We start from the raw sequence: 55,009 nt of genomic DNA, 5'->3' as shown, positions 1-55,009 counted from the left end.
GATGAAAATACCATAAGGGTGAAAACAGCTCCTGGTACTAATTGTTTGGAATATGTTTAATTTCCTACTTCTTTTTTTCCCCAGACTAAAAGTTAAAATTGCTGTCCAGCCTCAGTCTTGCTCTGCAGAAAATGTGAGCCATGAGGCACTTCTCAATACACGTTATCAGCAGTTACAGTTGGTCTCAGTAAATTTTGTATTTCCATCCTATTAGTAACAGTCTTCTGCCTTCTGGGAAAATCGCCTTGATGGCCGCCAGCTGTTGTGGGTTTAGTTCCATTTTGGCTTCTTGTTCATTTTGGGCTTTTTTGGAGTTAATTGGCCTTTAAGCAGTTCTTGCAATAACTCCAGCATTTTCCATCACCTGTCTGTATTCTTTCAAGCAGCAGACCAGGCAAGATCAAAGGGAAAACAGAGTCAGCTTTAGGAGTCTATCTGGATATTGGATGTGAATCCCTGGGTGCAATTAGTAGAGCAGATATTTTATACTGTAACTTGGCAAAAATGTGGTAAGAAGGATCAAGAGGCCTACATCAATTTGCTGTGTAGAATTTTAAGTCAGAAACCCCTGGCAAGCAATTTTATTGTGCTGTAAAAAATAAAGAGCATGTTAGTGACTCCAACTGAAATTTAGAAATCTGTTAATGTATAAATCCACGTGCTGAGGAATAAAGAGCAGAAAGTCACTTGGAGACACCAATGGTCCCATGTACTCTGTACTTGTAAAAGGGAGAGGAATTTGCTGCTAACATTAAAAACATGAAAGAATCAGGGTCTTCCTTTGTGAAGGGCCCACAGGAGGCCCCAGTAATGCTGCTGTGATTTGTTATTACCTGAGACTCCAGGTGGTAACCTGAGCCCCGGAGCTCAGAGCTGCACTGGTGCTGAACTGTGCTCTGAGCTGCTCTGGGATTGCAGGAGGAGGCTGCAAATTGTCAGACTCGACACAGTAAAAGTGAAATGTGTATTTACTCAGCCTGCCCACAGTAGCTGTCACTGTTGGCTGTTGGGAGTCAGACTTGCTCACCTCGTGCCCTTTTTATTTCTCAGGAGGGCTGGTGTTCTAAACAGGGACTGGCTCAGCCCAGGAGGAGTGGGTTGAGGTAGAAATGGATCTTGTTTTCAGTCAACTCCCACCCTCTGCTCAGCTACATTTCTAACTAAGGAGATTCTAATCTGGTTTTGGGATGGGCATTTTGCTACCCTTGTTTCATGATCACAGCAAAAAATTAATGGTGGATGCCTTTTCTATCCATGTAACCCTGCCTTGGTGTCTTGTGATCTTTCTGCACCTCTAAAATGAAGCTGGAGGTCAAAAAACCTCACAACTCTTGTGGTGCATGTCTTTTCTATCCATGTAACCCTGCCTTGGTACCTTGTGATCTTTCTGCATCTCTAAAATGAAGCTGGAAGTCAAAAAACCTCACAACTCTTGTGGTGCATGTCTTAGGTTTGCCCTGCTCAGTGAACCAGTCTGCCCTGGGAAGGCAGATTATGCAAGGAAGGCACCAAGAATTTTTTCCCACTGTTGTGTTTTCCTGGATTTCAATGAAAAAGGCTTCATGTTTTTGTCCTTGGCTATTATCAGATGTTGCTGTGCTTGAGTCATATGCTAACATTTAAATTTCAAGCAGGATATGACACAATATGCTCAAATTCTGTAACATTCGTATCTTTGTCTTGCTGTGCTAGGCACTTGTCAGATAAGTCAGGGATCTTGTTTGGAAGAATGTATAATCCAGGATGCTAACATAATTCCTGGAAAACCTCAAATTAAGTCTCATCTTAGTTACTGTGAAAACCAGCTGTTCAGGCCCAGCACAGATTTCAGCAGTGGGGTTTTCAAAGTAAATTGCATTACTGGGAGGGTACAAGAAAATCTGAAATCTGGAAATTGGAATTGACTTTCCTCTGTTTGACTTTCCTTGTCAAAGGGGATGGCTTTTAAACTTTGTTGTTGTTTTTTTGTTTTTTTTTTTTTGGGGGGGGGTTGTTTGTTTGTTTTTTAAGTGCAGCAAACTGCTAACAAAACTGCTTTTCATCATTTTCTCACATTTAAAGTAACTGGGAAGCCATCAGGTTTTGGACAGCCATTGGAAACCCACTAGTCTAAGATCCAGTAGTGGTACTGCAAACACAGCCTGTGGTATTACAGCTTTAGGTATTACAAGTTCAAGAGATTTTTGCTCCTTCTGGGGCTTCCCATGTCCTCCAGTCACGATGAGAACTGAAATCTCTAAGGATCTCTTCAAGTATTCTTTCAAATTGGGAAATGAAGACTTTTCCCTGAGTGCACTGACAGATCTTCCACAGTACATCCCCATTGTTAACAACCAGAACACATCCACTGAGCCCTAAAAACCTGTCCCAGGTCTTTTCTCTCACCACAAGAGATGCCACTGCTTGTCTGTTCCAAACGGTTTGAATTCCTGGTGGGTCCAGTCAGTGGCTGATGTGCAGTGAGTGAGCAGAAAACACACTCCCAGTATCCTGTGTAGTGTCATAATATCAGAATTGTGCAAACTGAGCTTGGAAGTCCTGAGATGATCAGTGCTCTGCTCTGCAGCAGCTGCAATTAGATCAGTTTGTCCTAGACCTTGTCCAGGTCAGCTCTGAATACACTCAAGGATGGAGATCCTGCAGGCTCTCTGGTCACCTTCTCCAGCATTGGACACTCTTGGGATTTAAAAGACAAACAAAAAGCCTTTACCTGTTGTCTAATTGGGGTTTTTTGGGGGTTTTTTTTGTCTCTTGATGCTGATCCTTACTCCACATTTCTGACAAGCCTGGCTTTGTCTTTTCTGCGCCTTCCAAGGAGGTGATTAAAGGCAGGAATCAATCCCCCATATTGTCCCTTCAGACCAGGTTACTTCTGTAACACCTGAGTGATTGACTCCATAACCAGAGATCCTCTCAACTCTGAGTAACATCAATTAAACTCTTAGGATTTTAAACAAAATATCCCACCAAGTTTCCAGATCATCCTTCTCCTCTCATGTGGCTCTTTTTAATGGAATTGTAAATACTTTTTTCTTTGATTCTATCGTTTCAGTGCTTAGATACTATCCTCAGTGTTCAGTTCATATCAATGCATAGTTAGAGTCATAAGTTTGTGTATTTATAATGAAACATCCCAAAAACTTTGTCTCAGTGTGTGGAGTCAGTCTCAAAATTTGTTTTGGTCTCCCCTGGCCTCTTTACAAACTTTTAACTGCAAAATAGATTGACAGGAACATGTTCCTGTAAATCCATAGCATCACAGAATACAGCCTACATGCATTTTAACTTCTACTACTCACAGAGCCCAGGCCACATGTCTTTGTTAAAATCAACACCTAAAATTCTTAGTGGGCTTGGTTTTGTTACTCCAGTCTGAAATGTGGTTCAAATGGCAGTGCCCTTTCCCAAACAGACACTTCCTAAAGCAGTAATGTAAGAAATGAGCTAATGTAGATTATTTATGCTTGCTTTTTGGTTATTGTTGGTTGTTATTTTGCTTTGTTTTCTGTTTCTGTCTCATATCTGTCCATGATAATGAGGTGTTCTTGCTATTCCATTTGGCCATGGGGGTACAACTGGTTTCTAAAATGTGTGACAGCATCTCTCTGTCAGGGGAGAGGGAACATGCAAGCCATGACACACCTTGTGCTACACAAATGCTCATGTTGTGCCCCAAAGAGGGGAGCAAGAATTACTCTTTCCTGGAGACTTGGAAAAGGACTTGAGAGCAATAACCCTCCATGCTTCCACTACTCATTTCCAGGTGCTCCTTTCCAAAAGGCATCTTCTGTGCTTTTTTTATTTAGCTTAAAATCATGCCAGACAAGCCCATTCTGAACTGCATGGATGTTTCCCAAACTCTCCTAGGGTATTCCTAAAAGTGAGGTGTATCCTATAGTTTGAGGACTGGGAGAAATGTGAGGGGAGCTGGAAAGAAACTCAAAATACAGAAGGAAAATGCAGGAACCGAGAGCAAGGATGGTCCTTATGACTCAGGTGTTGGACTGGATCGTTTGTGAGACTTCTGGCTGCCTGGCAAGTTGCATAATTCCTTAGGTTCTCATCCTTACTTTATAGATGAGGAGTTAGTGGTCCCAATTTTCTCTTTGTACATCACATCTATTTAGTGAGCAACCCAGAATAAAAATGAGTAAAACATGGGAAACATTTTTTCCTTACAACTTCTGTCTTGGGGACGTACATTGTTTAAGAGCTCTGAGCTAGCTGACGTTCTCCCAGGAGATGCAGTGCTTATTAACAGCGTGACAAAAATACACTTCAGATAGGCTGGGCAGAAATGCCAGAGATTTTGAAACTGCATTCAGGCAATGGCAAGGCCGTTGAGATACAAAAAAAGCTTTACAACTGTTCCAAATACTTACTAGTAGAAGACTGTTAACAGACAGGAAAAAATGGGGAGGTGTCCAAAACCAGCAATCCACCCTGGTGAGAAATCCAGCTGCTGGGAAGTGGAATGGTGCTGGAATTCATACCAGGTTGTTGTCTCTGGACACCAGTCAATGGACTCCATCTTTTATATCACCCTCCCATTAGCCATAAGAAATCGGTGTTTTTCAACTCCTTCTCTCTTGGCAGCTGGATGTGGAGAAGGAACTTTTTCTCTCAAGTCCTTGCTGAAGAACCATTTCAAAGCTGTTGAATTTTGGAGTTCAGGGAAGGAGCTTAACTACTCTGCCCCACTCCTGCCTCTTGAAGGTCACCATTGGACTGAGAAAAATCTATCAGTCTACCCTTCCTGCAGCTGCTCAGCTCCTGCTGTTTGGGTTTTACTGCTGGGCCCAGAGCTGCTTATCTTCAGTTTTCCTCCCCTCGGAATAACTTCAGTATTTATCTCTAGAATCAATGGCTGCTTTCTTCTGCACAGTCTTGGAAAACCAGCATCTTTAAAGAGCTCCAAAAGGACACCCCATTCCTCCCCCCTCTGCTTCCATCGCTGCAAATTTGAGATGACTGTAAATAAAGAGAACCAAAGAAAGAAATAATTGGGGCTTCTTTTCCTTGGTGTTGGCTGCACTTTCCCTATTGTGTTTTTTGAGATTTTCCACGTAGCCTCAAGGAATGGGGAAGCTGTTCATTCGGACAATTCCAGGTAACAGCTACAAGATTCCAGCTGCTGCTCGGGCCTCAGGCTCCGTGATCCTCACCGATTTATGTGCGCTGATGTTTAGAGATTTGGCAGCACTTCAAGCGAGCGGGTGAAAACAACGTGTTTATTCTAAGCTTTGCTCTTGCCCTTTGACTTGACAGCGGCTGTGCAAGTGGCCTGGCTGCTCCAGCCCCGCTCCTCCGGAGCATGGGAAAAGCAGGAGCAGCAGCAGGGAGACAGCTGGCTGGCTGCTGACTTAGAAAGGCATCATTGCATCACATCACGCTGGGTAAGTTATCTTTGCCATCAGAAGGGCCAGGATTTTCCCTTTTTTTTTTTTTTTTTTTTTTTTTTTTTTTTTTTTTTTTTCTTCTTTAAAAATTTTGTGAGAGGTTGGTGCTCCGCAAATTGATGGCGGGGGTTTGGTCACGTTGAGTAAAGTGTCCCATCTGTCAGAGGCATAGTGGGTTTTCATCCTTGAAATGTAATGCTTTTCTGACCCTAAAATAAAAAAAAAAAACGAACTTTGCTGGACTCCCTTTGAATCCACTTTAAATGAATGGTTTGTAAACTTATTAGGATTTTAGGATATCAGAATCTTTCTCATATTTAATGTGTGGATTGTCTGAATGGAAACATTAAAGCCAACACAAGCAATAAAGATGGATTGCCAGTAAAATAAACAGTTTGGCCTCTGACTGCACAGAGGAAGCAGATCAAGTCAAGAAAACATTTCCTAAAAGTCACTTTTCTAACTGTAAGGCAATTCTAAAGGCTGATTCTTACTTAAACCTACGCTGTTCTCCAGTTTATTAATCCACACATTTAACTTGGTGTGAAAGTGGAAGTTAATTGACATTCTGCTTCCAAAGCAATCCCGGTGTTATGACAGGCACCAAACTGCCACGTGAAATACAGATTAAAAGTGACTGGAAGCAGTAGGGGTGCATTTCTCAGAATCCAAAGAGTTTGCAAATGATACAAATGAACAAAGATGAAATCACATTGACATGCATATGGAATGCTAGGCAAATTCTGGCTCTGGATGGACCTCATGGAGAGATTATGGTAACTTCTGTCATGCCAGACTTTCACCTTGTCTCTTTAAAACTCTCACAGTGAAATTCAGGGAGAGGTACGTTTTACCCAGTTTGCATTTAGTGTTATAAAGTGTACACATGTAGAGGACTCAGTGGCAGGGAATCACACATGGGGCTCCATTCCTGAAGTCACCCTGCCGGTGAGTGTATTTTACACCTCTTTGTGTGGAGCGGGCTCAGCAGGTTGCATGAGGAATGCAATGTCCTGGAGGGCTGACTTCATAATTTGTGGCCGTGGATATATTTCCTTTGTGAAACCACATTTATGTTTCTTTATTGTCGTTTTATTTTAAAGGATTTTAACTACTCGCAACTCCAGTTTCTTTTTCCATAAGCCTTGCTCCTCTATCTTTGGTATTCTGATTTTTTATATTTCAAATGGCTTGGCTGTGGTGTTGAGGATCAGGTTGCTGGCTGGAGACATCTGGATGGGTCTGAGATCTGTGCATATCATAATCAGATCTCTTCATTATACATTTTCTCATTCTTCCTCTGCATTTCTCATTGTTTTGTGTCCTCTCTGTATTTGGTCTCATGCAATTATATAAAAATGGTTTCTTTATGCATGGTATGAGTTTTTATAGCTTTGCATTCACTTTCTTTCTTTCTTTCCATCATTTCATGGTTAAATAGGTAGAAAAGTTAGGTAATATGTACACAGGGACTGCTCCACCAGACTGGAGCTCTGAGTATCTCTGTTACCAAACACTGCAGCCAAAGAAGTTTACAGCATGCAGAGGGAAAAGGTTATTGTTAGTGTAACTGAATAAGTATTAGGGTTAATATATAATGTATAGGTCTATGTAATGGATAGTTTTTATTCATCATAAAATGTTCAAATGACTTGCAGATGTCTGACTGCTGCAGCTGTTGCAAACCTTGTAATGGCATTAGGCTCTGACTCAGAGAGCAGCGCCTTTGCCAAGAGATTCTGGCAGTGGCTGCAGCTGTGATATTCCCATTGAAAAAAGGACTGTCAGCAGTGGAGGTGATGATACAAAACGGAGTGGGAGGATGAGAAAGGGGCAAGGCTGGCTCTAGGTATGAGAGGAAAATGGAGGTTCTGAAAGATTCCATTTTTCCATGTTTAACTGCCTTGGTAGCGTCCTACCACTGCGCTGACCAGGAAGCAGCTGCAATTTATAGTCACCACAGATTCTGGCTATATGCAGCTTGTGTTACACTAACTGTGGGAAAAAAACACAAAACACCAAACCTTTGATAATGTAAAACTTTGTTCCCATGTTTTCAAAAAGAAAGAATGTCCCTAAAAGCAGGGAGGATTGAATCTCACTGTGCAAAGGCAGCCTGTTGCACAAAGTGTGCAGCACAAGAGCTCAGCTGCTTGCTGCCTGTGGAGACTGTGGAGTCAGGGAATATCTTCCTTGGCAGCCAAAAGAATGCCAGCATGCTGAAAAAGCAGTGAGGAAAAAAAAAATCTGATAAGTGTCTCATGATTGTTTTCCTGTATCTGTAAAGAAAATAATGAAGACTGACATGCAAAGTAGGCACACGTTTTATATGTGGGATGTTGTACTGAGACAAATACGCTGGGTTTGAAACAGCTTTTTGGTTCCTGTGTGACTGGAAAAGCAAAAGCATGACCATTTTTAGAAGAGAATTGGAGAAGGCAGTGCAAAACAAAAGCACAATTTTGACTGGGTTTGGTGATAGTTGTCAGAAAGTTGAACTGAGGGAAGCAAACCCTGGAGGCAGCTGAATTATAAATCCCTGAAATAGGGAGGGGGCAGAGCAAGAGTCACCTCTCAACGAAGGGTGGATTTCATTGCTGCCTTTTCTGTTAATTTGAACTACTTATGTAGAGCAGGGTTTAGTCATGAAATGGCCTGCAGTGCTGGCCCTGCTCTATGAACCTGCAAAGCCAGAAGCAGTATTGTTCCTGGCACCTTTTGAAGGGTCTCTGCTGATTCCAGTGCAGTCTCTCTGCCCATGATCAATGCTGTATTTATGACAGTAAAGCTATCAAAATATGCTTTTTTTGTGGGTGACCTAATTGTGGCTTTCCAATACCTAGAGGGACCCTGCAAGAGAGCTGGAGAGGGACTTTTTACAAGGGTCTGGAGTGACAGGACAAGGGGGAATGGCTTCAAACTGACAGAGAGTAGGTTTAGACTAAATATTAGGAATAAATTCTCCCCTGTGAGGGTGGTGAGGCCCTGGCACAGGTTGTCCAGAGAAGATGGGGATGAACCATCTCTGGAAGTGTTCAAGACCAGATTCAATGGAGCTCTGAGCAGCCTGGTTTAGTGGAGGGTGTCACTGTCCATGGCAGGGGAGTCAAACAAGAGGACCTTTGAGGTCCCTTCCAACACACACCATTCTGGGATTCTTTGTTTCTTTGAAAATATACAGATTATTAGAAAAGAGATGCAGTCTACGCGAACTTCACTTACTAGATTTAAAAAAGAAAAATCTTACTGCCGTGACTTACTTCTTGCATGAGTAAAAGGGAATGATTTGCTAACAGCTCTCTTCTCCAGGGCTGCATTGGCTAGTGCCTGGAGCTGTGAGCTGGCACCCCAAGAATCCCACCATGTCCATGAGGGCATTGTCCAAAGGCTTCTTGAGCTCTGTCAGGCTTGGGGCTGTGACCACTGCCCAGAGGAGCTTGTTCCAGTGCCCAACCACTCTCTGGGTGAAAAGCTTTATTCCTGATATCCAACCTAAACATCCCCCTCCAGTGCATTGTTCCATTGTTTTCTGTGCTGCTCAATGAATAAATGTGTGTGTGATGAGGAAGAATCCCAGTGCTGGATGGGCACAGCCCCTGTCCCAGGAGGCCCTACAGCCATGGTATGGCTGTGGTCTGTGGGGTTTCGTGCATCCCTTCTATAAGAGGATGTTTAAGTCTCCCTCGGGATCTGCCCCTGCTCTGGGAAATAAACAGGATCCTGCAAACTGAAAAGAGCTGAAAAGTCACTGCCCCGTTTGGTGGTCCATGGGGGAGCTGGGGCTGTAGCTGCAGGCATTGCAGAGCTTTGGGAGAATGCCATGCACAAAGCATCTGTGTGCTGCCCATCCTCAGCCCAGGGCTGAATGGGCCAGCCTTCCTCAGAGGAAGAAACGGAGATTAGCAGGGATACAAGCCTGGATCCCAGAGGCAGCACTGCCTTGCTGGCAGAGCATTCATTCTCAAGCCAATTTGCCTCCCAGCCCACCAGCTAACCTGGGCACAGCGTGAGGTTGGTATTTTTTCTGCTGCTTCCAGATCCAAAGCTATTTCATGCAGAGCCAGTATGGGGATCTCCGTACCTTACTGCTCTGCAAGGTGTTGACACAGCCTTTCTTTCTTAGAATGTTTTCTTATCAGTAAATCTTAGAAAAACTGTCTAAAAAGTCTCTTGTATCTCCTCTTTCTTGTGAGGAAAGGCTGACTTGGGTAATCTGACTCCAGGAGAGACTTACTGGCAGGCAAAAGGACATTATAGAATTGCAGTCTGTTCAAAAATGGGGAAAAATGAATTAATGGAGGAGAAGTCTGCTAGTGGCCATTGAATATGATGGTCTGACTGCAAATTTTGATTCAGAAAGGTGCAAGCTGTGCTTGGGGAGGATCAGGTTGGACATCAGAAAGAATTTCTTCATGGAAAGGGCTGCCAAGCAGTGCAAGGGGCTGCCAGGGAGGTGCTGGAGTCCCCATCCCTGGAGGTGTTCAAGAAACATCTGGATGTGGCACTCAGTGCTTTGCTCTGGCTGACAAGAGAAAGATCCATAAAGGTGGAAGTTGATGATCTTGGAGGTCTTTTCCAACCTAAATGTATGTGCTGTCCCTGTACCCAGATGACAGCAGCCTCTTGTGTTGAGGAAGAGCCTGAAAACATTGTTGGGAATGCTGCCCCAAACATAACCCATCAGCTATTCCAGAGGCCTGGCTGCTCCAAAGACCTGGGCTTTAGCCAAATGTAGGAATGTGTGTCAGTTCTGGGATGTCAGTGTGGATGTGGGCCTGGAGATGGTGCAAGAGCTGCAGTGTGGACCACCAGAGCTGGGCTTGGCTACCTTCACCCCAGGGGTGGAGATGGTGAAAGAGCTGCAGTGTGGACCACCAGAGCTGGGCTTGGCTACCTTCACCCCAGGGATGGAGATGGTGCAAGTGCTGCAGTGTGGACCACCAGAGCTGGGCTTGGCTACCTTCACCCCAGAGGTGGAGATGGTGCAAGTGCTGCAGTGTGGACCACCAGAGCTGGGCTTGGCTACCTTCACCCCAGGGGTGGAGATGGTGAAAGAGCTGCAGTGTGGACCATCGGAGCTGGGCTTGGCTACCTTCACCCCAGGGGTGGGAGTGCGTGGTAGTTTCCACAAATCCCACCTTGGCAGAGACCAGAAGGGGAATGTTTGTGGAAGGCTTCTGCTCTTGGCATTTCCTATTTGCTTTTAGCTCCGTGCAGACGTCTGTGTGGGGCTCAGCTTCGCTTCTGCTTTGTGCTGGGAGCTCAGGTGCCTGGCTAGACAGCTGCATTAGGCAGCAAAGTACCTAATCCTCACTGAAGGCCACCTAATCCCCTCATCTTAATGGCCTTCTGCTCCTTCAGATAGTCCCTTCTTTATTCATTCCCTATTTGCTCAGCAATCGGATTCTTTCCTCTTCCATCTCCAAAAGGGCTGGCTCTGCTGGCCAGCCATTCTCATTCCTGGTTACCAACACCTCTCAGTCCTTCAGAGCTCCAAAATGCAAAAACCCATAAAAGCAGCTGGAAGTAAATGAGTAATGGAGAGGGAAGTCACGTCTCTATGGACTGAAGAAAGTGTTCTGTAAAGCAGTGTTTGAGAACCTTTCATTAGCGCTTCCCGGTAATTTTTTCTGCATTTCACTTTGCTGAATCCAAATCCTGCTCAAGCCGGTGGGAATTCTTCCACCAACTTCTGCAAGAGTTGGATCTAACCCCTGGTCTAAAAAGTAAAACTAGTCTCACTGGTTTTCTTTTATTTCAGTTGGTTTCACTTTCTGCTGCTCAACTCCTAGAATAACACGAATGCATTCATAGTCCTCCATGGTGACATTCATACAAAATATTCTCTTTTTATGTTTTTCGTAAAATAAAATGTGTATCAGCAATTCCACCTCTGTCATTTTGGCTCTGTTTTTCAACCCTGTTTTTTTGGCCCCTTCCACCTTCCTGACCTTCTACACAGAGCTAAATAATTTTTTTTTTTTTTACATATAGCACATTTTGGAAGAAACTTTGAACAGTAAAATACCCTCAGCTTTCAGCATTGCTAAAAACAAATAGTTTGCCCTCAGAAAATAACCTGTTTGTAGTATCTAGGGTGGAAAAAAGATATCCTGGGTTGTGAAAGTTGTTTGTTCCATCACCATGAAAGTCCTTGCACAGGTCCCAGGGCAAGACATGGCACGCAGGGAGGTGACAGTGGATTTCTGCATCACAGCTCAATCTTTAGCTTTAAAGTAGAAACCGTGCTTTTATTCCTAAAATAGCCATTTGTTCCAATTAACATCTTTCTGGTAGCAGAAAGGGAGCAATGAGTAGAGTATGGTGTTACAGAACACAGAGAAGGGAACATTATCTTACAGAGCTCTGGGGGGTTGTCCACCAAAATTCTTTCCAAGTAACGTGTTAAAATATTGGTAATGCAGTGACTCAACCATATAAACAGATGGAGTGAGTAGTGTGCAGCCAGTGATTCAGCCAATATACAGCTCTGGAAAATTCAAATTTGATTTAACATGAGGAGAAATATTGAATAAGACATTTCTAATTTTTCCTTTTGTTTGAAGAGGCTGTAAATAGGTTGGTTTTGCTACTGAACAGAGTAGAAAAACATAAGCTCATAACAGCTGATTCAAAGGATGGCATCCTTGGTCCTTGCACAGAAACTCCTTGCAGCAGTGCTGCACTGCAGTGCCAGCTCTTGGTCTGAGCCCAAGTCCCGCTGTGGGACACAAGCTCCTAATTTCTCCAGAGGGAGTGTTCCCAGCCGAGTTACGCAGATCTCCATGATCTAGTTCAAGCAACAGCATTTATTTAGACGGAGTTAACTCATTAACTTCGGCTTTAAGATCTTAAAAGCTGTATCCACTATAAAGTAAATCACACGTTTTTTTCCAGGCTCCTCCTATACCACGTAAAGTTGTGGCTGCAGATGTGAATGTGCTGTGCCTGCAAACAGGGCACACCAAGGCTGCTCTTGGGAATGCTCTCCAAACAGCCAGAGGACATCTAAGCTGTTGACATGTCTTACTACATCCTTTTTATTCCCTTGGAATGACGAAAGGAGAAACTGGTTTTCTATAGAGGCCTCCCATTGTCACGAGATCAACACTTAAAAACTCACCTGATTTTTATGGAAATCTTGGGGAAACCCTGTTCTCTTTAGATTATTCCAGTCCTATCACTGCAAATACAGGCTTTATTCCACAAGTTATGACTACAGATTACTGCCACCTGCATGGAAGCCTGTCCCTTCACCTCTACATAAATGTTGCCTTTGAAAGCTTAATTATTAAAGAGTTGCCACGTACAGAGTCGAGAGGCACGAGAAGTTTTCTGAACAGCTTAAATGCAGGTGAATGTTATGTTTTGCACACAGTTGTAATATTCATACCATGGTAGTTGCTGAAGGATGTCAGAGTAAGCTTAATTCCTCTAGCAGTTGTATGTAGGATACAGTTTTGCCCCTCCAATACACTTCCACAATCCTACTGTGCCTAAATAGATACCGAAAGTATATTTAAGACAAGAGATTTAGGAAAGTGCTTGTCTCATTTGATGAGGCAGGAGCTCAATGTGTCCAATTATCTGTGCCAGCTGTGAGGAGTGCTTATATATACTGGGAGCTGTTCTGAGTAGTCAGGTAAGGTCCTGACCCCACAAATCTATCTGGGCATGTTTTAAATAATGAGCTATACTTAATAATTTTATTTCATATGTACAATGTGAAAAAGGTAACAGAAGTTAGAGAATCTGTGTGTTCTGTTATTTCAATATTGTCAAACCCCATTTTTATGTATTTGCAATTTGCTATTATGAAGTATTAAAGTGAAATTTCATTCACCCTGGCATGTGGCTTTTGCTTTTTTTAGAAAGAAAATCGGCCCTCTTGCCACTGCATTGAAGTGAGTGCTCCCATACCAGTGGGAGCTCTGAGCACAAAACCTCATCAGCTGTGCAATAATCCTTATAAGATTTGCAGTATGGAGAGTTTCCTCAGGAGTGCTGTCTTCCATCCTTTGGATTGGATCCTTGTTCTTTTGCAGAACTAAGGGCCAACACTTTGTTTGGACATTCAGAAACAGAAAAGGCACCTGTCCTTTCTCTTTCTGTTTCTTTTTGTTGAGATTTTTTTGTTGTTTGCCTTTGGACCACTCATCTCAGTTACTTCTTCATTCTTTTTCCCCTACTGCTCATGTTTTCTAAGTTTCTGGCTTCTCTCAAGGGTCCTGTAATTTTTAGAGCTTTTCTTAAATCTTCATCTCCTGGAGCCATTTCAGCTGTGATATTTTAAAAATTAAGCTTAACCTTTAAAAATTAAGCCTGCAGAAGCTGTATCAGAGATGACTGAAGACAAATTGAAAAGCAAGGACCCCTTGACAGTGAGTGGGATCAGAACTTTCAGTGAGCTGGAAGTCACAAGTTTGATCAGGAATGATTTTTAGGTTACTTTCTTGTGGGAATGAGTTTTATATGGTCATGTCATGTAGGCAGAGGTATATCTGAGGGTGTATCCATGCTGTTTAATAATGTTTGAATCTACTGACTTACTCCAGACAGGATTAAAGCTGACAGAATAATATAGTTCCTGTGGCTTTCATGGAAATAAGTTGTGGAGCAGGGAGGATATATCATGTTCTCCCCAAATCATGGAAAATCTGCAGCAGGAACTTTTGGGCAACAGCATGCACTGACTAAAGAGAAATCTTAATAAATCACAACTTTGGAGGAGATTTCAACTAAAACTTGCACATTACACTCTAAGGTTAACAAACCACGAGGCGCAGATGTGGAGTGAACCAGGCTTTCTTCATTCTGATAATTCTGATAACAAGCTTTAAGATTGAGGGAGGTAAAACATCTACTGAAATCACAAAAAGAGTAAGAGACTGAGGAGAGTAATGGATGGATTAACTTTAACTACAAAGGCGACCAAAATATGGGATTACTGGGATGAGGGGGAAACAGCAGATGAAGAATTTCTACACCTGTTGTGCATGAGGGGGGAGCTCAGGAATAGAAAGTGGCAGCCAGGAAGGGAAGGAAAAGCAAAGGGAAGCAGGAGGAGAAAAGAAAATTCAAGTTGGGAAAGGCATCAAGAAAGGCTTTGAAGATCACTGGGAGGAGAGATTAAACAGAAACAAAATTAGTTTTAATTTAATCTGTTCGTTCTCAAAAGAAATCAGTGAACTCCCATCCAAAGAAGTGCAGGCGAGGCAGAAGAAGAACAAAGGGGTTGCAGGGAGAATCAAATTTGAAGAAGAGACAGGTCTGGACACGGGAAGCAGTTAATTTTAAGCACTGTTTAGTGGATGTGTCACTAATGAATGTGTCAGGGATAATGAGAGCTGAAACTTGTGGTAGCAGCAGTAGCAGTAGCTCTTGTGAACAAGAAAATAAGAGTTGTTTGTTTGTTTTGTTTTTTTTTCCTAATCTTGCTTAAATAAATCTAACACTGAGCCATGATTTACCCATCTGAGCATTCTGGATTAGCACAGCTCAGTTCTATCCTCTCTGCTTGGTGTATAAGTTTCCTCTGTGCTCACAATGTCCACATGGTTCTGACTGTGCAGGGGAAAATGGCTGGAAAAGGAACTCCTGAGAAGGCTCCAGGCGGTCTGGCAAGGGGATGGAGCAACTGTTTTGTCAGTGGACAAATGGTGGCAGTGTGGACAGGGTGACAAGATTCCTGAAGCAACTGTGTTGGCTGAGCAGGGTCTTGACACAGCAGTGACGTGCAGGGGACTGATGGCACATTTAAGTAACTGCTTCTATTGCCAAACTATTAGCCAGATCTTTAAAAAGTGCCCTGGCCCAGGAAAGTGTTACGTAAAACCAAAAACAGAAAAAAAAATAGCTGACTTGCTACTGTTAAACCAGGGAGAGACATGGAACATGAAAAAACGTAGTGTATTCCCAGTTTAGCGGGTACAGGACAATCAAGTAGATTCCCAGTGGTGGCTTTGCAGAGGGACCTCGAAGTAAAACTGCTTTGGGTTTAAATGGAGCTTCCTAAATTGAGATTTGCTTTTTATGTGTCGCTTTCTTCCTCCTCTTGCAAACCTCTGCTCTCAAAGCCAGCGAGGTGTTGTGGGGATGATCTTTCTGAAGTCTTGAGAATGAGAGCAAGGTGAAAGTTCCAGATCCATCACCTGTGACATGCATGACCCAAAGGCATCCCAGCCCTTTTGCACAGCAGAGTCTCTTTTTAAATATCCCGACAGCAAAACGGCCAAGCCATAGGGCACCCGCCTGAAAGCACATTCCTGTCCCTTACATAGGAATGGTTTGGGAAAAGGGGGAATATTTAACAGCGGTAACTCATGGGGGAAGAAGCTGTGACAGCACTGGTTCCTCCCAAGCGGAATTTCACTACAAAAAAAACCCAAAAAAATACATGTGTGGTCAGCATCTTTATTTCGGGCCGTGGCGGGGCCGCGGGCAGGATCCTGAGGGACAGCGCAGGTCCCGCGCTTTGGGGGTCTGGGGGAACAGGGGGCGCAGCTCTGGGGCCGGGAGGGTGCCAGGGCTCGGCCGGGCAGCCTCACCCCAGGCAGGCCGGAGGAGCTGCTGGGACGAGCCGTGAGGAGCCTCCTCCAGCGCGGCTGCCGCGCCCGGGGCTGCCCGGGGCGAGCCCCGCCCGCCCTGCGCGGCTCCCCGGGGCACCGCAGCGCCACCAGCCGAGGCGAGGCGCCCTCCCGAGCCCGGCGAGCAGCGCCCTGAGGCGAACCGAGGGCGAGCACCAAGCGCTGCCCGAGAGAACGGCGTTCGTGCGCCGGCACGAACCCGCCGCAGCCGCTCCCCTCATGGCGGAGCCACTTGGTGCCTCCCTCCTCCCCCCCACCCCCAGCAATGGTTTCATCCCCCCGCCTCACACACAGCGAGAGGCGTGGCCTCACCCCCCTGCTTTCCCCGCCCTCCTCATCCATATTCATGAGGGAGAGACGGGCGGCCCCCAATGCGGAGGGGCGGTGCGCCCAAGCCCCGCCCCGGGGCGATGAATATTGATGAGGCGCGCCGTGGCGTCGGGGGCGGCGCGGGCGGCGATTGGCCGGGCGCGGCGGCGCGCGGTGACGCGCGCGGCGGCGGTGCGGGTCCCGATTGCTGCAGCCGCTTGTCAGTGTGACGAAGATTGGCACCCGAGGTAAGCGCTGTCACTCAAACCCCGCTCCAGCCCCGCCGTCCATCACGGCGCGCCCGCCGCCCGGGCACGGCCGCACCGGGGAAGCGGCAGAGCGGCCGGGGAAGGGGCGAGCGGGGCGGCGGCGGCGGCGAGGGGGGAAAGGGGCACCCGCGCTCCGCCGCCGCTCGCACGGACCGGGGGGTTTAAGGGGCGGTGGCGGGCGCGGGGAGGGGAAGGAGGGGAAAAGCGGGGAGGGGTGTGGGGGGGGGGAGCGGAGCGAGGAAGGTTCTGGAACGGCCGCCGTGCGCCCGTTGTGTCCCGGCGGGGGCGCGCGCGGGGAGGGGACGCGGGAGCGCGCGCGGGTCCGCGCGGAGGAGGAGGAAGAGGAGGAGGAGGAGGAAGGAGATGGGGGCGATGGGATGGGGGGGGGTGGTGGAAAGGAAGGAGGGAGGGAGAGGAGGCGACGCGATGCTTAAAGGGGCAGCACCGTGCTGGCCGCTCCTCGGAGGCGGCGGGGGGAACCGGAGGGGGCTGCTCCGCCACCGCCGCCCCTCGCAGCTGCACGCCGCTCTCCTCCGCTCCCTCCCGGGATGCCCCGGCACACCTGCCCTGCCCCGGCGGGGATGCGCCCCGCTCTGCGGGATGCTCCCGCCTGCCGGCCGCTCCGGGTCGCTCCTCGGTGCTGGCTCCGTTCCGCCGTGACCCCCGCGCTCTGCCGGCTGCCCTGCGAGCAGACACCTTCCCGGCAGCCAGCCCCGGGGTTGCCGCGTGTTTACGCGGCCGCAATTAGGAGCTGAGACTTGACACTGCCCAGAGGCCCTGCTGGGGATGTGTAAACAATAATAAATCAAGCGCTGGTTTTATCCCCAGCTATTGCCTCAGTGAGCCACATGTCCCGGGTCTCATGGAGCGGTCCATGGCTTTCCTTCGCTCCCACCGCGCCGGAGTTCGTCAATTAGCAATATCACAATATAAGTAGTTAACACGTTCGTGTGATAATTCTCTGTATAGCTTATTGCTGTTTTTAAAAATTTAATTGATTACATATTTTCTTTAGTCTTAAATGGCGATACGTAGTGTAATTTTAGAGATAGGTCACAGTATTTGCTTATTTTTTTAGTCTGCTGCTGCTGAAGTTTTTAGTCCCTTTTTGGAGTTTTGTCTGAGTAAATGACTGGTGCGGTTTAGGGAGGGAGAATCCCAGAATGGTTTGAGTTGGAAGGGACCTAAAAGCTCGTCTTGTTCCAACCCCCTGCCGTGGGCAGGGACACCTTCCACTATCCCAGGTTTCTGCAAGCCCCAGTGTCCAGCCTGGCTTTGGACACTTCCAGGGATGGAGCAGTAAATAATTTATTCCTAATGCAAGACACTGCTATGAAACCCTTAAAACTGAATGAGTTGCTGGTTTGTTGGATTTTTTTTTTTTTTTTTTCATTTGAGTGCTGCCCAGGCAAGATTCATTTTGTGTCCTTGCTCCTCTCTGGAATAGGTTATGTGCATTCCATTAAACAGATCCCAGGAACAGGCAACATGGGCATTATGTTCTGGATGTTGGAAAACACTTGGGCCAACATCCTGTGGAGAAGAGCTAGAGGCTGTAGGTCACTCTCAAAGTATGCTAAATATCTCTTTTTTTAAAAAAAAAAACAAACCAAAAAAAAACCCTTTCTTAGTTTTTACAAAAAAATGTTCATTTAGTTAGTTCCTAATTTTATTCTCAAGCATTCTCTTCCACAAAATTTTAGTGCAGATTGTTTGGTGAGGAGAATTGTAACAACTGTGGCTTAGGATATCCACATATCCTGCTGTTCTCCATGCTGTGCACACGCTCACAGGTTGTTCCCTGTCCTCTGTGGGATATAATCTGTTTATGGGCTGCCTGTGCTGTGGGGTTACATCCCTGTGGCTGTATTTGTATGTGTGGTTGAAGTGAGATGGCTTCTGCAGCTGGATGGAGCCCTGGTCAGTCCCTGCTAGCTGCACATGTGAATTTTATGGATTACACTGAACCAGGAAACAAGATGTTGTGACTGTATCAGAAATCCATCCTTAGATGTGTTTCCAGACTGTGTCATTGCTACAGTGTCAAGCAACAGCAAGTGCATTTTCTGTCAAGTCAAATTGCAGATTTATCCTTTTCTGAGTCTGTGTAATCACATATAGAATCATTACATCCAAGTTTTCAAACGTGTCTGCAGGAAACAAATCCCCCAAAGATTTCACATAATCTATTCAAAATAATTCAAATTATTTTTCTTATGAATATTCGATCTTCAGTTTATTTTATGTACTATACAGCATTCTTTTGACTGTCACCACTTGATATATTTTCTTGTCGTCTCATAATTAAAGTATCCACAGGAAAACTTCAGTGTAGGTTTCACTGCGTTTTCTTTACATAATCTCCAGTTCAGTGGTGAAAGGCAGAGCTCAGTGTACTGCAGTCACAGGGTAAAAAGGGAAAGTCACAGGGTAAAGTAGAGGCTGGTGTGCTGAACTGAGATTTTGGAGGCTCAGATCATTGCTCATTGATCTCCCCAGTGGATTTTGGCCATGCATTTTTTTTAAATCTGTGCTTATGTGTTTTGCTGGGCTGAATTTTTTTTCTTGTTGAAAAATTTTTTTTCTTGTTGTTTCTTGTTCTTCACATTTTGAGTACATTGTTGTTGTTGTTAGGGTTAGTGAGGGTTTTGTATTTGGAAATTTCACTTTGGCATGTAAAAAGTCAAGCTGGTATTAAGTACTTACAGCTTTGATTTGTATTCTTAATACAATTTGTAATATTTGGGTCAAATAAAAATAACATTTTAAAGCTAAGTCTTTGCAATCTTCCATTATGGGACTGAAAGGAGTTTAGAATGAATGAAATATAAATTTATTTTAAATACTTTAGCCTTACAAAATGGTTAGTCTTCTGGAAGCTGTAATTTCTTCTTCAGAATTCTGCTTTCCAACTATATTTTTCTGTGCTGTAAATGCAGTGCTCTCATGAAGCCCTAGTAATTCTGATTGCTGCCACAGCAAATTTGGGACTGTTTAGGAGCAATTCAGTTTCCTGGAAAAGAGTAACTCTTTGGTGAAATTAAAGCCTGTAGTAGTGGCCGAGGGTGAATGATCACAGAGCCACCACTGTGGCACTGGAACTGCCTGTTCTAATGGCCGTGTTAATGTTCTGAGTGGAGCAGTCCAAATTGTATTTCAGAATATTATGTCGTGGTCTGGCAGCCAAATGTTGCCTCTGCAAAACTGGCACATATGTGAAAGCTTACAGTAAAGCAGATTAATATTTGTATTTTGGTCTAAGTAAGACCAAATGCAATTTTTTTGTGTGTGAAATTAAAAATGTTGCAAATGTTACTTCTCTTGCAGCAGCTGGTTACTTCACTTCTCACTTGTTCAAAGGGTCTGTAGGTTTAAAAATGAGAAGCCTCAGAGGGGTTTATTTTGCCACAGCTCAGTGCTGTACAAAATGTAAAACAACTTACTGCTCTTCTAAGCAGGAGGATTCCAAGAGCAAGGAGAAAAAGCTGCTGATGGAGTTCTTTCATTTGCTTACTTGATGCCAGATGTTGCCAAAATCTTTTACCCAGACTATTCTAGATCTCCCCAGGGTGACTGAACAGTGAAATATTCACACTTGTAGCAGGCTCTTCACTTTGTTCACTGAGGTGGTTTCACGCCAGAACTGTGGAACACAGGATTCATCAGGTAGATCAGAGATGAGGTGGAAAATAAAATAATGGAACCACGGATCTGGAAGTGCCAATTTTGTTATTATGGAGCTGTGGCACGTTTTTATGAAGTTGCTGAGGGGCAGTAACTTGGTTCCCCTGCCAGCAAAGAGGGGATCCCATGTCATGTATGGCGCTGGGAGGCAAACATTGGTGCTAGAAAGGGAAATAAAACTCAGACCTTGTTCTGACATGGTTGGTTCTCATCCTTCACAGGAACACATTGTTTGGGGTTTGATGTGGCAGCTCCTCCGGGCCGTGGTGTTCTCATTTTTTAGTACCTAGGTGTACAACAGAGGTATTTGCTGTTAAACCTGAGGGCTGTTTGAGTACACAGAGAGTCAAAAGGTGATTTTTGAAAATGGAAGCTGAGTGTGATGATCACAGACTGTCCTTCACCCTGCTGTGCTCTCTTCTGCAGCTGATGGGAAATTCAGGCAAAAAGTAGAATATGGCAGCCTACTTCTGGTGTACTGAAATAGGGATCCATTTCTTTTAAACCTCCAAATTCCAATTTTTATTTTATTGGTGAGGTTTTGGAATTGCCTGTGTTTTTTCTTGAAGGCAGAAGAAGCTAGGAAGTGTGGCTATACTTCACATCCTGCTTGGCTTTTTATGAGTTACACAGCAAACAAAGCAAAGGGAAAAAGGATATTATCATACTTGCTGAAAAATAAAGTCCAAGCCTTTTATATTCCAAGGAAGCAGAGGCAATTAGAAAACAGAAATTGGATCTTTACATGTTTTTGATCTGCCTAGAAAACAGGGGAATTAAAATGTGTGTGCTGTGTTGTATGTCTTTGTAACTAAAGAACTTCTGGGTCAGTCTGTGATCACTTAATTTAAATTTTCTAGCCCATTTTTATGTGGTCTAGACCATGGTAATAGCAACACTAGAAGGAAGATTACCTGTTTATCTTTTATTATTATTGTTATTTCGAGGTGTTGATTTCAGTAATTTAATTCTTAGTCCTACTGAAATTTGCCACAATGAATATGTTTGAGCAGGGTTATTCTGCCAACTTAAAAATGACTCAGCATCTTAAGAATGACTCTAAGAGAAAGCAAATATGTTAGTTTATAAGAAAGGCAGGATTCTGCTTATTTAAGAGCATATCAGCAGTTGTACATTTTATTGTTGCAGAGGGGACAGGATCGAAAGCATTCACATGGAGCATATGGCTGTTTATTGAGAACCTTCAACAGGCCAAAACCTCTTGGAAAACTTGGTTTATATGGTACTGGGCCAACATTTATTATCTAAATTACCTGAATATTCTGTGTAACACGAGTGTCTTCCTGTCTGTTGGTCCTTGCATGTCACCTGCCTGTGCAGTCATCACCTGGACCAAGTAGTTCAGCATGATGCAGCTCACAGCAGTAGGGATGGGTAAGTTTAATCCTAAATAGTCTTTCTTTACCCCAGAACACTTAGGCAGCAGTCATGACTCCTGGAAGGATGGAGATTTGTGTTTCTGAGAGATGGGAAACGAGCGGAGCAGGAAAGGAAGAGTTTTTATTTCATCCTCGTTTTAAAAAGAACAGTTCATTTTAAGACCTAAACTTAGTAGCAAAACCAAGTTAGTTTTTCAGGTTTGACCAAATGTTGGAATCAGAACAGGGAAGATTCTGGAAAAGTTAGTGATGGATTGGAATTGGATTTCACAGAGGGTTGCAGGGCCAGAGTTTTGTGCCACTTTCAGGTTTTTTGGCTAGTCCAAGTTAATGATTGATTCATGAATGGGGTTGTTATTCCAGAAATCATAAAAGATATAAAAATTAAATAATTGATAAGGTAACATCTTAATCTTGATTAATTGTTCAAATGCCAGAAATGTGTAGAGGTCATGTTCTTATCCATTCAACATCCAAAGTCCATTTTAAATTTAAAATTTTAGTTGCATTTATTATTTAAATAAAACTCCTAGGCACCCTTCAGTTGTACTTCAATAGCATCAGGAATTCACCCTTTCATAGAATAATTGGGTCCTTTTATGGTTTTATAATAAAAATGTTGGAAATAATAACATATGCTTACACAAACTGCTCACATTGTAAAGTATTCAATAGCAATAAAGGCAGAGAGAGTGGTGGTTATTCTGCATCTTCCTTATGAAACCACAAAATATAAACACAAAACAAAATTAATTTCAGTCATAGTTTATTGGGCGCTGATGCAAATCATGATTAAAATAGGATTTCCTGTTGCCTTGGTTTAATTTGCCTGGAAGGAGATGGTTCCATGAGTGTCTCCAAAAGTAAGAAATTTGGGACGTGCTTGTGTGGATATTCCAAAGGCTTCAGTGGCAGAGGGATGGATCTGTGTCCAGGGCACAAGCAACCCTGTGTGTCCACGTGGGCAATGCCAGAGAAATGGTGAGGGTGGTGGAGTTCTCATCCTTTTTTTTTTTTTCCTGTTTATTGAGTTACTTTTGTCTTTTTTTAAATTGAAATTTGGTTTGATAAGGTAATTAAATATCAGTAAGCAGGAGTTGTACAGGATCACTTGCAGTTGTGGAAGTGCTGATACACATCCTCTGGGATGTAAGGAGCATTTGGATTCTTCCCAATGCCACACTCTTGCCACGAGAGAGCAAGGCAGATGTGACAGCATCTTTCTGATTTTTGTGTCCAACAAGTTATGAAAGCACATTGGGTAAAAAATGAGGGCAAAAAAATCCTTCTCTGTCCTGTAACAATAAATGTGTGTGAGGATTCATGATGTGTGTGTGAGGATTCTTGTACTGGACCCTAAAGTCCTTCTGTTTATAGTGTTAAGAATACAGAAAAAAAAAAGGAATCTTCATTTATGATGTGAATATTGGTAGTGGATGAGGGAGTGATGGGAAATATTTTTGCTCCTTCATACCCTAATCCCTTAAGAGTCTTGGAACAATTAAAGAGGGTGTTTTCCTTTCCCCCAGGTTTCATTTTTCTCTTGCCAAAATTGCTGTTTAGTCCCCTAAATTCCTTACTATTACTTTATGGTGCTAATAAAGCCCAGTCAAATTACAGTATGAATTGGGTAGGAGAAATGAGATGCTGCAAGAAGTTCCTTGAATTTGAGGACCTTTCCATAGTCAGAAGAATGAGGATTCTATTTTGCACAAGGTAGGAGAGCAACCTGAGGATTTCCTTCCAGAATTCCAAGAGCTACCTGTGGGCAGCATACCTGGCATACATCATCTTATAACCTTCTGACTTCAGAAACATTCATTTCTGAATGAAGGATTGGATAGAATTTTTCATCTTTCTCGTCTTTGTCAAGAAGGACTGTGGTAAATTGGTGCTGACATGGAATCAGGAATGTGACCCATGATTTTGTACCTTTCCCTAAAAATAAGCTGGTGTACACACCAAGGATGTGTGCAGAATCAGGAGCTGGACTTCTTCACAAGACCAAGATCCCCTCAGTTTTTTATTTCTGTTTTATACCTGGAGGAATTGCTATGATCTATGCATCCTTAATATTAATTTTATCAGTTAACAGCATATGCAATTTTAGCTTATAAAGTGGCACATTTATATATAGATATATATTTATTAATTTGGTACTTGCTAATAGGAGAATTTCTACAACTAAATGTACTAAAAGCAGAGTTTAAACAAAGCATGAGTTGTTAAAGTAGCACAAATCTTGTAATGAGATGGTTTGTTGTTGGTCATGCTGTGTGACAGTGTGTGGTGGTGCTTGGGAGGTGGCCTTTGGTGTGAACATTTTGTATGGATTGTTAAGATCTGAGATGGAGGGATATGAAAAGAGGATGCTAGGAAAGATTAATGGCACAACAAAGCAGTAGATACACTGTTGGAGAGGCCTTGCTGAATAAAGTCACTATTACCTAGCATCCATGTTCAAAATCCTACATGTAAAGAAAGGTTGATGGTAGCTTGGACCACAGCCTGTATTTCTGCAGAAATTCAACTTTACTTGTGGATTTTAATTTTCCATTTCTTAAAGTATAATTGGCATTCATTTTTTAATGTCATCTCATATTCATCAAGATTAACATATAAATAACTATTGCACCACCAAACAATAAAGGGAACAAAGTGACACAAAATAAATCTCATTTTACTGCAGCCCAAAATTGGTTTTGTGGCTTTTTAGGGCTTGACTCCCAGGGCAATTGACAGCATAGCTGTTGTAAAGTAACAGAGTGGCTGTATCTGTGTGATGGAACTCCCTGAGGCTGGTATTAAGTTCCTGAACAGGAACATTGTCTTTCTTAAAAGTATAATATTCTAAATAATGGCTGTACTTTTTAAGCACATGAGACAGAGGAAATGGAAGCCACCTTCGTGCTGAACGAGGAGAACATTCTCATTGAGCACAGTTTTAATAAACTTGTCTGTATCAACTTCATATTGATTTGTTTGTCTAATTTCTGTGAATGACTCTGCGTGGGCAGGTCAGGACTGCAGCAGAGGTGAAGTGAATCCTGGATGTTGGCATCTGCTCTACTTGCTGCTTCATTATTTTAATCAATTATTGCTATCATTATTTGAATCTATAAAAATACATGGATCTTAACGTCTGCTTGTATTACTTCATGTGGATGTACTCACAGGTCTTTGCTTCCTGAAATGCAGAATGAGAGGATGACTCAAACGAGGGCTCTTCAGTGCTTGAATGAACAAGTTCCTGTTTTACTTTGTAGTTAAAACCTCAGTGCTGATTCACTTTCTGAGAGACAAAGCAAGTTGCCCTTTGTTTTGGTTTCGTAGTTGAGTATTTTTATTACGATGGCATTACTTTAAAGCTTGTCTGCCGGAGGAATTAAAGGAAAACAAAAATTGGCAATAGCAAGTCCAGGTTAAGACTCCAGAGTGCCTTGGTGTTGTCTCCACCCTGTAACAGGTGTATCTGAAATGTGCAAGAAGACATCATCATCTGCAAGCTCAGATCTCTCTTGTCTGATATTTTTCAGGGTTTAGCAGTATTAAATGTTGTCCAATGTCTCTTTGAAGAGGGCACTGTCACTGCAGCATCCTCTGGCTCCTTAGCCACATCCTTCCCTCTGCAGCATCTTTCACCCAGGCCTGCATTTCTTTAGCACCTCTTTGTTCCTGCCCTCAATATCTCATAAGCTGCCTAGAAATTTGCTGTTTCTAGAGTTACAGCTGAAGGCTTTGCAGGCAAGGGCTACTTCTTCATACACTGAATATTGGACCAACCAGATCTGGCAGCAGTGGTCCCACCAGTTCCTGGCTGCAGTTATTTTTCAGGTTTGCAAGGGCAGGATTTTCAGGTTTGCAGTAGTGCTCCTTATGTCTGAGCAGAGACAAGGAATGGATAATTCATCTATTTATCTATCCTGATTTATCTGTCAGTGACCTCTGTTCTGAAGATGCCATAAATAGTGAGAAGTCCTTTATTTGAAAGTAGCCCAGTAAATTGAAGTGAGAATGAGTACCAAAATGCATGGCATGTGAAGAAGGGAGTAAGAGGGTTACATTGTCCTTAGAATTGAATTAAAAAGCTGCAAAAATGAGAGAAGCCCATTTCTGAATATGCAGATCTTTGGCAGTTTAAGGAAAAGTGGTAAGAACTTTTAATGTGCCATCTGCTCCTTGAACCTTCAATTGAGACCAGGTGTATCACTTTGGGCTGAAACTCCTTCTTGCTCAGTGTTCAGTTTCTAACCAATGGCTGAAATTTAAACTGCCTTAAAACTCCTCAGATAGCTTCCCTGCTCTGTTAGAACCAGGTTTCATGAACCAGGGAAGGCATCTAGATTGAGTGGCCCTTCACATTTTGTTTTTCTGTGAACTTGTCTGAAAACCATCACTTCTTGGAAAACAGCACATGCATAAATTTTAATTAATTTAAAGACCAAAGACCAATTTCATCTTGCTTTCAGAAATGTTGGAGTTACTTTCTCTCTTATTCTAATTGTGAACTTAATCTCTGTGAGAAACAGAGATAATCAGATTCAAGATCTCAGCTGTGTTTTAGCCATCATTTAATTTCTGGTGGCCCCTGTGCAACCTTAGTGTCTGAAACGTCTCCTGAGATGGTTTTTTAATGCTTTTCAGCAGTTATGTTTTCTACGTTTGTTTTCACAATCTTTGCTACTTTGCTTTCACAATCCTTACTACTTTTTAAAAGTAGCTTCACTGTATCATATGGGTGCTATTAAACGTAATTAAAGTAATTTTAAGCTGTAATTTTTTGAAAGCTTTTTAAAATGGCCGAATAATCCTGTAGGAAAACCTGTCTTCACAGAACACAGGATCCTAACCATGGCCCATTTCTAGCATCTGCTTTGATTTTATAATGGATTGTATTCAAATGATTATGAAGGAGATTTAAATGGGAGGGGAAAAAAATCTCTCACCTTTCTTGATTTCATGCTTAATTTTCACAACAGTGGTGAGTTACTCCTATTTGCATTTCATGGTTTTATTTTTGGGATATGTCTTGCCTAGTCTTGGCAGACAGACACGGAGCCAAGGAGTAAAATATGAAGGTTGAACAGTGAGAGAGTTATTATCCAAATGGAGCCTTCTGTTAGAGGTGTCAGCAGAGACAAAGGTGAATGTAGAGAATGAATGGAATAAGATGACAGAAAGATCAAATAATGGGATAAGAAGTTCAAGCGTGGGATAATGGGTGTGATTAGAGATTATTAACAATGCAAAGATTTGCAAAACGTGCAAAAAATTCTTGTCTGTTCATTAACACTTGATGAAGGAAACACATAGTAAAACAATTTAAAAGAATGGAGCTGAGTCTTAGAATGTGTGTTCTAAGGTGTTATTTTCTTCTATTTCTCTGTTGATTTTTAGGTTTCTGTCTTCCACCTTGCACATAAGTGGGATCTCTGTGCTGGAACAAGATAATGTCTTCAACTCATTGAAGGAAAGGGGTGAGCTGCTTTCTCATGGACAATATTTTGTCTTCTTTAGAAAACAAATAAATATCATCCTATATTGTGTTGAAAAGGAAGCCAGTTCTAGTTGCTTTTCATGTGTCAAAAAGTTGATTTTTGTTTCACCTTGTGTGAATGTGAGGATATAATGTTACAGAGTAAGTACCAGGACTAAACTTAAATAAGAATGAACAAAGAGCCATGCCAAATCTGCCAGTCAAGCATTTCTCTCTGAAGGACTTCAAAGAAACATGTATGAGGGAAAATTAGGAGGAATGATTACTTGTTAACAAGTCTGTTGGGCAGTTCCTTCACAGCCCTAAGAGGGTTGGTGGTTAGGTCGTAGCCTGGAGCATAACTATTTATATCTCTTACGAACATCTGTTGTAGCTTGTATATGTTAAAAATGATACCACTGATCTCCAGCAGCTCACTTGTACCTCTGTGAACGTTACTGGGTGGTCCCTGTGCCCTTAATTATGAAGGAGTAAGTGGAACAAGCGAGCAGTGGAGTGATGAATGTTAAGTGATCACTTTGTGTGTATGTTTCAGCTCACGTTTAATCTCTTCTCTTACATACTCAACTTGCACAAACTCTCCACATTTCTAATTATGATTACCCCTCTTCATTTAGTTTCCTTTCTGCTTTACATTTTCACTTCACATCTCCTTTTATAAAAGGCTTCCCTTTTTTTTTTTCCCTTTGCTTTGTAGACTGTGGTCTTTTATGAATTCCCTTTCACCACAGGTGTCAGTGGAGTTTCTGATTGCAAGTCATGCATCAGCTTCCAGTTACATGACCTTCAGTTTTTCCTTGGGTTTTCTACACACTTTGCTTTCAAAATAAATAGAATAAGAGTTAGTTCTGTTCTGTGTGAAGCAGACCAGCAGGTTATTTTTGTTATTTGTAAGTCTTTGAATAGAACACAAACACGCAGTTTTCCCTCTAACTCTCGATTTCTTTCACAGAAAATAATTGGCATTTTGAAAGCTAAGATGTCCTGAAGTCTTATATTCTTGGGTTCACCTCAGATAGCCAAATACTCTGTGTCCTGAGGTAGAGTGTGCTGGTTGGAGATGGTCTGTGAGCTGAGAATGGACACACACGAGCCAGAAATGACCACACGAGTAGGTCAGCCAAGAGCAGGGCTTGTTCCAGCACACCACAACCGCTTCATTCCAAGTCAGCTGCTTTCCATCACAGCCACCTTCAGCAGGGAGAGGCCTGAAGCAGCCTGGCTGACTGGGTGTAAAAAGGATCAGAAAGCATCCAGGTGTTGTGTGAGCTGTGGAGGAGCTGGGGCAGTAATTAGCTGTGGCAGTGATAAACATCTGGGAGCGATAGCAGCCCCAGCGCTGTCTGCAGCCTGAGCATCTGCTGGGGCTGTGCCTGCTAACGAGCCCTGGGTGCTGCATCCCAAATGAGGCCATAAACCCCCAATCTGTAAATACCTTCTCAGTTACTTTTCCTAAAGTTTAACACAGTTTGTTTCTTGCCTCTACTGAGTAATGAGCAAATGTTTCTTTTTAGTGAAGAGAAGTAATTCCTCAGTTAATTGCCTCAATTTAAGTGTGTGATTAGCTCAATTTGTTCTTCTTGATTTGCAGTGGTTGTCTTCACTAAATCTCATCAGTTCCTATCTTGTCTAATAGCTTAATCTTTTTCTACTGTAATTATAAGTCAGAGGGGAAGCTCTTGTGGGAAATAAAGGATATTCTCATGTAGATTTCCTTCCAGTCATCCCTCTGGGAGAGAATATGGTCAAAGTCCTTCTAGATGCAATAATCTATGGATCTAGCTCAAAGCTGTGCACCTCCTTTTTTCTTTTGTGTGGCCTGCGGGCCTTCCAGATGTGGAAGTCTCTTCATTATGGAAATCTGGAAGGAAGAGTTAGTCCAGCTTGTCTTGTTCTCCAAAAATCTTGCCATGTCCTACTGTCTTTACCACTTTACATGTATTATCTTTGTAGCCTCCCTCTCCAGGTTTTTCTTCATGCCACAAATATGATCTTATGTCCTTGTGAACTCTTAAGACTTTCTTCCTCTTCTACAACTGTTTTATTTTCTCATTTTTGCCTAAGAATTTAATCTTTCTCCCACAGTTAAACAATTTCTTTAGCAGTATTTTCTGTGGGACTTAGCTTTAAAATAATCATTAAATAGTGTTTGCTCTGTTGGTCATTTCAACTGTTCTGCTTTTATTTTGAGGGTAGTCTGGTCCATGCTTTGGATGTCACAGTCATAAATTAAATATATGTCTTTTGAAAAGGAAGAAAAGCAGCATTTTCTATGTGCCTGTTCACTCTATCAATACAGACAGGCACTTGCATTGGCTGTCAGCTGCCATTTATGGAAGAAAATAAATATTTAAACATCAAACAAATGCTTGCAGAGCTGATGCTACAGAATGTGTTCCCTTAAAGTATTTTGAGAGGTGTCTCGCTTATTGTGGCAAATGCTGATTTAACTTTTAACACTAAATGATTTGTAACTGTAAAAAAGAAATGCAACATCTGAAGTACTTCTATCAGTGAGTGCACTTCAGTTGTTCACTTTGTATTTTTAATTTTGGTGAAGAAATCAGTCATGTTTTTGGAGTTTCAAAGAAAGAATACTGATGTTCAGTTAAAATAGATATTGCTTGGTTTGTGGAGGAAGCCATGCTTACATCATCTTGGTGAACTTCTCTGGTCTTTGAAACTATTTAAAAAAAAAATTTTAAAATTGCACTCATACTTAGGAATTACACTGAGTGAATTTGATGCAAAGTAAGGCTTGAGATTTCTCCTGAGGAGTTTGGTTTGTCTCTGTGCCTGAAACTGTTGTCAAAGTAGGGAACCTTGAAATTTGTCCTGTGTTTCCAAAATGAAACACTCACTGGAGACTGTTATAATCTGTAGGGGAAAATATCCAGAAATGTAAAAATTGCTCTTAAAATTGTCATATGCACTAGTAGTATGCAATAAGGGAAGGATTTAAAAATAGTTGAAAAATTCGTAGTGATTGAACACATTGCAAAAAAAAATTTAAAAATATTCTGTTTCAGATCTTAAAGTGGTGAAAATTTTAAAACTTAGTTCTTCAATACTGTAATAAGTGAAAAAGAGCAGAAAGCCTGGAATTATTGCCTGGATATAATGTTTTTCAAGACATGAGCTCTTTTTTAATATGGATTTTTTCAACAGTAGCTAAACATTAGAACTCCTATGTGTCAAGGAAAATTGACTTCTGTGTTAATAGTTACTGGTAATAGCTTAATGAGTTACATGATTTCAGTTGTAATGGCTGCAGATCTGACATGAAAATGAAATGTGAAGTAATAATGTGAACAAAAAAGTTGGGTACACTCTATCTGGTGGTGGTGTTTTGCTAATTTATTTTTTTTTAATTATGGTATGTCTTAATTTAAAAATGTTTAACTCATCTGGGCACCAAACTCCAGCTAATGCCTAGAGAGAATAACACGATACATTTACTTGTATTTAAATCCTATTATAATTAATATTTCCCAAAGTATCAAATGTCTCCGAAATCAAGACTTCTGAATTCCTAGATCCCTTTTGAAACATTATAATCACATGGGCCCAGTTGTTTAAAAAATGTTAGATATTGTTCCCTTCTTTGTTGAACCTTAAATGATTTGGATGGCAAATTCCTGATGTCGGAAGTGATTTGAGGCTTGGTCTCTTAAAGTAATTTCAGCCCTACTTTAGAATTTGGGATTCATGCCCAAAAGTGAACAGGGTATTCCTTAACTTTTGCATTTGGTTTATAAATTTAAACTATTATTATTTCAGTTACAGTGATGCTCAGTGAGTTGGGAGCCCTTTAAAAACACAGAAACACAAACCTGCCCATTTCTGGATTTCATTTATCACCTTAGAACTAGTGCAGAAATTGATGCTAAAGTTCACTTGAGCTTGTGAGTATAAAAAATCCTCAGCCTCTAAAATTTTTACTTTAAAATATAAAGAGACAATGAAGCTGTTATATTTCCAAACTGAATTTATTTGTTGTTTGAATTTGCATGTGGCCTTTGTTGTCAATAAACTCTCTGAGAGATGTGCATAAATCTGAATTTCTACCTTTATTTTTTCTTCCCCCTTTAGAACTGGATTCTAAGTGGCCACTTTTTTAACTAACTGTATGTTTTTCTTTAAAGAATATTTATTCATGCTTATGATGATTTGACACAATTAATGTCTTAATAACCATGATGGCAACACAGACATTAAGTATAGACAACTATCAAGATGGACAACAGGTAGGTGTGTTTTCATTTCTCTAGGAATTAAATACACTTAGGAAGAGGGAAAAAAAAAATAGTGACTTTGTCCTTAGTGCCTTGTCACTGTTTAAGCTGGAATAATGAAACATAGTCATGTATATCTGGTCATGTTTCTTTTTTGTACAACATGCTGTGTAGTTTTGCACTTTAAATTGCTGAATTAAAGTGCTGTTAACTGGAGGTAAGTGGTGAGCTGGCCTCTCTGTGTCAGCCCTAAGCAATAACTACAAGTACTTCTGTCAGCAGATGGCAACAATGGGGAGCAGTCAGAAAAAAAACAGCAACTTCCCACATCTCCTGTAAAATGTTCATCTGAATGCAGTCAGATTTTTGAGTTTTAGGTTTTTTGTTTGTTTCTTTTATTGCAGTTCTAATTTCTCTCTCTCCTCTCACCTACTTTACATATTTGACTTTATTCCCCCAGCAAATACATACCATCCTGTGGCAGTGAAAGTAAAATACGTTTTTCCTAAAGAACAGATTGGTAGAGAGCTTTTTCTTCCTATTTGTTGTGTATTTCAAGTTCTCAGTGTCCAAGGTAGACAGGTAATTTGGGTGCCTGCTGTTTTTCTAGTTTGGAAATGGCCCACAGAAAAAAAAAAGGGAGTTTTAAGTGAGCTGTTTCCTCCTCCTAGGGCGATAGAACCCTAACTGAACACACTCTCTCCCTTCAAACTCTGCAGATGTATGGCCAACATTTATAATCACTTGTCTGAGTCATCCCCTTCTAATTTGCTCCTCCTTTCTGTCATTAGCCAAGAAATTAGTCCATTAGTTTCTATTTTTTTTTTAAGCATTCTGGCTTGAAAATCATTTCTGCTTGCTGAAGGAGCTCTCTGCATGGCAGGCTGCTCTGTTGGGTGGGAGATCCTGAATTTTCTCCGTTTCTGATTTTTCTAGGAGATGGTTTGGCCCCAAATAGGTAATAAAGCATAAACCTTTTGGTTCTCCCAAACTGTTAAGAATAGTATAAATTCTTCTTCTGCTGTTACGTGCAAATAAATTCAATTCTGTTAAAATCAGGCTCTCTAATAGTTTCTGGAGGCCTTCATCTCTACAGCTGTCAATTCTGGCTGCCTGGAGATCCCTAGAACAGTGTCTGTCCTCTACCTGAGATAAAAAGAAAATTAAGAGAAAAGTTTGCAGTGGTTTCATGTCTTTGTGCAGGCACTCAAATGGGAGAAAACCAAAAAGTTTGGGCTGAGGGTTGGAAACTGTGACTTTCACAGTTCAGGTTCCAGAAAGACCTTTTACTCCAAAAGATATTTTGCTGGAGGTGATGGAAAAAACACTTGGAACACCTTCAAAGCACCCTGAAAGTGTACCCAGCCTCCTGATGCAATTTAGGAGGTGTTCAGGTGAAACTGTGGCTCTGTGCTGCTTTTCCATGGTATAATAAATGTGGTAAATGTGGGTTAAATGGATGTGTAGAAGGAGTTACTGCTGTTCTCCTGTAGTTTGAAGAAGTTACTGCTGTTCTCCTGTAGTTTGACAGCCCTAAAATAGTTGGTTCCTGCAATATCTAAAAAGGAGTGCTAAAAGTCATGGGAGGTTATGCTTCTATAATTTAAGGACTGGAGGGACACAGAATATTTCAGATATTTTTAAGCAAATGTGCATTTTAATGGACAAAAAAACCCTAGAAGATCCTGTTCTTCAGTATCCTTATACAATGCACAGTAAAAAATTAAAAAGAAATCTTAAGAGCATAAACTTTTCTTTTCATTGATTTCGTCCTAAAGGATTTTTATGCAGACATTCCCATGAACTTCTTGGAGCAATGTACTCTAGGCTATTCCAAAAACAGCCACTTCAGAGACAAAATGCTTCAACAATTTACTAATATCTCTCATTCCCATTTTAAAGCCAACTTGGAAATGACCTTTATCCATCAAAAAGTGTCAGGGATTAAAAGAAGGGTTTTGTTGCTGCTACAACTTCTTGTGCCACTGCCAAGTCACACCAACCTTCTGGCAATCTAGGAGCCCTTTGCACTGCTCTTTCCTTAGAACACAGCACCCTTATTTTACGTCAGGGCTACAGATTTACTCTTTTTTCTACAGATGCAAGTGGTAACAGAATTAAAAACTGAACAAGATCCCAGCTGCTCTGAAACTGATGCCGAAGGGGTGAGTCCTGCCCCTGTAGAATCTCAGACTCCAATGGATGCAGACAAGCAGGCCATTTACAGGTAGTGGTGGACTCCTGTTCTGTCTTTTGAAGGGTGAAGGATAGCGTAGAGGATTTGGGGTTTTTTAATAAATAAATAATAAGTAGCTTAAAATCAGGTGGTCTCTTGGCTGTCTCCGTAGTTTGTAGGGGAAGAATGAGACCAGATAGGCTTCACTGTCAGTCATCAGCCAAGGAAAAACCTCCTGAGCTTGTGGGATTTTTCAATTACAGCAGTTTTAAAAGGTATTCTAAGGGTGGTTGCCAAATCTAAAAGTTGCTTTAGCCTTTAAACTGTGGTCACTATTTGTCATATTGTAGTTTTTATCTTCAATACGAGTTTTTACTTTTATTGTTATTAGGTCAATCTTTACTCCTTTTCCTTTAGGGATAACAGTCTATTCCCCAGTAATTAGCTCAAAATTGATTAAATATTGATGTATGAGCACGGTTAATTTGAGATTTTTTCAATGGAAAATGCTATGCTAAGCAGTTTGCTCAGTTTTCATGGGGTTAAGTGTTCTTTCACCTTAACTACTTTATGAAGACAGAATTATTACTGGTTTTCAGGTTAAAAAAAAAAAAAAAAAGCAACCACAAAAACAGGAAAAACCCAAACAAAACACAAAAAAAACCTCAACCTGAGGCAGAAAGATGTATCCATTCATTTACAGACTTGTGCTAACAAAATCTTCTCTTTAGAGCATGATTTCACAGGAGGCCTCTGAACACAGCCTGAATATTCTTCTCAATTTTTTAAAGTTATTTCATGATGTGTAAGTGTGGCCCACATTGAAGAATAAATTAATTTTATCAGGCTTCATTTAAATCTGCATTCATCCTCCTGGTAAATCCAAAATCTCATTTCTAGTGCACTGTATTAATCTGTCTCAGTGCCACTCAATTACAGTGAATTAAACAGTCAGGGCTTTTTTGCTTGTGATGGTTCTCTTTAATTAAATATATACATATTTTACTGCTCTATTTGCCTCTGGAATGGGGTAAATCAAAATGAAAATAAACTTTTATCTTATTTTGCTCTAGCCAATGCTGTTATATGTAGTCTCTTCCAGAACTTGTCTGTGACTGTGAGCTTTTCTGACCTAGATGTCTTAATTTGCACATAAGTGAAAATACTTACTCATGTATTTAAACTGTTGTGTTTTTTTTAGGCACCCTCTATTTCCCTTGTTAGCACTATTATTTGAAAAATGTGAACAATCTACACAAGGCTCAGAAGGCACAACTTCTGCCAGTTTTGATGTAGATATTGAAAACTTCGTAAGGAAGCAGGAGAAAGAAGGAAAACCTTTTTTCTGTGAAGATCCAGAAACTGATAATTTGGTAAGTATTAGCTGTTTCTTTCATTTCTAAAATAACCACTACATTTGCAGCTTCTTCCTAATTTCTGATCTCAACTGGTCCTTGTAGTTTCACCTCACATTTTTCTGCCTGTGAGAGATTCTTCTTTATGTTAATGATAAAAAAATATTTCTTAAAATTTCTTCTGACCCCCTTTTCCCTTTTATCTGTAAATTTACAGATAAAAGGGCTCTTCACAGTTGTTTCCTATTCTCAGCTGACATGAGTATATTGGAGACAAACAGAAAAAAATCCTTTCCATAACCAAATTGACTCTGCAAATTAATTTAGAGTGTTTGGTGTTTAACATATTTATCAAAAACATGTAATTGATGTAAATTTTTCCAATTTGATTTAAATCACACTTCACCTAGTTAATGTGAGGGAAGAGCTATTATAAGATGCACCTAGTTAATGTGAGGGAAGAGCTATTATAAGATGATCTTAGAAAGTCTCTGCCATGTATAATATTTTCTTTCATGTCATTGACTCCTTTAGGCTTTCTTAAGGTCATTCCTTTGATGAAGCTGTGATTTCCCTATTTTGAATATACTTGCCTTCAATATTTTACTCAAAAATGCAGAACAGTTAGTTCTGTTCTGCATGAAGCTGGTCTGCTGACTTGTTAAGCCTCAGGTTATTTTCTTCATTTGTAACTCTCTGAATCCAACACAAAATCACTGTTTTTCCCTATCTCTCTAATCCAGATTTCTTTTCAGAAGCATATCTGAAGTCTAATAGTTGGAATGTAGTAGCTGTGGCTCAGTGGATGAGGAAAGAGCAGTGCTTGTGGTTTATCTTGACTTTTGTGGTCTCTTACAATGTTCTCATAGACAAACTGACAAGACAGGGATGAGATAAATGAGCAGTGAGGTGAACTGAAAAATGAGTGAACCCCTGGGCTCTGGGGATTCTGGTCAGCAGCATGAAGTCCAGTTGAGAGCTACCCATAAGTGCTGTTCTCCAGGGGCTGACTGTGAAACAGAACTGTTTGACATCCCCTTTGGTGACTGGGGTGGGGCAGGCTGAGCCTTCAGCAGGTTTGCAGGTGTTGCAGAGGAAGGGCTGATGCACACATGGCTCTGCCACCATTCAGAGGTATTTCATTGTTTCTGGAGAAGCAGAAAAATGGAAGCCTCGTGGAATTCAGCAAAGGGAAATGCCAAGTCCTACTAGGGGAAAAAGACTGACTCACCAGGGCAAGAGGAAATGGGCATGAACTTACCAAGGAATGGGTATGAAACACAGGAGGTTCTATTAAACATTTTACTGTGAGGGTGATTGAATACTGCAGGCTGCCCAGAGAGTTGTGGAGTCTCCATCCTTGGAGACACTCAAACTCAGCTGGACATGAGCCTGAGGAACTTGCCCTACCTGACTGACCTTGCTTTGGGCAGGAGGGTTGGATTAAATCATCTCCAGAGGTCCATTCTAACCTCAGCTATTCTGTGGCTTCTGTGAGCTTCCAAAGATTGGTTTCCCAAAGATCCTGCTTGCCTTGGCCTGTTCCCTGTGCTTTTGGTCACACATGAACACTCTCTCAGATCCAGCTTGCTTTGGTTGTAGCTGGGTCTGGTGTGTCATTGACTTGCTTATGGTTTCAGTTTGTGGTTCTAGTGACAAAGTCTCTTAGTTTATGTGGTGTTCCCTTTTGCTGATGGGCTGCACAAATCTGGCTGGTTTTGCTTGAGGTGGGTGAGGAATTATTTGTTTATGTCCTGGATTCCATGGCTGCTGAGGTCAGTAGTGGCTTAAACTGGAACCATGTTGCAAAATCAAAAATCCTTGGCATTGAACTCCCGTCCTGTGGTCGTATTGTTAGCTGTGACTTTCTGTTACTGGATACCAAATGAAACCTGAGTGCAGCTTGTCCTCTGCCTGTCCTGGAGGCTGGGAGCTCTGAACAGCTGACTTTCTGACAGGCTCTTCATTTGGTGTGGGGCTGTGAGCACAAGCTTCTCTTTTAAATTGTGAACAGGCTAGCATGGCTTTCAGTCTCTTTTCAGCTTGAAATATTGGTGCTTGACACAGGGAAGGCTCTAGATAGGCAGTTTTTTCTGCCTCCTGTCACATATATATATATTTTTATAGAGATTAAAAAGTCTGTTTAGTAGCAAGAAACACTATGGTGCACCTTTGTTCCATCTTCTACTCATGTTGTCCTTCCCTTTTTAACTCCAATGTTAATTCAACCATTCATCTGAAAGGAGAAGCTGTTAAGATTGATAGTTAGACTGGGCTGGAAGGGTGGAGCAGAGTCAAACAAATAAGATGTAAATGTTTGCTCAGTAGGATCAACACAAGGCCAGAACTGAACTGAGATGAACTGAGCATCACAACACTAAAGAGCCAAATTCAAATCCTATCTGAGAGTCACAGGCCTGTTACAGTAAGGAAATTGGTCAGCTGTTTAGTTTTTTTTTCCTTTTACCTCTTTGAGATGTGGCATGTAGAACTCAGCCAGACTGCAGTTTCTGTGACAGAGCTTCAACTGACAGCTCCAAAGCAACAGAATATAATTCCATGCTCTATGCTGCCTGTGGGCTAATTAAGTAGATAACAGAAATTATGAAGGGTCACAGATAGTGATTGTAGGGTCGCTTACAGTCCTGGCAACATTCCACATTGTGCACTCACTTGAAGTGCCTTGAATACTCCATGAGAGGAGTTTGGAGTTCATCCAGAGGACCACAGAATGTTAATCTGGGTGGCACAGGCATCAGCTCAGTCTGACCAGAAAGGAAGTTCATTAAAAGCAGTGGATGCTTGTTCCAGTTTGAGTAGCTCTTACTAAGCTATGGTCTAGATTATCTTGTTACTTTTGTATTATAGTTCCCATTCTCAATTAATTGGTGGCTTTGGGCTTTAGTATTAAAAAGGATTTCAGCCTTGGGAAATGTGGGTAGAATCCACCTGAAAGTTAATTTTAAGAATACTCATAAATTGTTAAATTACCTGTAAACCAACTTTCAAACCCTAGTTACTATCTAGATAGAGGGATTCTGGTCTAGGGTTGTGTTCTTCCCAGTTAAACTCTCCAACAACATCAGTTGGTGATCTTGAATCAGCAGGGCAAAGGATCATAGTCAATCCAGGAAAAATGTTACCAGGCCTTTTTTACTTCAGTGCCTTTCCCAGGTCTGGGTGCAATCCTTAGACCACGTGCTCTGGGGTGACCCTGTGGTTCATCCTGCAGATCTCCTGTTTTCCAATCCTTTGGAAAGGAAGTGGAAGCTGAAGGTTGTGCTCATGTTCTTACTAGACTGAAAATGTGCTTTCCTAGAGCTTCAACTTCCTCTATATCTTCTTGGAATATTACTTGCATCCCCTTGTTCCTCTTATCAAGCAACAGTGTCAGAAGATGTGTGTTGGCTGTCAATAACCAGATATTTGTAGTCTCTGTTGCTGCTTTCTGGAGGTGTGCTCAGTTTATCCACATAACTGGGAGTATCATCTGTTGGAGCTCCACTCACTGTTCCCCTTGCCCTTTGCTATCTCTGCCTCATTTTTACAGATAAATCAGATCCTGGAATGAACCAAGGCACCAACTGCTCTTTGCCATTAGTCTCATTTTGTGCATAGGGCATCCACAGACTCCCCATGTCTAAGAAGTTTATCAGCATTGGTGCTTGCAGAGAGTTTTTTTAGACCTTTCACAGATTATTTTATGTTTGAAGACATTCATTGCTTAACACTTTTTTGTTGCTCACTGCTAACCCAGACACTGCAGAAATACCAGGTTGCTTCAGGATGGTTCCTGCCTCTCGTGTTGCTTCTGTTCAGAAGAAACTCTTCCCACACATGGGTGGATTTTTTTAATTTCTCCACATTCATAGGGCCATAGGATGGTTTGGGTTGGACTACAACCTCAGGAGGTTTGTAGTCTAACCTCCTACACAGAGTAGAGTCAGCTGTGAAGTCAGAGCAGGTTACTTATGGCTTTGTCAAGTCTAGACAAAATACAAGGGGTGTTAAATATACTCTCCCTTTTGTATTTGAACAGGACACTGCCTTTTTTGAAGACCCCTGAGTTTTTTGTTTCATTTGGGGTAAGGATTTTTAGTTCAGTACCCTCTTCTCAATTCTCTTGAATTCTCTTAGTTATGTCTGGAACCTGAGTTGTAGTGGTGGAGCCAGCTGGTGTCATTTGAATATTGACTGACCAAGCCTTTCTGAAAAGTGTTTTTGCTGTTTTAATTTCCCATAAACCTCTAGTTGCATCTTTTCTAGCTATGTCTCATAGCTGAGGACTCAAAATAGAGGAGTGAGGTTATCAAATCAAAACAAATGAAAACAAAATAGCTTTTCTCCCTGAGTTTGTGTTCTAAATTGCTGCAGGAGGATTTAGGTCAGGGGGGTAGGTAAGCTGTAAATGTATACATTTTAATTTTTTTTTTCAAATGAAGACTCATTTGAGTGAGATTATGTGTCAGTACATGGAGATTCTTTCATGTATGTTGCCCACACATGCAGATGATGTGCTCTGAAATCCATAAAAAACTGTGACTGTGTTTTACATCAGCACAGCTGAGCTGGGGATCACGACTGAGGCACCACGGGCTTGAGGCACTGAAGGCAGGACACAGGCACAACCTAGAGCATATTTAAGCTAAAATAGCCTAAATTTCTTAAATTTGGAGACATTTATATATGAATAGGCTCCTGATAGCAGGAACTGGAAGTTTTTAAATATCTTTTCTTTCTCTAATAGTTTACCATTATCTTTATTTACAGCAATTTCAGCAGCAGTGGAAGGTGTCCCTGCTCATGGCAGAGGTTGGAACAGGATGATCTTTAGGGTCCCTTCCAACCCAAACCATTCTAGAATTGTGTGAATATACACAAATCTCATGGTTACTTTATCTTCATACATTTCTCTGAAGTGATACTCCAGTTTTATTGCTACAGCTGAAAAGACTGAATCAGTTATAAAATGTCATTTTTCTGTGGCATATTCTATGCAGTAGCACTGAATGAAATATTACTACTACTGTGACCTGTATTGTATTACCTTTGTCCAACTTGAGTTAACTCCTCCAACTTGAGTTATTTTATCAGGAGATCTTGATTTTTGTAGCTTTAAGGGAAAAGTGAACTTTTGCTGACATTAAGTTTGGTCCACCTGTGCTGCAAGAGAGCAGGAGCCACATGGCTACAATTAATGTGGCTGTAAATGAATTAGTAAGTCCTGGTGACAGGCATGGCATATTTACAAAGTTTTGTTTTCCTCCTAACCACAGCAGCACAGCTTCCTGCAGGAGTAGTGTGATGGAGAGGGGCCCTGCAGAAACCTGGACAGTGTTACTGAGTCTGGGTTTGTGGTTGATTTTGACTTTAATTCAATTTTCACCTCAAGCATCAACCATCAATTTTAAACTAAGTCTAAGCTGAAGAAAGGACTTTCATTCTTCCTCCAAGTACATGCTGATAAATAAACAATACAAATTTGGCTAATGTTTAAAAAAAACCAACTCTCTTGACTGAGCAAAAATAAACTAATCTCTATTATGGTCAAATATTATGTGTCCAAAAGCATATTTTGTTACCTCAGTTTTAGCTGAATGTTTAAAACACTAATATGATGTGCAATCTGTTAATTACTCACACATGAAGAATTTTCTATTTTAAGGTTTTTTGTCTCTGAAACAGAGACAGAATTTCTTGAAAAACAGACGACCTTTGTTTTGTGTTAAAATTTAGTTACATTTGCTTGCTTTAACTTTGTTGTGTTTAAAGGTGCATAAGCACAGTTTAAACAGCAACCTAGGCTGGGTTGGAAAATCACTGGTTTGTGTCTCAGTGTTGGGTCAATGCATTCAGTGTTTCAAAGGCTTTCAGTGTCAGAGGTCAAAAGAGTTACCAGATATTAATTTGGGTCAACTTCCTCAAATCAACAGCTCAGGTGTTTCTGCAGCTGTTTTTTGAAAGGTGTATTTTTTTTTTTCATTTTATCCCTGAGAAGAATATTTTTTCTGCATCAAGTGAGTGTCCTAGAACCTTAATTTATGTGTTTTCCAAGTATGTCTATGGGAGTGGCTGAAAAAACAGGGAAAATACTCTTCTCAATGAAAGCTAAAATGTCATGATGGGGAGCACACTAAAGGTGTCCTGTCTTGATCTCCTCTGGGTGAGTTGAGCAAAGGCATCCTCAGCTCCCAGTTGGCTTCCTGAGTTGGAAGTAATAGACAGATTCGTTTGGAGGGTCTAATTTCTGTTCACTGGATTCAGTGCTCTGCCCAGGTAAATAACCCCTCATACAGGACAGATTTTTCCAAATAATTGTAAAGTTAAGTTCTGCACTGCTTCAAAATTGCAACTGTTCAGTTTCATGAAGCTGAAGGATATTTGTCTCAGAGATCCAGCACAGCACAGAAACATTGGGGGTGGCATGTTGTATAAAAAATCATTACTTTTCTGGTGTGTTGTGTACATAGTTGAATGTCCTAGATTTCCTGCTGCTGTTAGACCATCTGGATTTGGTTTTAGCTTCTGATCTTCTGCCATGACCCTTACAATCACCTAAGCTATTTTTATGCAGCATGTAATACCATTGGTTATCCAGGCTTACAGTGTTTTTCTCACAGTGAACATGACAAGTATTCTCCTCACATACATATCTCCTCTACTTGGATTTTAGCTTAAACATGGATTTTTTAAAAAAAATTGGTGCTGTGCTTTGTATTTAATGTTTTGAATTTCAGAAATCAGTCTCTTAGAAGATTTTACCTGAGAGTTGTTCATCTTTGACATACAATCACAGAGTACCTTAAAAGCTGTAGCACTGAAGAACTGTTTGATTACTTTAAGCTTTGTGGAAGAGTGTGACTAAATTTGGGACCTCTTTATTCTAATTTTATTGAAAAATAAAAGCTTTCATCCTCCCTAGCAATCTCTGGAACAAATTTATGCTTAATCACAGGAGTGTCTTCTTTCTCAACTGTATCTCAAACCCTTCTGGTTTCCTGGTGTCAGGTGTAGTGAAGCTGAACGTGTTGTTTCTGATTTATGGAGCTCCAGAGAAGTGCTGCTGGCCAAGCCTGTCCCAGCCCTGCTTTCCAGATCATTTCTGTGGATGGGATTTCCATCACTTCCAGTCTTGTGTGGTCTGTGACCCAGAGTTGTACAAGGGGGTTAAAGACCACATGGACATCCAGGCTCATCCTGTGCCCTGTGACACCTGGGCTGCTCTGTCTTCCTGAAGTGTCACACGTGACAAAAATCACTTTGTTGTCCTGTTTCCCCCGTGTGGCAGCTTCATTTTGTTCCTTTCTCATTCCAGGATTTAGCAGTTTTAGTCTTTATTGGGTGATCTTTGTTACTGGAAAACTGTTTGCTTAAATCTCACATAAAATAGATATTTTTTAAAGAACGGTTATTTTGGTTTTGATTTTTTTCCCCAATTCTCTCCCTCAGATGGTAAAAGCAATCCAAGTTCTGCGTATCCATCTGCTGGAGCTAGAAAAGGTTAATGAACTCTGCAAGGATTTCTGTAGTCGTTACATTGCCTGCCTGAAGACAAAAATGAACAGTGAAACTCTATTAAGTGGAGAGCCTGGAAGTCCTTATTCACCTGTGCAATCTCAGGTGTGTTTCAAATACTGTTGTTCAGTGGAATTTTGCTTAGATTTCCTTAGGAAGTTACAGCTATGCTATCAGTTTGCAAACAGAGTTTCTGCAGTTTCCTGTATTCTCTCAATTGGCTTATTTAGAGTAGAAAAAGTTTTGTTTTGTTTTGTTTTTTTCTTTTTGGTGCCACTGCCTGATGGACAAATCTGTTGAAATGTGCCAGAGCACAGAGTCAATTTTTTTTATTGTCTTCCTTTTATGATTTTCTCAGTTCAGCAAGTGGAGATATTCAGAATAGCCTGGATTTGCTATTTGGTTGGAAGGAGGTTAGGAAACAGAATAAACAAAGAAGAAAAATTTTGCTTGTTAAGGCCCCTTTAGTTTGCCTCCTTCATTAAAACATTGAGATGACTGATACATTTCACACACAATCTGTATTCTGGAATAAATAGACAATATCTGATGGATTAAAGTTGCAATATTGCATTAATTTGTGTTAAATTGATCACAATAGGTTATGGTTGATGGTTTTGCTGTCAGATGCTGCAGAGCGAGCCCTGCCACCCCAGTACCCACTTGATCCTGTGTCTGAGGGCATTGCCCTTCTCTGAATTACTCATGTGTCTAATGCTCTGTATTAAAAAAAGCCCCATTGACTTTTAAACTTCACTTTCTGGACTTCTTATATAGGTTTTGATGTCTGGAAGTGTGGAAAGGAGATTCTAGAACCAGGAAAAACCATATTTTAAAAGATTTTTTTCTGTATATGTTTTATGGTTTTCTGTAAAGACACGAGGGACCCATTTTGCATTTGCTATCAAAAGAGATTATTGATACATACTAAGGAAATGTGTAAGAGTTTGCATGTTCAGGGTTGAGTAAGAGCTATCTTGAGCAGAAGAAAATATATTGAATATTTAATACATTATGTTCAAATTGAAGGAATTGAAGTAATAACTAAAATTCTGAAGCTTTGATGCTTGTAATAAGAGCATCAAGGGTCATTTCATTTGTTCTTTTTCCCTCTTGCCTTTTGAAACTTTCTTATTCTTTATATACCTAGAACTAAAATGTCTCAAAATTGTTTCACATCTTCTCTAGCAGTTGCTTTCATGAGGGTTTTCAAAGGTAATGGTTGGTGATAATAAGGAAGTTAATGTAGGTAATGATGAACCCCTAATGAAGTATCTTTCTCTTTGAAGGTAATCCTGTGATTAAACTCCAAACGTATTTTAGAGCAAAAAATACCTAAAACAAATTTCAAAAATGCACAAGCATGCTTGATCTCCTTACATGAAAAAACAAAAGGTTAAAAAATGTAAGCAACTAACTGTTTTATTTTTCTAGCAAATTCCAAGTGCCATTGCAGGCACACTCAGTCCTCAAGGGATCGTGGTGCCAGCATCAGCATTGCAGCAGGGAAATGTAACTATGGCAACAGTAGCAGGTATGACACACTAAAAACAACTGGCACCTTGCTCTTTATCTTGGTTTCCTTTATGCTTGTTACAAAAAATACACAAATATTTGAAAAAGTGTGTTTTAATAATAAAAAGTATGTTTTAACAACTGAAAAGTTACTGTAGTACAGTCAAGTGCTTTACTGGCTTATGAAGGTTTGTTTAATTTATGTGTTTTCCAAATATGTCTGTGGGAGTGGCAGTTACATATATAATATTAAGAAATCTTAATGTGCAACACTACACTTGCTAAATTTTCGTAGACTATGGTGTTTGACTTTTTTTTTTGCCTTTAAAAAGAAGAATTCTATTTGACAAAAAATGCATTACCTAAACCATTGTACTTGTTGTCTGCCTTGTGCTCCTTGGAGTTTGGAACCACACCTACAAATCTGTAAAATCCTTGATGTCCTTGTTATATGGAAATTACATTTGACATGAAGTGTTTAGTCTTGCCTCTCAGCAAGGTTTTAAATCAAACCCAGCTGCCCCAAGAACTGGCCACACTGAGGTGTGATTTTGGTGTTGTGACCTTCGTTGGTTGAAGACTTAGCTCAGTTAAAACAACATGAAGAACTGTTTTATAGCCTGATAATAATGGCATTTTCCTTTGAAAATAGGTTTAGAATGCCTAAAATACAGGGAAATAGAATCAAAATTTGTACAGTTTTTTGTGAATGGATGAAGATTTTAGTGTAGCAAAGAGCACATCTTGCATGCTGACTAGAAAAGAGTAATTGATAGATTATTAAAAGTCTGGTGTGGTGTGCAGTGCTGATGTGTTTAAAGAGAGTAATACTTGAAGGGCTTTTTCTTCCCCATAATCTGTGTTTCTGTTTTGCTTCAAGGGGGGACAGTGTATCAGCCAGTCACTGTGGTCACTCCACAAGGACAAGTGGTGACACAGGCACTGTCACCTGGGACTATTCGGATCCAGAACTCTCAGGTTTGTTCCATAAATTCCACAGAATGATGTTCTGGCTGGAAATACATCTCAGTGGGTTTAGGAGTTTTGATTTAAATTTCTCACACTGGCAAAACAAGCTCTGTGTACACACAGAGTAATTAATTGTAAATTGGTGCAGCCACAGCTGTGGGAGGTACAAGTTGTAGGATATGTCACGATGTCCCCCCTGCCACAAGAGCTCATCAGAGTTCCTGCCTTTTAATTGTCTTCCTTTACTGATGCCAGAAGAGTTATAGTTATGTGAAATTAAAAAATAAAAACAAACCACAAACTAAAATAAAAAAACCCCACCTCTAAACTCAATCAACAACAAAACAAAATAACAACAACAACAACAACAAAACCCACACCAATACAAACTAAAAACCCCTCTGAATCAAATGAATGCTTTTTCAATTATTAAAACTTTTCTAATAATTTAACTTTGTTTATGGCTGGATAGATTTAATGTATTACATTAAGGTACCATACTTCTATTGTGAGAAATTTGAATTTTTATTACAATAGCAACCAATGCAATTGTGAAAATATATATATTTCAGAGTTTATCTATTCGGAGAAGCATTTTTCTATAAAACCTTCAACTAAGACTCTGGGAGATTCCTCAGTTTTGTCTCCTTGTACCCTAAAATATGAAGGCCTGCACTCTTTTGTGGGAGGCTCTTAAGAGTTAGATCTGAAGAGTTCAATGAAACAACTGAAGAAAAACAAACATGAAAACGAGACCATCTTGTGGTGCAGAAAGCCTTGCTAGCTTTCTCTGGAAGTGGAAAACCAAATCTTTCTGGAATCTGGATTTAATTAGAAATGTGAATGAGGAGTTCCCATCTCCACAGCATAAAATCTGTTGGTAATCATTGACTCACTGGTTTCTTTTCCCCCTTATTCTGGCCTTCCAACCAAAAAAGTGTGCACAGAGTGTTCTTTGAATTGGCAGGAGCAAATCTGTACTCAGTCATGTTCCCCTTAGAACACAGACAGCTCTGTCCTCACACACCTCTCAGAAATAAATGTGTTAAATTACTCTCCTGGACTGAAGGGATTTTGAAAAATTGGGTGGTTTTTTTACCTTTTATGCAAAAAACCTAAAATACTGAGAGGAAAAGAATGCCTCTAGCCTATAAATAAAAAATAAAATGACCTTCTGTATACATCTATGACTACTTTTGATATTAGTGGGAATCTCCAAACCCACCTATGCAAAGGTCACAAATTGAAAATCTTTCTTCAGTGTCTTCTTTTTCAGGTTTTCAGAATGCTGTGGAGGTAGGGAAAAAACACTGTAGAAAAGATATTGCAAGTTCATTATAAAGCCTCCATATGCAAGCAGGTTATTTAAAATGCAAGACATTACTTGGGAAATTAAAATATTCTCCAAATACACATTTGTAGAAATTTGATAGCCTAAACCTTGTTTAAAACTAATTTCCTACATATTGATTAGCTTAAGAAATTGCTCCAATTTGTCTGGAAAACCTGATTTTGGTTACAATTGTCTGAAATATAATCTTACATGACAGCACATAAATTGTGCTGTTTCTGTCTATTTCTGCATAAGCATTTAAGAATGTATTCCCCAACGTTCAGATAACCAATGTACAAATGATTTGATGGATCCATAGGAAGTGAAAAACAAAGAGAAAGAAATAGGAATATTTAGGAAGTAGTATGAATGTGGTGAATTATAGGTTCTGCTGTATGGATCTTAATGCTCTTTGAGCATTTAATGCATTTATTTAGCAGGATCTTTAGCATCTTTGTTTGCAACTGCAGCATAATAATTAATTTTACTTTATCCTTTATTTAAATCTTATATCAGTAATACGTCCCATAGTTGTTTATGCTTGCACACAGTGAGTATATTCTAGACATTCAAGCCTAATTTCCTTTTATTCCTTCTGTAAATGAGTTGTTCATTTATTGATACAGAACTGCCATGACTATGTTAACTGCTTTATTTCTCCTAAAATTAAATGTGCAGCTCCAGTTGCAATTAAACCAAGATCTAGGCATCTTGCATCAAGATGATGGCTCATCAAAAAATAAGAGAGGAGTTCTTCCCAAGCACGCTACAAATGTGATGAGATCTTGGCTTTTTCAGCACATAGGGGTAAGGACTGAGCATGGTCTGTTTTTTATGTAGCTCTTTTGTGTGGTCTCTTAAAATTTTTCTTCATAAACAAGGTGAATTTATTCTGTTGTCAGTTATGGAACCTCAGTTCAGCTTTCCCTGGAGTCATTTGGAGTAGTTCCACAGTCTAAAGCTGGTTGACTTTTATTAATATTTTAATAAATATGTTACATTTGTACTGCACAGTCTAAATAAGTGCTGTTACAAGGAGCCTTTCTTCATTTCACTGTGTTGAGAACTTAATGCTCTCTACACCCTGGTTCATGGCACAAGGAAAAGTAATTCCACCTGTATTTTGCAGTGTTTTAGGGGTATTTTTGACCATGGAAAATTTCACATTTTCTGTCTTTATCTGCTTTCCAATCCTTCTGATGTGTACCAAGCGTGTCACTATCTGCTTGTGCTTCCAACTGTCTTCCCTTTGCATGAATCCTTTGAAAGGATAAATGGCTCTCAAGCTATTACAACATTGAATTGATTGATATTTTGCCTTTTACAACTGGTTTGCAGCAGAGAACTGATCCAGGGAAGCTGCATGTGCACTTCTTGTGTTACGTGCCCTGTCCTCATCTGCTTAGAGCAGCTTTATTTAACTCCAGAGCTCCTTTATTTAACTGAGTGCTCCTCAGTTCTCTCATATGACACTGCCCTGGCCAGCAGAACTAATCAGAGCTGCTCACATGCTGTGCTGCCCAGGGATCACGCTCTTTAATAAAGACTGTCAGCCATGAGAAGCTTTTTCTTCTGAATTACACAGCAGCAGCTTCATGGTGCCACAGACACTCTCAAGGATAAAATCAGTTTTTGTGTAGTAAAGCACTCTTTGTTTAATTATTTTTGTCTATAGAAGTTTGTGAGGTTTCTAATGTTTGTGTTTTCATGAGTCAGGTGGCCTTAATCCACCCTTTTTAATCAGATATAATCAAGGAGTTCTTATTTTTGATGAGGAGATGAAAAACAAGCTTATGCCTTTTTTGTTTGCTTTTCTGGCCTCTGTAGCATCCATATCCAACAGAGGATGAGAAGAAGCAGATTGCAGCACAAACAAATCTGACACTACTCCAAGTTAACAATTGGTAAGAGCAAAGCCCTTAACTTAATATCTGTCCTTGCCTCCATGTGCTTACAGCTCAGAAATAGTGAGAAGGATAACGTGGACATCTGGAGTTGAACGTAAATATTCTACATATGTTACAAAACATGTATAGAAATACAAGAACTATGCACTGGCACACAAGCATGTTATTTTTATAAAGTATAATAATACTCATGTCGTTTAAATTATATAAGGAGTCGAGAAAACATTGCAGCATTAAGAATTGTGTCCTGTTCCAGTGCTGAGAGAGGTGGAAGTACTCTCATCTCTCTTCTGCAAGTAAAGAAGTTGAAATCTGAAAGCATTTGGTGGCCTGGAGGCTGCAGATGTTTAAGAAGTTGCTGTTAACAGATTCTGTTCTTGTATCAAAGGATGCTCTCCTGAGCACTGATGTCTGAATGGAGAGGCAGTTCCTCAGCTACACCAGTTCATGCTTCAGCAGGTTTTGTCATGTCTTATCTTTCGTGGAGGTGTAAGATAAGACACCTGCCCTGCAGAAGAGAGGAGGGAAGGTGCTGCCACGTGTCCTATGGCATCAGTTGTGCCATCAGTTCCTAAAATTGCTGCAGCAAAGTCCCACTGGGATCTGCCTCAGATTTCAAAGATGACACTGGCTGTGAGGTTGTGGAGGGGTCCAGGGGGGAAATAGTCAGGATAGTGACAGAACACTGGTTCCAAAAGTGGAACAGAGTGACTGTGCCTGTGTGACATGTGGCCATGGAGCTCTGTGCTGGGATCTGACTGCTGTCTTTGCAGAGCATTGTATTACAGCTTAGGAACCTGCCAGCTGCACCTGATTTCCTCCCATTGCAGGTAAACTTGGGAGCTGGATGTGTTTTTGATATTTAGAAATGATGTCTTCAGTCACAACTCCCTTCACTATGTTGAAGTTGATTCCATTTAAGTATTTCCTTGTTCACTAGCAGAAAGGGGAAGTGCAGCCATTAGCATGCTAAAGTAAGCAAGTGAAATTCAGAGAACTAAAAGGAATCAGGACACATCTGAAAAATGTGTTTGCTGTCATCTCCTGGATCAGGAGCCAACCCTTGGAAAGCCAGGGAGCCTGTAAAATAAGTAATGCAGAAGCTTAAGGGAGTAAATGAAACCAGACCAAACAAAGCATGTTAGGCAGGGGCTAGACTTTAGGTGAACCTTAATGAGAGGAGTATCAGCTTTCTGAGCTGGGCTGTCAGCAGGTTTTCTGGTGCTTAGTTTTTAATAAGATCCTGAAGTGTACATCTGTTGTGCTGTCTGGAGAATTTTTCCTTCTGAGGTGGGGGAAAAATGCTGTTGCAAAATGATAGAAGTGCTTTCTTAGCTACGTTGCCAAAATTGAAGATGCTGGTGTTCTAGGAGTGGTTCTACACTTTAAAAAGAATGGGAAGCCCAGCTGATAGAAGATTTCATATTCTTAATTTTTTTTCCTGCTGCATACTTTGTGAATGTGAGAGAGATGGAATTTACAGCCAACTGGCCCTAAGTTCACCCTGCCCTCAATTGTATTTAGGTTTATCAATGCTAGAAGGCGAATTCTTCAGCCAATGCTGGATTCCAGTTGTTCTGAAACTCCAAAAACAAAGAAGAAAACAGCCCAGAACAGACCAGTGCAGAGGTTCTGGCCTGACTCCATTGCCTCAGGAGTTGCTCAGCAGCAATCGAACGAGCTCACGATGTCAGATGGTGAGGAGAGCTGCCTGAACATGGATAATAAAGTTAATTCCTCTCTGACAGGGAGAGGGAGGGTTTGATGACTATGGTGGGAGGGGGAACTTCTGGATATTTCATTATAAACGTGGTTTTAATCTGGGAAAGCATAACAGAAATGTGTCACTTTTTTCCTGTCTAACAGTTTTCTGTGGTTTAAGCAAGGGTATTGTAATGGAATTCATGTTAAGAAACTTGCTTTTGTTTCCAAAGTTATGAAATGACAGAATAAAAGATGTAAAACTGAGATGTACAGCTGCGTTCTCTCTTTGTGCACGTCAGGAGTCTCCTGTTGGATGAGCAGCACTCAGCTTCAGCTTCATGGCTGAGCAGCTGCAATTCCACATCTGCCCCATGTGCTTCCAGTTGAACAATGAGAGGCAGGAAAATGTCATAGAGCCTCCACAGATTTTGACTGAAGTAACTTCCTCAGTATCAGATGAAACAAAAAGATTTTATTTAAGAAAGCTAAGTAACTGCTTTAATGCCAGGATCATCCTTTCTGTCCTGCTGCTTGGTGCTTTATTCTTTCCAGTTTGTAACAAATTTTTTTTCAGCCTCTGCTGGATCTGACAACAACTTTTTGCATTGAAGCTACCTTGAATCTGAACACTCCCCTTTTTCTGCAATGAATTAAGCTGGAATACTTTGCAGAAATGGCCTTGTGATGACTTGATTGGAGAGCTGCGGTAGTGGGTGTCCATAAGGCAGATTTAAGATTCACAACACAAAGTTTAAGATTCCTGACCAACCTAATTCTGGCATTTCCTGACATTTAAGTATTTGACAGCCTATATATCTTTTAATGTAGTTCCTTAAGTTTCTGTGGTGGGTTGATTAGAAACAACTGTTCTGGGGTAACTTGATTAGAAAAAAGCTCCGTTAGGTACAAGCAGAAGGCAAGAAAGGTGCTGAAGTGCTGTGGTTGTGCTCCTGCAGGTGCTGTCGTGACCATCACAGCTCCAGTGAACATGAATGTAGACAGCCTGCAGTCCTTGTCCTCAGATGGTGCCACCCTGGCTGTGCAGCAGGTGATGATGGCAGGGCAGAGCGAGGACGAGTCCGTGGACAGCGGCGAGGACGACGGCGGAGACCTCTCGACAGCAAATATCAGTGGGCTGGTCCTGGATAACAGCGACTCTCTGCAGTAGGAAGGCAGAGAGCCTGGAGAAAAACACTTAGGAACAAGAATGGACTGACTGACTGACTTTTTATAGTTTGCACAGCAAACATTTTACACAAGTTTTATTTCTAATATGTTTTATATGTAGATATAGAAGGGTGCACTTTTTTGTATTTCATAGTAAGCTTAAAGAGTGTTTTTGCAGGTGCAGCAACTTCTTTCAAATGTGTTTTGCTTTTTTTTTGTTGGTTTTTTTTGTTTATTTTCCTTTCCTTATTTCAGAAAATTATATCTAGTAATATAAAGAACCACGTAAGCACCCCTTTGTTCTCTGAATTGGAAGTGCTGCAGTTTCTGATGAATTATGCAGTTTCAATTAGTGCTGTTATTTAACACAGCTTTTGATGAGCAGGTGATGTAAATTTAAAGCATGTGACACTAGTGTGTGAAACTTGATTATTGAGTTAGATGCATATATTTGAAAGATGCTTCTGCACCTTAAAAACTGCTAGTCTGAGGTGGACAGCAACACACATAAAAAGAAACTGTTGATGTGTGATTCAGTAGAGAATGTATGGCAATTTAAATAAGTTTAGTTTCTCTCATAGTCCGTGAGCCTGTTTATCATTTGCTATAAAAACTCCTATTTTTACCTTGCTGGGGTTATTGGATAAAAAAAAAATATTTTTATAAATTCACTAGAAATTGGGATGACAACTGTATTAAGCAGGAGGAAAAAAAAATTTCCAGAGGGGAAAAATAAATGTTTAGTATTCCTATTTGGAAGGTCTGAAAATTGACCCAATTTAATAAACAAGCCTACAGTAGCATTCTATGATTCTCAGCTATCCCACAGTGATATACTATATTTGATAATAGCATAAGAAGGGCCCACTGTTTGATGGGATTTTGATATTGTCAAACATTGATTTATATTATGTGTAAACTAATATTCAAATTGCATAACTCTGTATCTAGACTTGTATCTGAAAATATTTGCTAAATGAGTATTCAGGTAAGTAAGTTCAAACACCCACAACTTTTCCAATTATTAGAGAAATTTAACATTTTATAGTTTGTACAACTGAATCTAAAAAAATGAAAGTTGCCTACTATACAGTCATGAATTCTGCTATTTTATTGCATTTGAAATATTTTCCCCTAATACAAAAAGAAAAATATAACATGAATTTATATCAAATTTCTTCAGATCTGAAGTTTACTACCAGAATATACAGCAGGCTTTGTTAGAGTAGGAAATCCTTGTGTGTCATTTAAAAAACAAAGAGCTGGTGATAAAAACAGCTGGGTTTTGGTTTGATTTTGTTTTGGGATTTTTTTTTGTTTTGTTTTGTTGTGGTAACAGTTAATTTCTTTCGTTTTCCCAAAGTTTGAAGTCTGTGATTGTCTATCCATGAACACTTGCTTTTGGAACTTTGTATTTCCCTTTGTTAAGTACAAATAAGAGACTCAAGAGCCTCATGGTATGATGAACACCCTCTTTTGTCCCTGTCCATTTGTCACAGTGTTGGCTTAGATCAGAGCCAGAATTTCCTTCTGATTTTGACCAAATCTGAGTGTGTTTCTAATGTGACAAGGAGAAAGGTGGTCACCTTTAGAATCTTCAGACACTGTATTTGAACAAAGCCCTTTGGCAGATGCAAATATTTAATGGAATAATTAATTTCTGCTTCTCAGAACACTCAGGCACATGCTGAGGTCCCCTTGATTTCAGGAGGATGAAGGAATGTGCTGCTGGACATGCTGAAGAGGCTGGAAGGTGCTCATGGCAGATTGTCTTCAAGGCAAGGTTCAGTTGGTAGGAAGAAAATCTTCAGGAAGAAATATCAGTGGCATTGCCATACACACGTGGAGAATAACAGGAGTTTGCAGTGTCTGGGAGTTGGTTTTTTTTAATGGTTTTTACTCAACAAAAGAGGTGTTTCTGCTCTGGCTCTCACTGAGTCCTGGCTGAGGATCTTCCTTAGTTCAAGTGCTGTCATGAACTGCTCCACTGGACTGGTGATTTCTAAGAATTTGTTTATTTCTGACTTCTCTGCTTTGCCACTGATGTGCCATGTTTGTTAAAAGCACAGTAAATGAATAATGAAAGATGAATTAGGAGGGCTTTGACATAGCATGGCTATCTCAAAGGCTGCTGTCAAATCCAGTTTGACCCTAAAACACTTTAAAAGACAAACCATGTACAAATCCTGCTCCTTTGGAAGCATTCAGCCTACTGCCCCTACAGAAGATAGCTCAGATTACTGGAACTCAGATTCTCTATTTTTGTTTTTAACTCCAAGAGTGCTTCATTACTCCCACAATTTCCATTCAATAGCAGGTTATATTTGTTGGTTTGTTTGGGGTTTTTATTGGATACAACCAGGCCTCAGGGTTTGCAAACTTCTGAAAGTTTATTTTTCAGAAAGAAGCCATTTTCTAGTTAGCTTTTTTTTTTTTTTTCTTATTACTCTCCTCACCTTACATGCAGCAGAAATTCTATTCTTCCAAAACATGACCTTGTCTTCAGCTACTTTATCAATTCCTGGAGACTGAAGTTGACAGAGTTTACTGTGAAAGGGGAATATGGAATAGTTCTACTGTCAGATTAGAAACATTAAAAAAATATAAGGACTTGAATTCCTAAAACTGGAAAGGCTTTACCAGTGTAAAAGTATTGCTTAACATGTGAAACTCAAATATTTTCTTTCAATTCAGTGAGAATTCTGTAGTGGGTGTGAACTGCCGGGAAGTGCTTGTTCTTTTCATGATTTAAAAGAAGAAAAAACAAATAGAGTCCTTTTTTTTTCCCCTGTGTAGGAAAGATTGCTGGTTTCAGGAAAGCATCACCATTGAGGAAAGGTACATGTTTACATTAGTTAAAAAGTCTTTCCAGGGGACCTGACTTCAAGTCTGTGTATAACTCCCCCTGCCTCCAATTAAACTCATATTCATGTGCAGTTGAACTAATTTGGTTTTTGAATCAATGTGATTCTTCTGCAAATGCGATCATTTAAACTTTTTTTTTTTTTTTTTTTTTTTCAATCTAACCCAAACCAGGTTTCTAAGTCCAATTTTTTCAATATTCCTGGAACAGGCAAGGCAATTTTCTGGTTTTTTGTTCTTTTTTTTTTTTTTTTTTAACTTTGGAAGCGTTGCAGTTCAGTAAATCAATCCCAGAACGATCAGGATAAGTTTCTGAATGACTGTTACAAAGAAATAATCACGTCAGAAAATACTCAGAATCAACTCTGGCTCTGCACAGGAAGGTTTTCTCCATCTGGATTTTGTGTCCCAGTGGAGTCCTGCTGACCTCAGGGAAGCTCCAGAGATCCATGTCAGGCTGCATTTGCCTTTTGCTGGTTCCTGATCTCTGTCAGGAATCTTTTGGAGCCTTGCCTGCACACCTGGGTCTTCTTCCAGTGGAAACCTGGGTATGGATGAAGGGTTTGGCAGGGCAGGATTTCATGGCAACCTGGCGTGCAACAAATTTTTTTTTATTTTTGATGTTCAAAATGCAGCCAGAGCCACGGTGAGGAATTGCAGTTCCCAGTTCCTGTGCTTCCAAAGTAGCTTTAGGTTTATGGATGTTGGAGTGGAATAGGAGCACACGTGGCTCAAGCCCCAGCTCCTGGCCTGAGCTGAGCTGCTCAGAGGTGCCAGTGACACCCAGGGCACAGCTCTGATCCCCCTGGGCCATTCCCTGGGGAGCTGGACTCGTTATGATCTCTTCCACCTCAGTGTTCTGTGAAATAATACATGGATTTGTTTCTGGAAGAATCACAAATACACCTTCCTAACTTTAGGAACTTGGCAGCCCACGGGATAAAACAGAGCCTTTCCAAGGGATGATAGTTGCACTTCAACAAATAAAAATCCAGAACACCCTGTGTTTTGAAAAATTGGAACACATGCATTTAATTGTAATTAAAGTTGATTTAGCATTTTATTTTCTGAAGTTGAGTCGTCTTGGGAGAAAAAAATGAATTAAGTATTTGTCTATGCAAGACACA

At 40.8% G+C, this 55,009-nt stretch overlaps 1 protein-coding gene across 3 annotated transcripts; it reads left to right on the top strand.

Moving 5' to 3' along the window:
• The first annotated feature begins 16,473 nt into the window (after positions 1-16,473).
• PKNOX1 (PBX/knotted 1 homeobox 1) lies at positions 16,474-52,487 on the top strand. 3 transcript variants are annotated; one of them, XM_085586614.1, is made up of 13 exons: positions 16,474-16,542; positions 21,397-21,642; positions 27,045-27,124; positions 31,290-31,391; positions 33,479-33,606; positions 34,757-34,928; positions 42,360-42,530; positions 43,860-43,959; positions 44,821-44,918; positions 46,921-47,049; positions 48,070-48,146; positions 49,674-49,846; positions 50,810-52,487. In XM_085586614.1, the coding sequence occupies exons 4-13, from the start codon at positions 31,341-31,343 to the stop codon at positions 51,019-51,021; spliced, it is 1,311 nt and encodes a 436-aa protein (XP_085442740.1). In that variant the 5' UTR covers positions 16,474-16,542; positions 21,397-21,642; positions 27,045-27,124; positions 31,290-31,340; the 3' UTR covers positions 51,022-52,487. The 3 variants fall into 3 exon arrangements, with proteins under 3 accessions (XP_085442740.1, XP_021402452.1, XP_085442750.1); XM_021546777.4 differs by lacking the exon at positions 21,397-21,642; XM_085586624.1 differs by lacking the exons at positions 21,397-21,642; positions 31,290-31,391.
• The last annotated feature ends 2,522 nt before the right edge of the window (positions 52,488-55,009 follow it).

The sequence above is a fragment of the Lonchura striata genome, chromosome 1, assembly GCF_050655825.1.
Source record: "Lonchura striata isolate lonStrDom1 chromosome 1, ASM5065582v1, whole genome shotgun sequence".
In the NCBI taxonomy this organism is placed as follows: domain Eukaryota; kingdom Metazoa; phylum Chordata; class Aves; order Passeriformes; family Estrildidae; genus Lonchura; species Lonchura striata.
The sequence above is the reverse complement of the archived record's forward strand: the minus strand, read 5'-3'. Positions and strand labels throughout refer to the sequence as shown.

Excerpts from the sequence above, each read along its gene's own strand:
- PKNOX1 (XM_021546777.4), top strand. The coding sequence starts at position 31,341 with ATGATGGCAACACAGACATTAAGTATAGACAACTATCAAGATGGACAA. Across the intron at positions 31,392-33,478 it reads ACTATCAAGATGGACAACAG|ATGCAAGTGGTAACAGAATT; the intron begins GTAGGTGTGTTT and ends TTTTTTCTACAG. Across the intron at positions 48,147-49,673 it reads CTACTCCAAGTTAACAATTG|GTTTATCAATGCTAGAAGGC; the intron begins GTAAGAGCAAAG and ends AATTGTATTTAG.